Here is a 72,089-nt window from a genome sequence, read left to right as displayed (position 1 = left end):
GATTGGGTCATACACCTGTTAAGAAAGTTCGAAAATACCTTACTGCACCCTCATGAATAACTTCCATAGAATCCAACACTTCTCCATTTGGAAGTTTCAATGAATGAATCATAGTCTTCTTCCTCCTTTGGTTCACAAATGCATGAAAGAACTTTGTATTGTTATCCCCCGCCTCCAACCATTTCTTTTTGGCTAGCTGAGAAATACGAATCTCCTCCCTCTTTTCCTATGCTTCAAGCTCGAGTTTAGTAAGGAAAAAATCTTCCTCCATTTCTAGCGAATACACTTCCTGAAGCTGAGCCTCTAGAGCCTCCATACTTTCCTCCAATTTTTTAATGTTCTATTGTACATGTCGAAAAACCTGTTTGTTCTAGTTTCGAATTGCAACTTTTGTATGTTTCAATTTACCAGCAAGTCTAACTAAACCCGAACCATGAGACTCCTCCCTCCAGGCTTCCTCCACGCAAGACTAAAAGACTGGTGCGTGCTCCACATATTCTGATACCTGAAGGGAGAAGGATACCGATGCAGATTTCTATGAAATCGAATAATCAGTGGGTTATGATCTGAAGTCCTCCTTTTCCATACTCAAAATAAATATTTGGCAAAACTTAGAGAAGATTCGAATTATAGAGCACCCTATCCACTTTTGCCCAACTCCAAGAATTACCACTGTGACCATTACACCAAGACATGTTGTTGCCAGTACCAACCAAATCTATAAGACCACAGTTGTCCAAGCAAATGTTAAATTCCTCCATAGCCGATAACAGCCTCATATGACCACCAATACGTTCTAAATCTGAACGGATAATATTAAAATCTCCGGCCACTAACCAAGGGAAATCATTCCTCTTTACAAACTCTAAATCATTCCAAAGTTCCCGGCGATCTGTTTGACGACATTTAGCATAAACAAAAGAAGCCAAGAAAATCTGGTCCACAAAACTAAAAATACCTGAAATAACTTGATCAGATATATGTTGTAACTCAAAGTGCACTTCCTCTTCCCAAAATATCCAAATTTTACCCCCCACTGAAGCATACGCACAAAAATTCAGAAAATTTAGAAATTCAGCCCATTACGACATCAGACTTTCATTAGAAAATGGCTCTAAAAGAACCAAAATAGAAGGCGAAAAATTCCTCATTAACTTATGTAAACGATTTTTCGACGTGCCTAAACCCCACACGTTCTACATGAGAATTGTATTAATCATAAATCAAGTTTCTTTGGAGGGGTAATAACCCATTAAGACTTCTTCTCACTTTGCCCATTAATATCCTTCAACTTAACAATCGGAACATATAAATCATCATCCGAACAAAAGCCTTTTTCCAAAGGGAGTTTCTCTAAATTATTTGTCTCCACCTCCCTATCCGATTCACAATTATGTGGGACACACCTGGCCATGAAGGTACACTTTTGTTCCAAAATTTCTATAACCATATTACTAGATGTCATCAATTGATCACGCACTACTATGCCATCTTCTACTATCAAAATATCAGCGTCAGGAGCACCCCAAGACTAGTTCAACACTCTCCTCCTTTTGCACAATCTCATGCTGATTTATATTTCGCTGCAAAGTCTCCACTTTAGGCCTCGGATCTTCAAGAACAAACTCCCCCTCTTCCATCTCACGTTGCGGAACTGTCTCAACCATTGGCAAAATTTGTGATGTCGTTGCACCCTCTTGAGCCTGAGCCCCCTCTACAGGTTCTTCGACAATGCATGGATCTATCAATTCTCTCTGAACTTCTTTCCCTTTATCCAATTTCTTCACACGCCAAACTTCTTATCGATTTTCTTGTCTACCATATTCCATATCCTTATTTCTATCCCCAATTTTTTGTTTCCTTTCACCCCCTCGGCATACCACCTTTGAATGCCTCTGTCTATGACATTTTTCACAATAAAATCCTTACTTTTTGTACCTCACTTCCTACCAAATTTTTTGATTTGCAGAAACAACAGTCGAAAAAGCATCCTCGCACTCGTAGCCCTAGTTCAATTAAGCATAGCATTGTCAGTTCCCAGGTATCGACCAAACCTCGTGGCTAGAATTTGTAAGCAATCAGGTCTGTACATGTGCATCAGAAGACTAGGGAGAAATAACTATTGAGGGGTCAAGGATGGTTCCTGCTTTAAGTTGAAATCTTTTGTCCATCAAAAAAGACATTATGACTTGTAACACATTGCTTGAACATAGGCAAGCACAATAACCAAACAAATAAAATAAAAGTAATGGACCCATGCATGTAGAGGAAGGGGAAAGAACGAAAAAGCAAAGGTTTGTTTAGGAGGGAACGAAAGATCAGATGAGAAATCACTTAAGGTTATGGGGCCAACCAACTTTCTCTTGATTGAAGGCTCAATAACTATAATAATAATATTATAACTGATGATAATTAATAAGAAAAAGAGTTCCAAAAGCAAATCAATCAACTTCCCCTAATTTCAAACCACAAGCTGAGCTAGCTAGAACTGCTTCAACACCCCCAATTATTAATTCTTTAATTTTTATGAATATCCCAACAGCAGAGGGTCCATCCTTAGCTTTGGTAAAGCAAAGGTGCCTCCCCATGCCAAAGCCAAACAATGAAATCAATGGTCTGGGTCTGGTCACTGGTACTGTATGTGCCCTTGTATGAATTTCAGCCGTTGATAGCGTTGACCATCCAATGCGCAAAATGGATTCAATGGTTCATTATTATTTTGCTTAACTGATAGAGAGTCATGTTGTGAAACATGCCTTAAGATTATGAAGAAACACGACACATCAAAGAAGAAGAATGAACAAAAAGAACACAATAGTTCACATACATATCTGGACAACATCATGCCAATACAGAAGAACCACGCAATTAATTGCACTCAATTAGTAGTACTGGTCATTACAGTAAGTGCATTGTTAATTAAAGTTTGCTGGCTATGAAAAATGACATCTCAATTATATTTCTCAACTAATTAATTAGTTAATTAACTAATCAGTAGTCTACCATGCATGAACATATAAAATTTTACCTTTGCATATACCCTTTCCTTAACTTAAAAGTAACGGCTGTCCTGGACCCATTATACAGCATGCCCAAAACTACTCCTACTGAAAGTCTAAAAGCCTGTTTTACAGATTCTCCATGTTTCCTCTTTCCTTTCCTTTCTTTTTTGAACTCCTTTTCTTGCATACGCATACAGCTAGGTACTTCAACAACTCTCATCAGTCCATCTCATTTCATATACATATAAAGATAATTTTAAATTGATGTATGTATGTATGTATGTATGTATGTATGTATGTGTGCATGTATATAAATGCGAAGAATTAATATTAATTTTCATTGAACAAATTAAGGCAAAAGGGTTCGTTGATAGATGTATCAGTGCATGCTTAGAGGGAGATCGATAAATAAAAGAAAAAAGAGAAAAAGGCTAGCTAGATTTAGGTAGGAAGCTAAACATGTATACACTGCTGGCTGGCTACATATAGACGTAGCTATTGGTTTCTCTGTATGTATTAGAACTTTTAAAAGCCTCTATCCTCTCCCTCCCCGGTACATCATCACTATAGCATCACCACACCATCACCCTCCAATTGACAATCTCTCTCTCTCTCTCTCTCTCTCTCTCTCTCTCTCTCTCTCTAAAGTGATCCTCCTTGCATGCTAGGTGTCTTACAAACTTGTATGCCACGTCCCCTACTAGTGTGTGTTGTGCTGGTGATCACCAATATCACTAGGACATGCTTAATGGCCATTCCAAACACACTTTCATATTTTTTTTTTCTTCACAAAAAAAATAAAAAAAGAAATTATCTCTGGAGGTTTGGCAAACAATAAAAAATTTTCTTTCAAATTATTTTAAGATTTAGTAAAGACATAAATTTTCTCTTGATGACATTACCATTTTTTATTTTCTATTCTTTTCACAGTAAAAAAAATAAATTATAAAAATGTCTTTGTTTATGCTCTGAGTTTTGTATTTCTATTGCGGGTTTTCTACTTATGCATATGAGCATATACCTTGATTAAACGACTCATGGGCTGGAAATTGGAGATGATTGGTTGAAAATTATAAAGGAAAAAGTATCGAGCACAGGCTATGTAGATTGACCTTTGCCGTGCTAATTTACACCATTTGAAGGGGTAGAAACAATGCCATCTTTAGGAATCTAAAGGTTAGCGTTATATCGCTATAAAGAAAAAAATGGAAAGGGTTATCCAAAAAAGTTTTGCCTCGATGAGAAAGATAGAAGACACCATTGACAATAGATCGTATCACTACAGCGGACTTGGAAGCTACCGATTTAATATTTGGTCCTGAATGTAATGTTTTTGTGTATTATTTTCTTCCTCTTAAGCTCGGTTTGGCTGTGTAAGATGCAAGGTTGAACTCTTCTTTGGCTATGTTTGGTCTTTGCACTCTCTCCTTTCTTGTTCTTTCTTACATATTTTGTTTTCCAGCTTGTGAGGCTTTTTTTGCCTCTCCCCCTGTAATTTTTATTCATAGTAATATATATTTTTAATTATATAAAAAAACTTGCTGCCAAACATTTTAATTTCTAAAAATAGTTTTTTTTGGATTCATTTTATACATTTTTAAATTAAAATTTTAATACAATGATCATATGAATTTAAATATAATTGCAATAAAAATATACGTAAATTTCAAAAAATAAAAATAAAGCCAATTACAATTTTCAATTGTCATGTCCAATAAAATTTTATTATAAAATAAACTTTGAAATTATAACAATTAGGTAAATTAAATAACTATAATAAATTTTATTTTTTATTATAGCATTTTTTTAATGTGCATTATTTTTCAATTTTATTAGTTTAATCATATTTTTTAATATTATTGGATTATAAAGATAAAAAACGTATTATTTAATTAATTTTAACTTTATAAATATTAACCAAATAGGTAATTGCTAGTTTATGATTTTTAGTTTTTGTTTATGATTTCTTTTGCATAATTTTTTACAGTGACAGCAAACGGCTCCTAAGGTTTTTTAATAGGGTTTGGCAAAAATATGGAACTTTTCAAAATTTTAAGGGCTTCTTCTCTATACATTTTGTTTTTTTAAAGACGCTAGTACTCTTTCTTTTCTTTTTTTTCCTAAAAAAAAAAAAAATTTGTCATCAAGTAAAAGAGTATAAATGTCTTGAAAAATCTAATGTCCAAAAGGCTTATAAATTTTTTTTATCTCAAGATGTTTGTGCATTTTTTTGTCAAACCTCTGGTAAGGTTAATGCCTTTTGTTCAAATTATATTTATAACAAATAATCAAATGTTGTATATCTTTTGTAAGGAAGGATAAAGAAGACTATATATATATATAGGGAAACAATATAAATTTAGATTCCAATGTTGAGATTTATTAAAATTATTCCTTAGTTATTCTATTTCTCAGAAGATTTTTTGATAGATAATAAATAAAGTTAGCATTTCAATCCTCCATAAAAAGAAAAATTGTTAACCTAGTCATTTCTCAAATGGACTATAATTTTATTTATTTCCCATTAATTAAAATAATGTCAATTTTATATACTCAGTTGCACGCTTTTAATAACATCGCCTTTTGTTGCTTATTCAAAAAGGATTACTCACTTGAAATATGTAAACAAGGGACCGAGAGAAGATGCACAATAGCTTCAACCACTTCCTGCACGAAACCTCTCTAATAAAAAAGATTGCACAATTTATACTGTAAACTATTATATCCAATTCACTGTCGTATTCCCACCACTATTTATTATATTTTACAAACCAAACCTCACTAAGATATTTATCATATACAGCCACCATCCTCCACACCACCAGGCACCAGTGAGAGAACCACCAGTCAAAAAGAAGAGAGCAAAATTATTGCTACTTTCTAGCTAGTTTAATTTTCTACCAGCCCCTCCTCACCAGTGCTACCTAGCTCCCTTATAAAAAGTTTATAAATGAATTTCTCCCTTCATCCATCCTCCTTCCTCAAGAGCTCAAAAGAAAGTACAGCTCCTTCCCTTGCCTCTCTCTCTCTCTCTCTCTCTCTGCAAATTAAGAACTTAAATGTCTCAACTGGACATAAGATCTCCCAAGCACTGCGCCAAGAAGGAAGCTTATCTGAACATCGACCGCAAGCACTACAAGAAGCTTTTCTACGCCTTCTCCACCTTGCTCATCTCCATCCTCTCCCTCATCCTCCTGGTCTGGCTCATCCTCCACCCCACCAAGCCCCTCTTCTCCCTCAAACAGGCAGACGTCTACCAGCTCAACCTCTCCGATCGCCTCCTCCTCAACTCCTCCATTCAAGTTACCCTCGTCTCCACCAACCCAAACCGGAAAGTTGGCATTTACTACGACGACCTCCAAGCCTACGCCTCCTACAAGGGTCAGCAGATCACCCTGCACGCCTCCCTCCCACCCTTCTACCAGGGCCACCAGGACACCAACCTCCTCACCGCATCCCTCGCAGGCACTGCCGTCCCCGTCGCCCCCTCCTTCGGCTACGAAGTGGGTCGTGACAAGACCGCCGGAAGAATGGTCCTCAGCTTGAAGCTGAACGGGAGGATCCGGTGGAAGGTGGGGACTTGGGTCTCCGGCCGATACCATCTCGACGTGAACTGTATTGCGGTCATGGCTTTTGGACCCTCCATCCCCTCCGGTCCGCTCAGCACAAAGCAAGGGACTCAGTGTTCTACTGATGTCTAACATACATACATACATACATATACATATATATATATATATATATATATATATGTGTGGATGTTGAGATATGTTGATGGAGCTGGGTTTGAATAATTTTGGTTGGTTTGGTTGCTGTTGCTTTGATTTTTGTTCTGTTAATGTGCTTGGGAGGGAGGAGTCTATGGATGTATAGTTAAGTTTAAAAAATGCGTGGTTGATAAGACTGAAAGTTATTGATATAAGTGAAGAAGAAAAGGTATATTTGGGATTGCATGTGATGGATGTGTGTGTGTGTATTTGGGATATAATGGTTGCTTACAAAGTTCATTTTAATCGGTAGCTTTAATTTAGATGCATGTGATGTATGTCACGAGTGGAGATAGAGTAATGGGGAGAAAAAGGTTTTGGAAGTGGAAGGATGATGAGGAATTCTTTCATCTTTATAAATTTGCTTCTTTAATTGATTGGGTGTTTTAATTTCTGGGCAACTAGAAAGAATGTGTCTGCTGCAACAAACAGAGAGAGAGAGAGAGAGAGAGGAACAGTAGGGGGGAGGGGATGATACAGATGAGATTCCCAAGAAGAGAAAAGGAGGAAATAAAGAAGGCGGGAAATCAGTAGCTTTGGTGACTAAGGAACCTCCCTTCTTTACTTCATTTCCATTTTTCATTTCCATGTCAATCCCTTCTCCTTTTTTCTGAATTATCATTTTTTTTTTAATGTGGGAGGGTGTGGCGTAGAGGTCAATCCCTCCGCTTTAATAATACAAAGCAGGCTGGTAAGGGTAATGGAAGTGTTGGCCCGCATGATAATTAAACTACAACTGCTGGAAGGCAGGCATGCTTGGGTCCCTGACCTCTCTGTTTCTTCTGAAATTTGTCTTCTCTTTCCTGTCTTAATTTGAATGCAATCATTCTCCCGAGGAGATGATCAGGATCATACGTACAAAAGGCTATATAGCCTCTTGTCTTAAAAGCTTAAACATTCTCATGAGGAGTCGCGATGAGATGAGATTCATACAATATGCTCATTCTACACTGTCTTAAAAGCCTAACACACTCATCTTTTTGTTAATTTCGTTACACTCCATCATGCTTTTTCTTTTCTTCTTTGAGAACAGTGGCAAATATAAGACAGCTGCTGAATTCCCATTTGTTTAGTTTTTATTTTTTTAATGTATTAATTCTGGCATTTTCTTGACAGAAAAGTGAGATTTTCTTCTCAGTTGACAGTGTCTCTGAATAAATAAAGGCAAACTTTTTTCTTTTCTCCTCGAAGAATACAGATCTTCATTGGAACTTTAAACGTTCACCATTAGGCATTAGATGAGGATTCAAATTATTCATATGAAGCCCCAAACTAAAAGGAGATCCTGAAAAGAAATCTCTGCTAATAGAATGAGTACATTGTGCTAAATAGTGCGCAAGGCCATTAACTTCCTCTAAAGGTTATTAAGATCCTAATTTTATTTCTTAAAAAATCTCTAAAGCTTAAAATTTTGTTATGACTGAATAGCGCATGTATTTCTTAAGATGATGTGTTATTCAGCTAGAGCGTCATCATTCGAATACACTTTGTGGATGCTCTTCATGTTAAATAAATAAGCTCTATTATTCTGAAATTGGTAAAAGAAGATTAGTTTACAGTGCTATTTATACTAGTATTTATACTAGTATATAAAATGAAAAATACAACTAAATCAACAACTAACAAATTAACAATTATTAACAAACTAACAATTCTAATACGCCCCCTCAAGATAGAGATGGAGAACAAAGATTTAACATCTCCATCTTGCCGTAAAAAAAAAAAAACAAACATAACACATCAAAATCTGATTCTAACGCCAAATACAACCACAAAAATCAGCAAATTTACAATTTTTTTTAAAAAAAAAGATTTCACGCTCTTGGGCTTCACACTCATTGAAGAAGTTGCCTTAGCCAGTGCTTTCTTTGCAGCAGGCTTCGGAGCTGCAACTTTCTTTCCCCGGCGAAGTCCTGGTTGAGATTCTTAATCCTTTAATCAGCTTGTCCTTTGGCTTCATCTTTGGCTTTGCTGCAGGTTTTGATTTTCAGCAGCTTTGGCCTTCTTTGTTTTGCCTATAGTCTTCGCCTTTCTCTCATTCGATGCCTATGCAGACTTTGCTTTTGTTGCCTGTCGACTTCTTCTTTGCCGCATCAGTAACTACTGGCTTCACCGTCGGTGACCAAGACCAGATCGGTGGTGGCTTCACTACCACAAGCAGCTCCTTTATGTCATTCTTTCGAACACTTGGAGCACAATCCAAAATTGCCATAGAAAACTCAGGTTCCATCGTGAATCGCTTTGTTGTGGATTTTGATTTTTAGCAGCTTTGGCCTTCTTTGTTTTGGCTGGAGCCTTCGCCTTTCTCTCATTCGATGCCTTTGTAGACTTTGCTTTTGTTGCTACTGTCGACTTCTTCTTTGCCGCATCAGTAACGACTGGCTTCACCGCCAGTGACCAAGACCAGATCGGTGGTGGCTTCACTACCATGAGCAGCTCCTTTGTGTCATTCTTTCGAACACTTGGAGCACAATCTGAAATTGCCATAGAAAACTCAGGTTCCATCGCGAATCGCCAACTTTTTTTTTTTCAAACATTTGGATTGTGCTCCAAGTGTTCGAAAGAATGACACAAAGGAGCTGCTCGTGGCAGTGAAGCCACCACCGATATGGTCTTGGTCACCGGCGGTGAAGCCAGTAGTTACTGATGCGGCAAAGAAGAAGTCGACAGTGGCAACAAAAGCAAAGTAACAACTCTAATCCTTCACCCCCAGACTTTTAATATAGCCATCTTCGGACTAATTATTTTCTCTCTTTGCCAATCTTCTTCCTTTCCCTCTCTGCATCAATGTTCATCCCCTCACAACATAGGTTTGAGTTTGATTTGAGTCAGATCACAATGAGTTGACCATAGGATATCGTGACAAGATTGCAGTTTAGGTTCCACCTGGTTTCATAACATTTGCAATCCAATTACTAGGGATTGTTGGGAAAAATAATTATATGAATATATATATGAACCAATTCCCACAAATAAATCAATGAAATAATACAAAATAATAAATAAAAATGAGACACAAAATTTAATGTGATTCCCTCAAATGTTGAGGTACGTCCATAGGGCACGGCAAACCAAATCCATTATCACCAAAAAATTCATACAAAGTGGATACAAAAGGCATGAGCCTTGCAAATACACAGGACTGTATAAACAAATATAGTAAGATAGAAATGCCTCACCAAATACTTCGAACAAATCTCTAAAGAAAAACCAATCAGCCAATTATTATTATTTTATCATATATTTCTATAAATTATGTCAGTCAAAGTATTATTTTATGTACTTATTTACGTATACAAATAGTATCTACCCTATTTATCCTATGAAATTTCATTTTGATCAGGCCGACCTCTAGGGAGCAATTGAGCCGCAATGGTCTTTGAGCGGTCACTTAGATAAGGTCTTTCTTAGGCATCAAACATGGAATCAAGGATCCTAACAGAGAAACATTTTCGTTTTGATACTAACTAAATGACCATTATTATTATTCTATACATTTTTTTTTTCAGGTTATTACAAAGTTGCTAGTTACTTGGTTCATAGTAACAAATCCATCGAGAACCGAATTACTAACTATCACAACCAAAGTCTCCCAACTTTCCGACAAAAAGCTAAGAAGCATTAAGGTCTACAATTGATCATTAAAAAACTATTTTCATAGTAGCAAGTTGATTAATAATATTTTCATCTCATTCAAATGCTCAGTAACAAGACCACCATTTTATATTTCAAATTCACCAATTTTTGGAAAAGAAAAGTTTTTTTTGTAGCCAACTTTCTATTATAAAGACCCTCCAATTTTTTACACAATTCATGTGCCAAAATTTCGATAGAAGTATGATGAAAAGCACTATCATCAATCCATTGTTGAATGACACCAACGGTTTTTCTATTAAACTTATTCCACTCATCATCACTCGTGTCTTTAGGCTTTCAGCTATCGCCCTCAATAGGCCCAACCAAATCTTTGCAAAATAAAAGGTCTTGCATTTTTGTTTTTCAAGTTACCCAATTGCTTCCATTGAAACTAATCATATAACCAACATAACCATCCATGATTTACACAAATTTAATGCATACAAATAACCTGGCTCTAATACTGGTGTTGGGTGGTCTTGGGTCTTCTCAACCCCAAAAGTTAGTTCATGGGGTGAGACTTTTCCTCACACTTAATAACTGATCACTAAGCCCCTTCCACAACCAATGTGGGACAAACCCCAACAATCTCCCCTTCCCACATCGGGCTCCAAACTCCTCAAAAATTGAGATCGGGCTCCAAACTCCACACGAATTGGGCTCACCAAATTGGCAGCACCACATGCCCAACATCCTAGCGAAAAATAATTATACGAATATATATGAACCAATTCCCACAAGTATGGAGTATTGCAAATAAATAAAAATGAGATACAAATTTAACGTGGTTCCCTCAAATGTTGAGGTACGTCCACGGGTGTCACGGTCCGACTATTTTCACACCCTTGTGAAGGGTCGTGCGGCGCTAGCTAAAACACTCTTGTTTAACTAACCAACCTAACGTTTACCAACATTCATCTATAAAATACTTTCATTTGCATTCAATCAAATGGCAGCAGAAATAATAAGCAATCATGAAAGTCGTGGCAAGCAAGCAGTAAACATTGAAGCAAACGTAATTCATTAACAACACCTCCATTGACATTGTGTGCTTAGCGGGGGAGGCAAGTAGGCTAAACATGTTGACAATAGCTAGTGAGTTTTACAATGACTGATGAACACTCACCCTCTCCTAAAAAGGTTTTTATGTAATTATCATCCTGGCACTAGGAAACATCAAAGTGACCGTGGAGTCATACTGCCTTATTTGGCATACAAAGACTCTACTAGTAGAAAATAACCCTACACTAGTATTTACATGATGGAAACTCATCCCAAGCAGACGTGATAAGCGGTCACAAGCAAGCATAATGCCCTGAACAAGCTTACCTCGTGACATTCTTCCCCACTTATGCGGTCGATGTCCTCGTAGACTTTGGCGGTAGGTACACTTCAAGTTTGTCCACAAACGGTTGAAGATCTTCCGTAAAAATCCAGCTAATTTCTTTATCATCAAGGCATTTCCACTTCACTAGGAACTTCTGCCGCTTCTTCCTTGAGGATATGAATTTTATGTCTGCAAGGATCTCTTCAACTTCACGTATGTCAGGATGCACTATCTTCAACTCTGCTCTATTGAACCGACTCCTGCTCAGGTCATTGGTGTTGGCGTTAAACGACTTGAGGTAGCTGACATGAAATTGCAGTCTTCTCCCCTGATCTGCCCACTTTTTCATCTGCTTAGAAGCTTTTTTTAGATTGGCTCGAGAAAACTCTACATTCTGTCTTCATTCTCTAGTGAAGATGTACGCCCTGGGACTCTTTCGTCTGTACGGCTTGCCCACTGTGTGAGGTAACAACGACAGCTAGCCTGTAACAAGCTCAAAAGTACTCTTATTGGTTGTTGAGCTCCTTTGGGCATTACCACAGAATGGAGCCACATCAAGTAGTTGCATGTCATTCTTCTAGTTTTCGTTGACAAAATGACACAAGTACTCTTTCAGTAGCTCTCTAAATCTCTTCATTTGTCCGTCTTTCTTTCAATGAGAACTCAAAGAGATGTCAATATGTGACCTTAAATCCTGAAAAATTCTGTCAAGAAGTTGTCAATGAACATTAAGTCTCGGTCACAAATAATAACTTGGGTAAAACCCCCAATGTTTCACAACAGTTGCAAGGAATAATTATGTCGTCTCCTTTTCCGAACAGTACTTTGGTGCGGCCATGAAAGTACCATACTTCTTCCGCTACCCCTTGTCTTGTTGGAGAGTGAGACAAGTTTTGGTATAATCAACCACATTATCTCGCGTGTGCGGCCAATAATACCTCCCCAGTAGTCCTGTCATTGGAGTCATTCTCCGCGAATACCCCTCAACGAACTTCCTGCAATATATAGTAAGGCCAATAAAGGAACGTAACTCCTTCACAGTTGTAAGGATCTTCCGTTCTTGAATCATCCTTACCTTCTCAATACCCCTTTGGATACGACCTTGTTCAACCACATGACCAAGGAATTTGTTGCTCCGCTGAGCAAAAGAACACTTCCCCTTTCTTCATATCCAGACTACTTCCCCTCAGTCTGTCGAACACCTCCCGTAGATGCTCTTCATGTTTCCTCTGAAACAACACCGATGCTCCCAACGGTGTTTTGGAAGGGTGAACACATCCTGCTTCTAATTCATCAAGTTGTTTTCCTAACTCTACTATATCTGGAGGTGCAATCCAACATGGCCCTTTAGCAAGTGGTTTCACTCCTAATAACAACTCAATCTCATGCTCCACAGTCTATCGTGAAGGCAAATTGTGAGGCAGCTTATTTGGCAACACCTCCTTATCCTCATCCAACACCGCTTGGATGGTCGTAGGCTCCAGCTCTTGGCCTACTTCTTTGTCTACCACCACCGTGGCTAGACGTGTCTGCTTACCCTGACCCAATCCTTCATTGATTTGTATGGCTGAAAGGGACTTCCCGTCGTCTCCTTTCGTTGCAACGACTTGCACCATGCACAAGTGATCTCCCATCAAACACAGGGAACCAGTCGAAGGCATCAGCACTGCCCTCGTCCCCCTTAGGAACTTCATTCCTAAAATGACTGGAAAGTCATCCAATGGCACCGCTGTGAAATTTGTATAACCTTCCCATTGTCCAAGCTTTACAGCCACTTGCTTGGCTACTTCCAAAGTAGGCTAGGCTACAGAGTTAACTGCTTTCATGTAACGACCCAAAAAATAATGATTTTAAAATATTAAATAGGGAGGAAAATGGAAACATGAACAGAAGGAGGCAGTAGACTTCGTCGACGACATCGCACTTTGGAGATAAAAATAATTTCAAAAAATTTCCAGGCCTCATCGACGAATACAGGGGTTTCATCGATGAGGGTTCTTCAGGATCTCGTCGACGAGAAAATACCGAGAGAAGAATCTGGGCTACTCTGAATTTCGTTGACAAAGGGTAAGGTTCGTTGACGAAATTACTTAAGGACTTGTCGACTAGATGACGTGGCTTGTCAACGAATCCCTCAGTATAAATAGCCCCAAACTGATTTTTAATCGCAGAAATTTGCCGTAAACCCTCTCTCTCTTTACCCCCTACGGCTCCTCCATCTTCTCTCTTCGATTTCGGCCTCGTCAGTCGCCGGATCGACGATCTGAGGCCACCACGACATTCCTGGTGGAGTTCTCTTCAAATCTGCTAGAGCGGATCGTTGGTGGAACAAATTTAAAATTCATCCCAAATTCAGGGTAAGCTCTTTTATTCAGATTTTGAGTTTCCAACAGTTGTAAGAAATGTAATAGACGTAGAAATAGTAATGTTTTGTTCTGGAGAAATTAATTTTCAAGGTGTTAAGTGGAGAACTCTGCGGGTATAGGGCCAGAATTTAGTGAGGGCTTTTCAGAGTTAAGGTAAGGGAAATATGCTATGCTAGGAGTTTTAAGAATGTTAACAGAGATTTCATAAACACACACACACACACACACACACACACACATATATATATATATATATATGTGTGTGTGTGTGTGTGTGTTTATTATTCGGTTTTTACAGAATATGAGTTTAAATGCTTGTGTGGCCTGAGTAGATTTTCATGTGATGAAAAACTTATATAGTTTGTACAGTATATAATACTATACTAATTATACAGATATAGACAGTATATTACAGATATTTTATCCAGAACAGTATATTACAGTTTTACTCAGATCAGTATGTTATAGTTTTATACAGATCAGTATATAGGATATTTATTCAAAATAGTATATACAGTGTATATAGAAAGTTATGTTTTCCTAAATGTCATAACACTTAGATTATACAAAAAGAAAGTATAGACAGATTACACAGTTATAGCATAAAGATGCTATAGATATTACAATATTTACAGTACAGCAATATAGTGTTATGGTTATTTTGGAAATATATTGAAAACAGTATAAAGAATATAGTATGTATATATATAGTATCAGATCCTTGTTGAAAGATTACAGAAAGATACAGTACAGATATAGAATACAGAGCACGGTACCGTTACTAGATATAGATAGAGTGCAACCACATATCTCAGATAGTATGTGGGTACCGTCAGCCGTACTCGGAAGGTATGCAGCTCCTCAGTTCACTGGGTGAGGGGCCCAGTTTGACGAGGTAGTAGCCAGTCCCATGCCTAGGAGAGTATGCAATTTGGTTGGGCTGAGGTAATGTAGAGTATGGTGACTTACCTGGAGGGCTGACCAGGTTAAGTCCCACCTACGAGCCGCACAACCCTGTCATGAGGGGTCAAATCATGACATACAGAGTCCCAGGGAAAGAACACAGTTATGTATATGTATACAACTTTACAGCTTTTATTGTATATAGTATGATGTAGCACTATGAATGATAGAAAGTTCAGATGATAAATGTTTTAAGTTATTATACATGTGTTGTACAGAATTGCCAGATTATACAGTTTTTAAATACTATTATTATAATTTTATGACTCGGTCGCCACACACTAGTAATAGCATATTTCCACTTACTGAGCTTCAACTCACCCAATGACTTTAACATTTTTCAGGTGAGCCAACTGGGCGAGCAGATCAGGCTCGCGAATAGAGAGTATTTTGATTACCTTAGTTATAGGGTACGTTTTTGACAGAGTTTTGTATTTTTGACGTAGTTGATGCTGGAGGGGTTTATTTTGTATGGTTATGGCTTGTATATACTGGGTTCTGGTATTGTATAGTATATATATAAATGGTTATATGATTTGGGTTTCCGCTGCTTAGGTATGGATGTAAATATATATATATATATATATATATATATATATATATATAATGGTCAGAATTTTGAGGATGTTACAATTTGGTATCAGAGCTAGGTTACTAGGTTCTGTAGACTCCAGAGTGCAGCGGAAAACAATACCAGAATAGGAAAAAGATTTGAGGTTTTATTCAGTGATCTGGATACAGGATTTTGTGGTAGTTTCTGTGTTTTTCCTGGGGTGATGATTCCAGGAAAACCATAGTAAACTGTCGACGAGTCATGTGTTTAGGTTGCAGGATTGGATTGTAGGATAGGATCAAGAGGAAAAGTTGATGTGTAGGAAATAGGATTCTGAAAACGGTGTTCTATATGTTTGTAGGATGGACTTAGGAGGCAGTAGCGCTCACGCCAGTAGGGATGATGGTGCTGGTCCTTCTGGTGTAGGAGGTGGGGATGCAGATGCTATGCTACGTAGTGTGGCTCAACAAGTTATGGCTGAGATAGCGCAGAGTTCTAGAGAGCAGGGAGGTCCATCTCCAGTTCAGGGATGCACCATAGAGAAATTCATGAAGATGAATCCGCCTGCTTTTTCTGGAGTGACCGATCCTGCAGTTGCTGAGAATTGGATACAGGAAATAGAGAAGATTCTGACAATACTTCACTGCACCGATGAGCAGAGGGTCTTATATGCTATATATAGGCTGGCATGGGAGGCCGAGAGATGGTGGTCAGCCACCAGACTATTGGAGGAGCAGAGGGTGATACCAGTGCTGATGACCTGGGCTCGATTTAGGGATATATTCTTTGATAAATATTATCCTGCTTCTATTAGAGATGCTCGAGTACAGGAGTTTCTGAGTCTGTCCCAAGGGTCATTGATTGTTCAGTAGTATGCTGCGAGATTTATTGAGCTATCGCGTTTCTGCCGCTATATTGTCCCAGATGAAGCAAAGAAGGCTATAATGTTTGAGAGAAACTTGAGGCGTGATATTTACAGGAAGGTGGCAATACTGAGGATCCAGGACTTCTTAGAGTTGGTTGTTAGGGCTATTATAGCGGAGGAAAGTTTGCCCAGGGAGACTGAGATGCAAAGTCAGAGAAAGAGGATTGTACCCTCGAGTTTTCAGGCGGGTCCTAGCTGAGGTCCTTGGAGAGGGGGTAGATTTGGCAGAGGCCAGAGATAGATGGTAGAGCATGGTGGATTTCAGGGCAAAAATTTTCCTGCCATTTGTCCTAGATGCGGACAGAGACATCCTGGTGAGTGCCGACTGGGGGAAAATGTTTGTTATCGATGCGGGAGGCCCGGTCATATAGCTCGATCGTGTCAGATGCCGTAAAAGTATGCACAGGCTCTCAGACCATTTTGAGGGGGATATTAGGCACCCCGCGGTGGTCAGTAGAGGAACACTGCGCCGGCGAGGGTCTACTCATTGACACCGGGAGATGCTGAGACGACTGGAGACGTGGTCACAGGTACTCTTACTGTTTTACCATATAAAATGATTGTTTTGTTTGATACAAGTGCCACCCACTCTTTTATATCGGCGGGATATGTGAAAATAGCTGGAATAGAGACACGACCATTAGATATAGAATTGTCTGTAGGTACGCCAATGGGATCTGTGATTAGATGCAGGAGGGTATTTCGAAATTTTCCACTAAGTATTTAGGAGAGAGTGATTTTAGCTGATCTTGTGGTCCTGGATATGCAGAGATTTGATGTGATACTGGGTATAGATTGGTTAGCTATTCATCACGCTAGTATAGATTGTCATCAGAAAGAAGTAATTTTCAGACCCCTGAGTGAGCCAGAATTTAGATTTACAGGTTCACACGTGTGTGCCTCGCCACAGCTGGTGTTGGCTATTCAGGTGAGAAGACTGCTACAGGATGGTTGTCAGGGGTATGTCGCCTACATAAAAGAAGTGTCAAAAGAAGCATTGAGACAAGCTGATATACTAGTAGTGAGAGAGTTTCCAGATGTATTTTTAGAAGAATTACCTCGTTTGCCCCCTAATCATGAGATTGAGTTCATTATAGACTTGTTACCGAGATCTGTACTAGTATCTAAAGCACCGCACCGTATGGCTCCAGTCGAGTTGAAAAAACTGAAAGATCAGCTACAGGAATTATTGGATAAGAGTTTTATTAGGCCCAGTGTGTCGCCCTGGGGAGCGCCAGTTCTGTTCGTGAAAAAGAAATATGGAACCATGAGGTTGTGCATTGATTATAGGAAGATAAATAAATTGACAGTCAAGAATAAATATTCTCTCCCTAGGATCGATGATTTATTTGATCAGCTCCAGGGGACTTAGGTTTACTCTAAAATTGACCTACGGTCAGGTTACCATGAGGTGAAAGTTAGAGCAGACGCCATTTCGAAGATCGCTTTCCGTACCAGATATGGGCATTACGAGTTTTTAGTGATGCCATTTGGGTTGACTAATGCACCAGTGGTGTTCATGGATTTGATGAACCGGGTATTCTATCAATACTTAGATCAGTTTGTAGTTGTGTTCATCGATGATATACTGGTCTATTCAAGAAGTTTTGAGGAGCATGAGCATTATTTGAGACTGGTGTTGCAGGTATTAAGGGAAAGGAAATTATATGCAAAATTTAAGAATTTTGAATTCTAGTTAAGGCAGGTTACTTTTCTCGGCCATGTGATCTCAGAAGCAGGAGTATCAGTTGATCCGAATAAATAGAGGCTGTGGTGAGTTGGGAAAGGCCGGGAAGTATTCAAGAAGTCATGAGCTTTTTGGGATTAGCAGGTTATTACCGACGTTTTGTGGATGGTTTCTCCAGGTTATCAAGTCCATTAACACACCTTACGAGAAAAAATGTAAAATTTGAATGGACTGATGATTATGAGTAGAGTTTTTAAAAATTAAAGTGGTGGTTAGTATCAGCTCCGATATTAGCTATTCCATCAGGGGAGGATGGTTTTGTAATATATAATGATGCCTCTTTGAAGGGTCTTGGATGCGTGTTGATGTAGTATGGCAGGGTTATTGCATATGCGTCTAAGCAGCTTAAAGAATATGAGAAGAATTATCCTGTCCATGATTTAGAGCTTGCTGCGGTGGTGTATACACTTAAGATCTGGAAGCACTACCTATATGATGGAAAGTGCGAGATTTTCACGGATCACAAAAGCCTGAAGTATTTCTTCACCCAGAAAGAGTTGAATATGAGACAAAGAAGGTGGCTAGAGCTTATTAAAGACTATGATTGCACGATTAGTTACCACCCAGGAAAAGCGAATGTAGTGGCAGATGCTCTGAGCAGGAAATCAGGGGGACCCGTACTGGCAGGTATAGAGATTCAGCACTCAATTTTGATGGATTTGAAGAGGCTTAGTATAGAATTGGTAGAGAACAGTTCTCAGGCAGTTATTACCAGTCTAGTGGTTCAACCTATGCTTTACGAGAGGATTAAAGAAGCTCAGGTTGATGATGCAAAGTTGGCAGCGATGATGGCTAGAGTGCGGGACGGTCGGGGAGAGGAGTTTAGCATATCAGATGACGGAGTTCTGCGATTCCGTACTAGGCTATGTGTTCCTGCAGATACTGAGATCAGGAAAACTATAGTGGAGAAGGCTCACAGATCCCTATACACGGTCCATCCCGATAGTACTAAAATGTACAGGGACTTGCGAGAGTATTTCTGGTGGAGTGGAATGAAGAGGGAGATAGCCAAGTTTGTTCAGTAATGCTTGACGTGGCAGCAGGTTGAAGTTGAGCACTAGAGACCGGCAAGACAGTTGTAGCCACTATTCATTCCAGAATGGAAATGGGACCATGTTTCGATAGACTTCATTACGGGGTTGTCATCAGTACGACAGGGACTAAATGCGATTTGGGTGGTTGTTTATCGTCTGACGAAAACCGCTCATTTCATCCCTATTAAAATTGGTTATTCCATGGACAGACTAGTAGAGATATATGTTCAAGAGATAGTTCGTTTTCATGGAGTTCCAGTATCCATAGTCTTAGATCGAGATCCTCAGTTTACTTCATGATTCTGAAAAAGTTTTCAGGAGGCTATGGGTACGCAGTTAGCTTTTAGCACTACTTTCCAACCCCACACAAATGGTCAGACTGAGAGAACAATTTAGACACTAGAGGATATGTTCCGTGCTTGTGTGCTTGATTTCGGAGACAGTTGGATTCAGTTTATGCCATTAGTTGAGTTTGCTTACAATAATAACTATCAGGCTAGCATCGGCATGACACCTTACGAGGCATTATATGGCAGGAGATGTCATTCTCCTCTTTTCTGGGATGAAGTAGGTGAAATGCGAGTTTTGGATCTCGAGATAATACAACAGGCATTTGACAAAGTCCGATTAATTAGAGAATGAATCAGTACAGCACATAGTCGGCAGAAAAGCTATGCAAACACTCACCGCCGAGAGTTGAAATTTGATGTGGGAGATCGAGTATTTTTGAAGACAGCTCCTCTAAAAGGAGTTATGAAGTTTGGAAAGAATGGCAAGTTGAGCAATAGGTATATTGGCCCTTTTGAAATACTTAAGTGAATGGGGTCAGTTGCCTATAGGCTAGCTTTGCCGCCAGCTTTGGCTCAAATTTATGACGTGTTTCATGTTGCTAAGTTAAGAAAATACGTCCCAGACCCATCCAACAGAATCAGTTATGCAGAGATAGAGCTGAAGGATTCATTAGTTTATGAAGAAACACCATGTACAAATTTTAGACAGAAAAACACAAGTACTACGCACCAAAGAAATTCAATTAGTAAAAGTTTTGTGGAAGAATCACGCTATAGAGGAAGCTTCTTGGAAACTCAAGGAGCAGATCAGACAAAGATACTCGCAGTTGTTCCAAGAAGTATAGAGGTACTCAGGTAGAGTAAAATAGTTAGATAAGTTTCTTTTTTCAGGTACATGTATTTATTTTAGTTAGTAGATAGTTTTTAGTTCTATATGTGTAATTTCCCAGAACATAGTATGTAACCACAATATTCCTCCACCATAAGTGAGGGTAAGTAATAATATAAGTAGACCCTTTTCCTTTACGGAATGATGGAGTGTATAGATGAAGATACAAAAAATAAATTTTGAGGACAAAATTTTATAAGGAGGGGAGAATGTAACAACCCGAAAAATAATGATTTTTAAATATTAAAGAGGAAGGAAAATGGAAACAGGAACAGAAGGAGGGTATGCAGCTCCCCAGTTCACTGGGTGAGGGGGCTAGTTTGACGAGGTAGTAGCCAGTCTCGCGCCTCGGAGAGTATGCAATTTGGCCGGACTGAGATAGTATAAAGTATAGTGACTTACCTAGAGGGCCAACCAGGTTAAGTCCCGCCTACGGGCCGCACAACCCTGTCATGAGGTGTCATGAGGGGTCAAATCATGACATATGGAGTCCCAGGAAAAGAACACAGTTATGTATATGTATACAATTTACAGCTTTTATTGTATATAGTATGATGTAGCGCTATGAATGATAGAAAGTTCAGATGATACAAATGTTTTAAGTTATTATACATGTGTTGTATAGAATTGCCAGATTATACAGTTTTTAAATACTATTATTACAATTTTATGACTCGGTCGCCACACACTTGTAATAGCATATTTCCACTTACTGAATTTCGACTCACCCCATAACTTCAACATTTTTCAGGTGAGCCAGCTGGGCGAGCAGATCAGGGTCGCGGATAGAGAGTATTTTGATTATCCTGGTTATAGGGTGAGTTTTTGACAGAGTTTTGTAGTTTTGAGGTAGTTGATGTTGGAGGGGTTTATTTTGTATGGTTATGACATGTATATACGGGGTTCTGGTATTGTATAGTATATATATAAATGGTTATATGATTTGTGTTTCCGCTGCTTAGGTATGGATGTAGATATAAATATATATATATATATATATATATATATATATATGGTCGGAATTTTGAGGATGTTACATTTCATGTGTCTTGTATCCTTCTCTACGGATAAGTTGAGTCTCCATGCTTCCAACTGCGAAACAAAGTTATGAGTAGCCCCCGTATCCACCATAGTGCGGGTACTCTTCCCATTTATCCTAAAGTCCACAAACATTTAACCTTTTGCTCGTGTAACTTTCAGTGTTTTTTCCTGCTTTTCCAATGCGCTCACCAGTCGCACTGAACCCACCCTCGGGGCATGATCCTGTTCCTCCTCGCTTTCCAACCCTTTTCCCGAAGTAGAAGCTTGTAAGGCATTGAGTAATCCCTTGTGTTGACACTTACTCACTCTGTGAGATCCACTACACAAGTAACACGAAATTTTACTATTCCCCTTTCCATTAGGTGTGTTGAACCCTTGAGACGACGAAACTTCCTTTGAGGTTGATGATTTAGATTCGGCTTCCCCACTCTTGGGTTTGCCTTTCTTGAAAGACTTTCCACTATTTCCCTCTTCGCCAAACCGTTTCGACGAAGCGATATCATCACCAGCGTAGTCAATGAAGCATTCTGCAGCCGCTTGTGCAGTTGACAAGTCTTGAACCCTTTGCCTATGAAGTTTAGTTCTTGCCCATGGTTTCATCCCCTCTAGAAAATAGAACAACTTGTCCTTCTCCAACATATCCCAAATATCTAACATTAAAGCAGAAAATTATTTCACATATTCCCTAATCGACCCCGTATGCTTGAGATCTCTCAGTTTTCTCCTTGCGTTATACTCAACATTTTCAAGAAAGAATTGGGCCTTGAGCTCTCTCTTCAAGTCTGCCCAACTATCGATTACACAACTTCCATTTTCAATTTCTTTGTACTTGGTACGCCACCACAGTTTGGCATCACCAACCAAGTACATGGTCGCAGTATCCACCTTTGCCTGTTTCGAGGTCATCCTCACAGTGCGAAAGTACTGCTCCACATCAAACAAGAAGTTCTCTAACTCCTTGGCATCCCGAGCACTCCCATACATCCTGGGTTTTGGCACCTTGGTCTTGCTAACTCCCGAAGTGTTGGAGTTCCCCATAGCAAGAACCATCAGATTCACCTTTGCATCTAGATCAACCATCCGCGACTGCAAAGTTTCAACTGTGTGACGAAAGTCCTCTGACATGTCGCCTATGAAATTTGCTTGATGTTTTTGTGATCCCATCACTTCATCAACAAGTTCTTTCATCTGGGCCACCTCCACGACCATAGTGTTGGTTGTTGTCTCAACCTATGCTTCCAGCACGCTGATCCTCTCAGTATTGTTTGGTGCCATGGTCATTTAACAAAGCTTTCCAAATCCAACAACGAAGACAATCGAATTCTCGTAGCAACTGAGCCTTGGCTCTGATACCAAGTGTCACGGACTTAACTCTGATACCAAGTGTCATGGTCCGACTATTTTTACACCTTTGTGAAGGGTCGTGCGGCGCTAGCTAAAGCACTCTTGTTTAACTAGCCAACCTATCATTTACCAACATTCATCCACGAAACACTTTCATTAGCATTCAATCAAATGGCAGCGGAAACAGTAAGCATTCATGAAAGTCGTGGCAAGCAAGCAGTAAACATTGAAGCAAATGTAATTCATTAACAACACCTACGTTGACATTGTGTGCTTAGCGGGAGAGGCAAGTAGGCTAAACACGTTGACAATAGTTAGTGAGTTTTACAATGACTAATGAAAACTCACCCTCCCCTAAAGATATTTTTATGTAATTATCATCCTGGCACTAGGAAACATCAAAGTGACCGAGAAGTCATACTGTCTTATTTGGCATACAAAGACTGTACTAGCAGAAAATAACCCTACACTAGCATTTACATGATGGAAACTCATCCCAAGCACACGAGATAAGCGGTCACAGGCAAGCATAATTCCTTGAACAAGCTTAGCTCGTGACAATGGGGCACGACAAACCAAATCCACTATCACAAAAAAATTCATACAAAGTGGATACAAAAGGCACGAACCTTGGAAATGCACAAGAGTGTATAAACAAATATAGTAAGATGAAAATGTCTCACCAAATACTCTGAACAAAACTCTAAAGAAGAACCAACCAGTCAAAATATAGCACAATGAAATACCAATATGCTGTAAATAATCTACAGCCGGAATCACAAAAAAAAAAAAAAAGGTAGCAGTAGGTTGTTGTACTAGAGAAATGACTGGCGCAGGCATGGGCTTGCTATAGGCGCTGGCTACAGGTGCTAGCTGCAGTCGGGCGGGCCGAACTGCTTGCTACGTGTGTAGAGAAATTCAAAGTGGAGGGGCAACTGCTGCTCATAATCTTTGATTTTTAATTTCAAAATAAAATTTTTAGATTTTGCTCCTATTGGGAAGCTAACAAATATATGATTTGATTTTGAATTTCAAAATAAAATCTCTAAATTTTGCTCCTACTGGGAAGCTAACAAACAATTGAAAACAAAAAGGCATTGAGCCCCACCGGAGGGAAACCCAAGAAGATATCACTACAACTTGTGCAATTTTTGTTTGATTATTGAAGAAATGAAAAGAAAAACAAAAAGTGTTTTTTTCCTATTTTTAATTTGTCAAACAAGATTGGAATGACCACACACACACAAATGTTTAGACAGTTAAATTATCAAGCAAATACAAGATTTCAAATTTTAGGACTTGTTTATTGATTCAAAAAATATTCCAAAACTTTAAAGTCAAAATGGAAGTCGCTGTTGATCAGTAGTGGGGAGGGGAAGGGGGAAGATGGAATTGGCCAGCTGGGAGGGTAGGGTCCAGATGCAAATATGATCATTAGGCTACCCACTAAAGTATATTAAAAGCAAAAGGCGTACTAAAGGAAATTAAAATCCCAATCGGGCCTTTCCACATGCCTTCAGTCACCTGAAATCTCTTCCTCACTGTAACATGTTTAGGAAGGTGGACTCGGCCAAATACTGAGGTATCGACAAGCACGGTTCCCTCGAGTCCTCTACTGAGCCTTACCTCCTACTTTAAATAAATAAAGAAATAAAAGGAAATGATATAGTGCCACAAATTTCTAAAGTCATACTACTTTTTAAAGATTTTTCCTTTTCACAAAGCCTGTGACCTCCAATAGAGAAAGAGAATATGTTTAGGAGATGCTCTCTCTCTCTCTCTCTCTCTCTCAAAAGGAGACGTTGTGAATGAAAGCCAAAGAGGGGGGTCAACATCCAATGGATGTCCAAATATTACATCAACATTATATTTTGAACTTGAGAGCTTGAACATTTGGTTTCAATTTACATGAAATTCCATTAAAAAAGAAAGACAGTACAAATTTGTATTGGAGAATCTTACACAAGGCTGTGTAGTGTATGTGATCCGCACAACCTTCAATAGGCACATGGAATTTCTGATCCACACGAAGGATTTTTGTCACCTTTAATTGCTATTGCGACTGCAACATAAATTTCTGCTTGCAGGAATAAAAATGACAAAAAAGGATACTGTTACACCAAAAAAAGAACCCAAGAAATTGAGGAAAAGGGTCAGTCTAAGGCACTGGGAATGAGAAGAGAAGGGGCATATGAAGGCTCCAGGTTGAAATATGCCTCGATCAGAGGGTTTTCTTAAATGGACAATTGCTCAAGAGTTCACATGATGTAAAGGAGAAAAATAAAATAATAAAACAAACCACGTCTCTATGGTTTTCTTAAATGGGCAATTGCCAAACAGTTCACATGATGCAAGGGTGGACTGCCACAGCTGTCTTCCAGAGAAATGGGAAATCAAAGTCTTGCCTATGAAATTCCAAGTTTGTAAGGCTACCATTTCCTTTGGAAGTTGAGATTTCCCATAGAGTTAGCGGAGATGACCTATAGAATTGTGTGGGGTTTTACAAAAATTGAATCCCTTGAAGGGAACAATAGCACAAATGTAGACATTTGTGATAATCAGTGTCTGCTGCGTAGAACTGGTGATAAAACTATGGATCACTTATTTTTTAAGTGTAGGTTTTCCAATTCTGTTTGGAGCCTTGTTCGAAGATGGTTGGGATTGAATAGACAAATGTTCACCTTGAAAGCTGTTGTTAAATGGCTGCATAAAGAAGTTAAGAGGCACTGGTGTACAGGCTGTGGCCATGAGAGTTAGTTTGGCTGCAACAGTGTACTTCATTTGGCTCTCCAGGAACAAAAAGAAATTCGAAGGGAAGTCTCTATCCCCTGAAGGTGTCTTTAGGGTGATTCAGTTACACACCTTCAAATTGGTGTATGACAGATTTCCTTTATTTGCTCAGGATTGGGGTCTGTAAATGCTTGTTTTGGAAGGTTGTGGTTTGGTTGTAGTTTTTTGCTCAGCCTGCTGTAACTTCTGTTTTTGAGTTGTATATCTGCCTTTGGGGCCCTAGGTATGCCCAGATTGATTGTAATATTTTGTTACTTGTTTGAAAACAATGTCCCCCTTATGCTCAGTGTTACTGTACATATCCTTTTTGATCTATAAAATTTACATTCATTGATAAAAAAAAAATAAAGAACAAGCTCCGGCGAGAAAGGGAAGTCATGTTGTTCAGGACTGCCATGAGGGATCCATCCAGAGCTTCACCTCCGTAATAAAAATGAGCTCTATGTTCTTTTCTAGGTTGACCAACTCAACTATTTTTTGCTATAATTCAATGAGCAAAAATGTGTACTCCTTTCCAATCACTTTTTCTCCTTTAGCTCCTTAACTTGGTAGAAGTGGCTGCTTTTACATTTTTTCGATCCATACCTTATCAGCTTATCTTCCCCAAACCTGTCTCTGTCACATAGGCAACTTGCAAAACTTTCATTCCAAAAGTTGGCAGTTGCCACCTGAACACTTTCACAGCCTATCAATACAAATCGTATGGCAAATCTGCTCCAACCAAGGAACTTCTGATTGTTCACGGATCGTTTTCCTGCTTTTGGAATTTCCAGTGGTTGAGAGGTGTGCAGATATGGATAAACTCTAAACTGCGAAGGAAATTCCCATTACTACACCCTTAAACAGAAATACCAAGAGGATACTATGTCTAGAACTCGAAGAAACATGTCATGGCTAACCGTAATATCAATTCCAGAATGAGAGTACGAGTGGAACCCTAACCAAATACAAATAAATAAAGTAGAAATTGGAGACATTTGGATTGGAAACAATAAGATAGCAAGTCAATTCAATCTCTACCAAGACTTCTATTGCACCATTTAATTGCTGAAACCCTTTTCTATATAGGATAGCAACCATCCTTGCTATTCAAAATACATAGTAATGCCTATTACATGAGCTTCCACCCTAGGAGTCCTTTTGTAACATAAACGCTTTCCTAATCCATCACCAACCCTACACACAGAATCAAGCAGCTCGGTCATTTCCATGTCAAAAATGACTAGGTTTAGTGCAATCAAATATGCAGGTCCTCATGTTGAAACAAATCACAATTTCAATTATTAGCTGCCTAATTGAAACGAAAGAAACCATTGCATCTCTGAATTCAAAATATAAAAAATATGCAATTTCTACTTGGTGCGCAATAATACATTTTAGCTTTACTTGTCAAAAACTGGGGGAAGGGGAGAGGTTGAACTCACCACCTAAATTAAAATCAACCCAAATCCGAATCAACCCATTTCCAGTAATGCCTCCTCACAGAAACTGCTTCCTTTGCAATTCTCGTTTCCTCACAATCCTCATACTCTCCCTCCTCTTCAGTACAAAACTCTTCTCCCTCAGGCAAGCCATCCACCCAAGCATCCACTGAATGCAAAACATAACGCGCCGGCAGACCGGGATATGAAACCGAAACCCTCTCCTCCACCTTCTTCTGGTACGAACCCGGCACTATTCTTACAATGTTGCCATCCTCAAAAGAACCGTTGATTATCGATCCGAGCTCTTCCTTGACCGCCCGAACAACGGCGGATTCAGGGGTCTCCCCGGGCTTCATTTTCTCGGACAAGGGCCGACGCCGGTACCGAACGCTGCCATCGGACAATTCTTGGTGGGATTCGAGGAGAACTCGACCATCGAGGCTGATGATTCGGACGGTGACGACATGGAGAGTTCGGACGGGAGGCGTTGAGTCGGCGAGCGAAGTCTCGCCGGCGGAGAGCTCGAGCCAGAGGTTGTGAACGTTCTTGGTGCCGGGCTTGATCCCCCAGGAAGCGAAAGAGTCAGAGGGCAGGCGGGGCTTGAGCCATTCGGAGAGGGATTGCGGGGTGGAGAAGTGGTTCTTGCTGCGGTTCGGATTAGACTGGGACATGAGCGGGGATTTGAGAAAGAGGCGGCGAGGGTTTTGCGAGAAAGAGAGAGAAAGATGTGGGATTTTGAGGAAGAGATTATTGGGTTTCGGGGATGAGAAGAGGAAGAGGAGGGAGAGAGCGGTGAGGAAGAGGTCGGGAAGGGATGCGGGTTTCTGATGAATCTGAAGATGAAGGTGTTTGTGGTGCTGGGGGGAATGAGGATTCGGAAGTTGGGGAGGCGGAGTCATCTCAATGTCGCCGTTTCTTGTTCTTCTTTTGCGGTAGAAGTTTGGATTTTTCCAATGGTTCCGGGGTAGGCCATAACCGTGGCCATCGGATGCAGATGAGAAGCGAAGAAGAAGAAGAAGAAGAAGGGGAGGTATGACTAGGAAAGCGGCTTGGCTCAGGTGAATAAGAGGTGGGGATGTTAGGCTTGTTGGGATCACAATTCAGATTTTCTTGTCCAGATGAAGGGGGGTCAACTGGTAACCGTGGGGTGGTGGCTTTGGCATTTAGGCTCCAGCCCGCAGCAGACGAACTCAAGAAGTTTGGACCTTAGTGGGGTTATATGCCCCATGGCATGGAGCATGAAACGGCGACTCATACTACGCAATTCATCACCCAGAAAATTTTACCTTCATTCATGAACTAGCATTTTCCAAAACAAAATAAAAGAAGAAAAAAAAAAAAAAAACCAATGTTAATTTGAATCTTCATTTCTTCTCATGAATTAGAGGAATGCTATTCTACAAAGGCCCGTTAGCCATTTCCCATGAATTATGACACTTCAATAAATGTTATTAGAATATTAGAAACATAATGACAAAGCAGCCTCATCTAACAACATGATGATTCTTTGAATCTCTATTTCATTAAATAATGAAACCATTTACTGCAAAGGATTGCTTTTGTTCAACATAATAATAGGGAAGCAGTAGCTACATTAATTACGTTAAGAATGGCAACCATTGCTACTACGGAATCTAGAGTGGCAATTGGTGATACTACAACAAACAAACAACAACCGAGCTTTAACCCTACACCATTCAGGAATTGGAAGGAAATCCTGGTAAATTACTACACAAGCTGCTCTAATTTTTTAGCCTATGCCCAATCCTTGAATCAAACATAAGGTCATCCCTCCCTAGCCTTTGAAGAGGAAGCATTAACACGAGTCAAACCAGAACAAGTTCCCAGACCAAGGCCATCAAGTTGCGCGTCTCCCCCACAATGCTGCTATATACAAATCTGCACAGAAGGAAAATTTTAAAATAAGCGTAACTCCAGTATGTAAAAAATAATCTAGCACTATGTAAAGTCAATACATCAGCACTCCAAGATTGAATTATAATAACAAATCCAAATTCAAACTTCCTTCCATTGGCTATTCCCGAGTCGATCCTTATTAGATATCCATGAACAGCAACCCAAGAAGCACTATTTGTACAAGTCATTGATCACCAAAGTAATTAGCGCTCAACTTGCAACGTAATCAATGTCCAAAAAGAATTAGAGCTCAGTGAGACTTAGAAAAGAGGTCAAACTTACAAGCACTGTGCACATTGAGCAGTTGCTCTTGACAAACTCAACTACAATTGGAAACCTCTATTTGACCAGAAACAAATTCAAATAATTTGATTAGCTAAGAAAAGAAAATATACATAACCCACAACATTCAAAAGCGGTAAAATAATTAGCTAATTCTCACACTTTTTCTCAACATGACAAACAAATTTAAAGAGGGGAAAAAATGTGAGAAAGGAACTCAAACCTATCCATCAATTAAAAAAAAGAGCGAGGGGGGGGGGGAGAGGGGGGAAGTTTCCCTCCAAAGCTATGATTGTTGTGCAAATAACAATGGAAGAGTAAGGTTCGCCAAGTAGTTAAGCCAGAATTTCAAATTATTTAGAATGGTCCATCTACTTTCCTTGTTTGTACCATAGAGAACCATTGCCTGTGTGCATAAGCAGGGAATCTATTTAAAATTCATATTTATGCCTGAAACTGACAAGTTTGGGGCAATCGATGAGGCTATACAGATAAGGCAGGCCTGACAGGGTCCATTTACTCAGTATAGGAAGAGTTTTTAACGTCAATAGATCTTCTGGTGATTTTTCTATTCACGAGAGGGCCAGAGAAATTTCATGTGTGGTTTGCATGATAGCTCTTTGTCAAATGAACAGTTTACTTAGTTTCACTGCTAGTTTTCAGTTCGTAATCTAACACAGATTGTAGGTTCTTAGGAACTATAGAGTGCAAGTATGTTTTCCCTAGAGTCTGAAATAGGAAGTGCTTCTACAGCAAGATTTCATCATTGTTCAAGAGTTAAGTCTTTAATGAGTCTGTTTGGAATTCCTATCTTCAGTCACAACCATCAACTAACCTTTACTGAGCTGGCTACTGATACAACCATACAGGGTACTTTTCTCTAGCAAGTAACAACTAATATGAGGTCCTTTCTCAGGACACTGACAGATAACTTTCTAAAGCTTGGCAGAGCTGTAAGGTTAGCCAAGGCAGGGAAAAGGGCCTGTGTTTACTCATTGTGTTTGTTGGTGACAAAGTTTTTTGGAGGCAGGAACACGGTCCATGGAATGGACTATATTTGCTCTTATACAGTTGTTTCAGGTATGAGGACAGAGCAATCTTTTTTTATTTTTTCATAGCAACAGAACAATCTATTTTATACTCACAAGTCACATACACAAGTACGCACACATAATGAGGGAAACAAGATGCATGCTGTCCTTCACTAGGCTATGTCATTAGTTTTGTATTTTGTGAGTCACACACACTCAAACATGTGATTTGCAGATACAAAATGAATAGTCGGATCATGTCAAATCAACTCCGTACTGCAGGGCTCTGTCCCTGCATCCCCAAACAAGTGGCGGCTTGGTCGTCATGAACCAAGCTTGTTCAGGTATTATGCTTGCCTGCAACAGCTTGTCTCGTGTCATAGGATGGTTTACTATCATGTAAATACTAGTATAGGTTTATTGCTTTGTGGGTATTTCTATCCTAGCATAAAAATGGGAGTATGACTCCTTGGACAATTTGATGTTTCCTGGTACCAAAGCTAAAATGACATATAAAGCTCTTCAGAAGAGGGTGAGTGTTCATCAATCTTGTAAAACTCAGTAGTCATTGCAAACATGTTTAGCCTACTTGCATCCCTCGTCAGACACATGTTGCTTACTGAGGTGTTGCTCAATAAATTACGTTGATTCAATGTTTACCGCTGCTTCCCATTTACTTTCATGAATTGCTGACTGCTTCTCCACTTACATTTCATTCAACTGCCATGAATGTGTTATGTTGGTAAACCGCAGTAATTTTTTACTAACTAGTTAAGCAAGAGTACTTTAACTAGTGTCACACGGCCCTTCACAAGGTGTGAAATACTCGACCCGTGACACTAGGTGTCACGAACTAAGCTTGTTCAGGGCATTATGCTTGCCTGTGACTGCTTATCTCATGTGCTTGGGATGGGTTTCCATCATGTAAATACTAGTGTAGCATTATTTTCTACTAGTAGTGTCTTCGTATGCCAAATAAGGCAGTATGACTTCTCGGTCACTTTGATGTTTTCTAGTGCCAGGATGATAATTACATAAAAACCTCTTTAGGGGAGGGTGAGTGTTCATCACTCATTGTAAAACTCACTAACTTTTGTCAACGTGTTTAGCCTACTTGCCTCCCTCGCTAAGCACACAATGTCAACGGAGGTGTTTTTAATGAATTACGTTTGCTTCAATGTTTACTACTTGCTTGCCATAGCTTTCATGAATTGATTACTGTTTCCGCTGCTATTTGAATGAATGCTAATGAAAGTATTTCGTTGATGAATGTTGGTAAACAATAGGTTGGTTTTGGTTAGTTAAGCAAGAGTGTTTTAGCTAGCGCCGCACGGCCCCTCACAAGGGTGTGAAAATAGTCGGACCGTGACACTTGGTATCAGAGCCCAAGGTTGAGTTGCTACAAGAATTCAGTTACCTTCGGCGTTGGATTTGGAAAGCTTTGGTAAGTGACCATGGCACCAAACAATGCTGAGAGGATCAGTGTACTAGAAGCACAGGTTGAGGCAACAAACCAATACTGTGGCCGCAGAGGTGGCCCAGATGAGAGAACTTGTTGGTGAAGTGATGAGATCACAAAAACATCAAGCAGGTTTAATAGGTGACATGTTAGAGGACTTTGGCCACACAGTTGAAACTTTGCAGTCGCAGATGGCTGATTTGGATGCAAAAGTGAATCTGATGGTTCTTGCTATGGGAAACTCCAACACTCCGGGAGTTAGCAAGACCGAGGTACCAGAACCCAGGATGTATGGGGGTACCCGAGATGCCAAGGAGTTAGAGAACTTCTTGTTTGATGTGGAGTAGTACTTTCACGCTATGAGGATGGCCTCAGAACAGACATAGGTGGATACTGCGACCATGTACTTGGTTGGTGACGCCAAACTGTGGTGGCATACTAAGTACAGAGAAATTGAAAACGGAAGTTGTGTAATCGATAGTTGGGCAGACTTGAAGAGAGAGCTCAAGGCCCAATTCTTTCTTAAGAATGTTAAGTATAATGCAAGGAGAAAGCTGAGAAATCTCAAGTATACGGGATCAATCAGGGAATATGTGAAACAATTTCCTACTTTGATGTTGGATATTTGGGATATGTCAGAGAATGACAAGTTGTTCTAATTTCTTGAGGGGATGAAACCGTAGGCAAGGACAGAACTTCATAGGCAAAGAGTTCAAGATTTTTCAACTACACAAGCCACTGCAGAACGCTTGGCTAACTACGCTAGTGATGATACCGCTTCGTCCAAACGGTTTGGCAGAGAGGGTAATAGTAAAAAGTCTTTCAAGAAAGGTAAACCCAAGAGTGGGGGAGCCGACTCTAAATCATCAATCTCAAAGGAAGTTTTGTCGTCTCAAGGGTTCAACACACCCAATGGAAAGGGGAAGAGTAAAATTTCGTGCTACTGGTGTGGTGGACCTCATAGAGTGAGTGAGTGTCAACACAAGGGATTACTCAATGCCTTACAAGCTTCCACTTCGAGAAAAGAGTTGGAAAGCGAGGAAGAAGAGGATAATGCCCCGAGGGTGGGTTCAGTGCGGCTAGTGAGTGCATTGGAAAAGCAAACAAAAGCACCGAAAGTTACACAAGCAAAAGGGTTAATGTTTGTCAACTTGAGGATAAATGGGAAGAATACCCGCGCTATAGTGGATACGGGGGCTACTCATAATTTTGTTTCGCAGTTGGAAGCATGGAAACTCAACTTATCCTTAGAGAAGGGTACTAGACGCATGAAAGCAGTTAACTCTGTAGCCCAGCCTACTCAGGGAGTAGCCAAGCAAGTGACTATAAAGCTTGGACAGTGGGAAGGTCATGCGAATTTCACAACGGTACCATTGGATGACTTCCAGTCATTCTAGGAATGGAGTTCCTAAGGGGGATGAGGGCAGTGCTGATGCCTTCAGCTGGTTCCATGTGTCTGATGGGAGATCACTCGTGCATAGTGCAAGTCGTTGTAACGAAAGGAGACGATGAGAAGTCCCTTTCAGCCATACAACTCAATGAGGGATTGGGTCAGGGTGAGCAAACACGTCTAGCCACGGTGGTTGTAGACAAAGTAGGCCAAGAGTTGGAGCCTAGAACCATCCAATCGGTGATGGATGAGTACAAGGAGGTGTTGCCGGATAAGTTGCCTTGCAATTTGCCTTCACGACAGACTGTGGAGCATGAGATCGAATTGTTATCAAGAGTGAAAACACCTACTAAAGGGCCATGTCAAATTGTACCTCCGGAGATAGTAGGGTTGGGGAAACAGCTTGATGAATTGGAAGTGGGATGTGTTCGCCCTTCCAAAACACCGTTGGGAGCATCGGTGTTGTTTTAGAGGAAACACGAAAAGCATCTACGGAAGGTGTTCAACAAGCTGAGGGAAAACAGTCTGGATGTGAAGAAAGAGAAGTGCTCTTTCGCTCAATGGAGCAACAAATTCCTTGGTCATGTGTTGAACAAGGTCGTATCCGGAGGGGTATGGAGAAGGTAAGGATGATTCAAGAATGGAAGACCCCCACGACTGTGAAGGAGTTGCGTTCCTTTCTTGGCCTTACTAGATATTGCAGGAAGTTCGTTAAGGGGTATTCGCGGAGAATGACTCCAATGACAGAACTACTGGGGAGGTATTGTTGGCCGCACACACAAGATGATGTGGTTGATTATACCAAACTTGTCTCACTTGCCAACAAGACAAGGGGGAGCGAAAGAAGTATGGTATTTTCATGGCCGCACCAAAGTACTATTCAGCAGAGGAGACGACACAATTGTTCCTTGCGACTGTTGTGAAACACTGGGGTGATCCCCAAGCTATTATTTGTGACCAAAACTTAATGTTCACTGACAACTTCTTAACAGAATTTTTCAGGCTATTCAGGTCACATATTGACATCTCTTCGAGTTCTCACCGACAGAAAGACAGAAAGATGAAGAGATTCAGAGAGCTGCTAGACGAGTACTTTCGCCATTTTATCAACGACAACCAGAAGAATGGCATGCAACTACTTAATGTGGCTCCGTTCTATGGCAATGCTCAAAGGAGCTCAACAACCAACAAGAGCCCTTTTGAGCTTGTTACAGGCCAACTGCCGCTGTTACCTCACACAGTGGGCGAGCCGTACAGACGAAAGAGTCTCAAGGCGTACATCTTCACCAGAAAATGGAGACGGAATGCAGAGTTTGCCCGAGCCTATATGAAGAAAGCTTCTAAGCAGATGAAGAAGTGGACAGATCAAGGGAGAAGACCGCAGTTTCATGTCAACTGCCTCAAGCCGTTCAACACCAACACCAATGACCTAAGTAGAAGTCAGTTCAACAAAGCAGAGTTGAAGACAATGCAACCTGACAGACGTGAAGTTGAAGAGATCCTTGCAGACAGAAAGTTCATATCCTCAAGGAAGAAGCGGCTAAAGTTTCTAGTGTAGTGGAAATGCCTTGATGACAAAGAAATCAGCTGGATTTCTGTGGAAGATATTCAACTGTTCGTGGACAAACTTGAAGTGTACCTATCGCCAAAGTCTACGAGGACATCGACCGCATAAGTGAGGGAGAATGTCACGAGCTAAGCTTGTTCAGAGCATTATGCTTGCCTGTGACCACTTATCTCGTGTGCTTGGGATGAGTTTCCGTCATGTAAATACTAGTGTAGGGTTATTTTCTGCTAGTAGTGTCTTCGTATGCCAAATAAAGCAATATAACTTCTCGGTCACTTTGATGTTTCCTAGTGCCAGGATGATAATTACATAAAAACCTCTTTAGGGGAGGGTGAGTGTTCATCAGTCATTGTAAAACTCACTAACTTTTGTCAACGTGTTTAACTTACTTGCCTCCCTCGCTAAGCACACAATGTCAACAGAGGTGTTTTTAATGAATTACGTTTGCTTCAATGTTTACTGTTTGCTTGCCACAGCTTTCATGAATTGATTACTGTTTCCACTGCTATTTGAATGAATGCTAATGAAAGTGTTTCATGGATGAATGTTGGTAAACGATAGGCTTGCTAATTAAGTAAGAGTGCTTTAATTAGCGCCGCACGGCCCTTCACAGGGGTGTGAAAATAGTCAGACCGTGACATTAGGCTATGTCATTAGTTTTGTATTCATGAGTCACACACACTCCGAATACAAAATGAATAGTTAGCTCAAGTCAAATCAAATCCGTACTGCAGGGCTTCGTCCCCACACCCCCAAACATGTGTCTATCTATGGCCCAAGTAGCAACCCAAGATGGAGGTGAATTGACACTCAATTTTATTTTTCAAATTTTATTTTCATGTAGTTAACCCCAACTAGTCTAGTGGAACTTAAGACTTCTTGTTGTTATTGTTGTTGTATTTTCAAGTAATATAGAGTATAGACCAATTCAAATACTCAATCATTCACAATGTATAAAATGCCAAAGATAAAAGGGTATGGGTAAGAGAGACACAATTGTTTACAATGATTTGGCTCAAGTGTTTTCCACTAGTACTAAGCTTCTTCACAAGGAAGATCAAAACAATTTTAAAACAATTTTCCATGAACCACCAAGTAACCCCTCCTTATTCACAAGGAATCTATCCTTGCACAATTTAACGATCCTAACCCATACATTCACCCAAGAACAAACATCCACACACCTAGAAACCAAAAAAGAAAAAGAAAAATGATCAACTCTGAGATTTATGTCTAATTACAAAAAAAAAAAAAGGGGGGGGGGGACCTTCTCACAAATAAATGTGCAATTTTAAAGAGCACCAAAATGGAGTAAGTAAGCTCAAAACCTGAGCACATGGTTCAGTATTATTTCATCAAATACATCCAGCCTTAAATTATCTCAAATTCTTAGCCATTGCAGTGACAATTTACTTCAATCAGAAAGACAAGGATATAACTCTAGCAATTTCCGATCTTCTAATGAGGTTGTTGAAGATTCAAAGAAAAAAAGAATGAGGCCTAGTTTTGAAATTGAATTTTGAAAATGCTTATAATTGAGTTTGGGCATCTCTAGGGTAGAGCAATGAACAAAAAGGTTTTTGAAGCAAGATTGAGAAAATAAGTTAGGGGGTACCTTTCATCTGCAATTCTTTGTGAACAGTGAAACTAATCCTTGGTTCAGATCTTCTAGGTGTCCGAGGTAGGGAGATCATCTGTCCCCTTCCTTTTCACAATTGTAACTGATGTTTAATAGAGGGGTTGATAGGAGTTTGGTGGAAGGGTTTTGGTGGGGCATCAGAACCTTCCTATGTGGCATATGTTTGCAAATGACACCTTTCTTTTTTCTTTCGAAAGATATGGGTGGTTTCTCCAATGTGTTAAAGATTTCACAAGTGTTTGAAAATGTGTATGGGCTCAGGATTAACTTCTCTAAGAGTGGCATTGAGGGCATTGGGATTAACTTGAGCCCTTTTGCAAAGGTAGGTTGTGGTCTTCTAAGCTGGCTTGTTGCTAATTCTGGTGTCCCCTTAGGGGGTAACCCTGCTGATTCTTTGTTTTTTGCCTAAATCCCTTTCAGTCTCATATTCGTTAGTAAGATTATGAGGTCACTAAAATATTCTATAACCTTCTTTCCAGATTTTGTTGTTATTCAGGATCTAGAGATGAGGAAGATAATTGGCAACATATGTGAGGCTGGTGGATTTTAATACTTTTGAGTAGCTCTCCCCTCCTATTGCCTACAATGTTGTTGCTACAACAATTTAAATCCATTGTCTCAGTGGTCATCCATCATTGGGAAAGTTAAAACAGTTCCTATTTTGAGTTGTGTGTCTAATCTTGAGTGTGTATCTTGTCAATTGGTAAAGCATTGCCATGCTCTCTTTGCTTCCCATGTCAATAAATGGGTAGTTAGCCCTATCATATTAGTCCATTCCGATGTTTGGGGCCTTGGTTGTGTCGCACCAAACTTGAGATTCGAACGCTATTTTTGTTGGTGACTACTCTAGGACATGGTTTTAAATAATGATAACAGTCCGCATTGTCACGACGTCCCGGAGCAGGGCCCAGGACCGCAAGGGAATAAAAAATATATGGTTTTGAAAAATTTGGAAATTGGAGTCGCCACTAACATATTTTCCTTGGTGCGATTAAAACACCTAATTAATACTCATTTAATTGGTATCTAGAATAAACCTAAGCCAAAGAACCAGTAGTCTTGGTCTACGTATACAAGGATTAAGATCGGGAGAATGGTTCTGTGAGGGAAAGACATTCGCACCCCCTACACACCCGTTCTACGAACTATACCTAATTAATTAAAATATATCCTCAACTTGAATTTAATAACCTTTTAATCAACTCCTTCTAAAATAAACAACAGATAAATGTACAAAATTAACAGGAGATTAAAAATTTATGTGTGACTTAAGAATGTCAAATAAGACCTCCAAAATGGATCTTGTTAGAAAAGACCCCCTCAGAACAGATACAGGTGAGGTCTAAAAATACCCCATTGCCCTTTTTAAAATCATAAGAACACACCCAACATGAAAATCAAGAAAATCATCAAAATATATATTTTAAAAATATTCCTAAATTTTGTAGCAATTTTCCGGAGCATTTTATCATTTTTTTTTTCAAAAAATTCAGGGATTTTTCAAAGCTTTTTCCTCATTTTATGAATCAAAATGACTCCAAATATTTTTCTTGGCTTCCATAATATTTTTCCAATTTTTTTCCTATTTTTCTGATTTTTTTTTATTTTTATACTACTTTTTCCTAATTTTTAAAATAAAAAAAACTAATTTAAAATAATAAATAAATAAACAGTGAACCAGGTCAACTGGTTCATTCAAAACGAACCGAGTCACCAACAGATGCCACGTGTCCACCCATAGTGGTGACACGTGGCCTCCCTTTTTTTTTTTTTTAAATTTTTGAAATACTCACATCACGTAGACATGGGGTTGACGTCACCCTGACACATGTCAACGTTTGGTTGACTGAGATCATTAAACACGAATCGCTGACGTGGTGAAGATTTGATCATCGAAAGAAACACAAATCTGACAACTGAGATTGAACCACGTCACCCCTAGATACTAGGCTCATATTTCGCCACGTGCCACCGTGCGGTGGTGACACAGGGCGCACTACCCTCTAATATAAAAATCCTACTTTTTTATTTCTCTCATTTTTTAATTCCTCTCTCTCCCTCCTCTCCAATTTCCCTCTCTCCCTCTCTCTCTTCTTCTTCCTCACACTCTGCACGTTCTTTCTTTCTCTCTTTTGGTTTCTCTCCCTCTTGGCCCTTTTCTTCTTCTTCTTCTTCTTCTTCTTTCTCCCTCTTTCTCACTCTCCTCTGTGTTTTCGTTGTTTACGATCCCCGTCTCTCATGGATCTCCCATTTTGGGGTTCTGGGTTTCTCCCCATCTTTCTTATTTCTCTTTTCCTTGCTTCTGCTCTTTTCTTTTCTCATTTTTTCTGTTTTCTAATTTTTTTTGCTCTATTTTCTGTTTTGCGGGTTAAAGTTCAAAAGGATCGAAGATCCTTAAATCATTCCAAACCACAATAAGTTCCCTTCCCCCTTATTTCCTTTGTTTCCATTTGAATTAGACAGATTACTTTGATCTGTTTTGGTCTGAGTTTGTGTGAAATCTAGTACTGGGTGGATTAACTCACTAAACTCAATGAGTTCGAGTTGACTCGGAATGAGTCAACTCATTGAATGGGGTGAGTTGATTGACCCAAGGTGAGTCCATTCACTGGGCTCAGTTTGTTTGGCTTCAAAAATTGGGCCCTGAGACCTTTGTTTTTTCAAAAAAATGGGGCCTGAGCAATTTTAAAAGGTTAGGCTTGGGTAATTTTAGAAAATGGACCCAAGGTTTTCAAAAAAAATGTGGGTTGGCTTAATGGACTTTTTAAAAAGAATGAGCCCAAGGGATTTTCAGATTGGGCCCGGTGGTGTTGGGGTTTAAAACTAGGCTTGGGTTTTAAAAAATTGAGCCTGAGCCCACTATCCTTTTTTAAAACGACCGGGGATTTGGGGTGTTAAAAATTGGGCCCATGGTTTTCAAAAACAGCTGGTTGGCTTAATGGACTCTAAAAAAAAAAAAAAAATGGGCCCAAGGGATTTTAAGAACGGGCCCAATGGTGTTGAGTTTTAAAAAACTAGGCTTGGGTTTTTTAAAAATTGAACCTGAGCCCACTGTCCTCTTTTTTTTTTTTTTTAAAACAGCCGGGGATTTGGGTGTGAAAAATTAGGCCCAGGGCCCTTTATTTTCAAAAAAAATGGGACCTGTATTATTTTGAAAATGGGTCAATGGACCCAGGTCCAAGGACCTGGGTCCTAAGGAGCCTACGGTTCAAGTCAACCCGCACGACAAGTCAACGAGTTGGGTCAATGGGTTGGTCAACAGGTCATGGGTCAAATCCGTGAATCGGATCCGATTTGGATTGGATCACTAAATCAGGTCACTAGATCAGATCCTATATGAAACACGTCCTATACAAAATTAAATACAAAACACCGAAATAAATTTACAACTAACCTATATTCTTCAAACTCCTTCACCTTTGAGTCCTTTTTTCTTTCGGCTGCTGCTCTTCTATCCTTCTGTGGGAATGTTGTGGTGTGATTGAATGCTTTTGCCTATTTGTCTTTATGTTTTCCTCCTTCCGAATGCCTATCACAATATGTGAATGTATGTAATTCACACAATTTGTAAGTGGATCTCTTGGTAGTTCTCACTGTAACTCTCACACTTTCGTGAATCTAATCTCTGTCACTCTCACACTATGAATTTTTCACACCTTGTATCTGTCTCCTCCGTTGTATGAATGTTTTTCCTTTACGAAGGCTACCCTATTTAAAGGCTTGGGACCTCAGACTGTATAGGAAACATATAAATCTCACGAATCCTCCAATTAATTCAAAGAATTATTCAGATCAAATCTTGCAAAAAAAAATTCCAAATTAATTCATAAAACCAATCTCGCAAATTTTTCCACTTAATTCGTAGAATCATTCGGAAATCAATCTTGCATATTCTTTTTCAATTATTTCACAGAATCATTCCAAAAAAAAAAAAATCTTTAATGTTTAACTTTTTTTCTGAATTGGTGTGCAGGTGCTAGCTGTGGGTTCACGAAGATCCCTCAAATATTCCATGCGGCTGCTGAATTTTTTATATTTGACTCCTACATTTTTGTGTATTTGTTACCCCCGCAATTCCCCCCAATGTGTTTTTGTAATCTTGGTGTATTTGTACTTTCCTATATATTCTGAGGTATTTCCATGTATTCCAATGTATTTGTGCAACAAGATTAATAAGAATGGATATTTAATAACAAAGGCCCGACCATATGTAAGAATGTTATCAAACAAGACACCCAACAAAAAAGAATATTTATCAAGAGGGATAAGTGAAATAATATGTTATGAAAAGGAGCCTGACCAAATTTCTGAATAAAAATGTTATAAAAACTGACCCCATTTACAAAGGGACCCATAGGTTTACTTAATTTTTCATGAAATGAGGAAACAAATAAAGAGACCCTACTAAAAAGAGGACCGACTAAAATTGGGATGTCAAGAACTACCCCTCTTTATAGGCTCATTGCTTAAGGTGATTGGAAGAGTAGTCTTCTTGTAATGTTTCAGCAACAAGCCTATAAAATAAAAGACACAAATTTTATATCGGGCTTTATATAACAAAAGAAAGGATGTATGGGATTCTAGGTCGACTTGGCATTGCTTGCTTCAGCTATATTCAATTAAAGGCAAGACAATTTGGAAAGAGAAGGGATAACTAGGGCAACATGGAATGTTAGTGATTAGTACAACTTTGGAGTGTTAGTGATTAGCGCAACTTGAATGGGACTACTTGGATTCGGGAACTCTCAATGCCACTTGCCTCCAAGGTAGTTAAAACAAATTGGATGTGGACCATTCAGATTTGGGAACTATCAATGCCATGTGCCTCTGAGATGGTCAAAATAACTTGAAAGGGGACTATTTCGATTTGAGAACTCTCAATGCCACATGCCTTCAAAATAGCCAAGATAACCCAGATGGGACCACTCAGATTTGGGAACTATAAATGTCACATGCCTCTGAAATGGTCAAAACAACTTGAAGATGACTACTTGAATTTGGGAACTCTATTCGCCGCAAACCTCCAAGATAGCCAGGGCATTTTGGATGGAGAGACCATTCAGATTTTGGGAACTGTAATCGCCGCAAACATCTGAAATGGTCAAAACAACTTGAAGATGATTACTCGGAATTGGGAACTCTAATCGCCACAAACCTCTGAGATAGCCAGAGCATTTTGGAAGGGACCATTCAGACTTCGGTAACTGTAATCGCCGCAAACAATTGAAATAGTCAAAACAACTTGAAGATGGCTACTCGGATTTGGAAACTCTAATTGCCGCAAACCTCTGAGATAGCCAAAACATTTTGGATGGGACCATTCAGACTTTGGGAAATGTAATCGCCGCAAACATTTGAAATGGTCAAAACAACTTAAAGATGACTACTCGGATTTGGGAACTCTAATCGCCGCAAACCTCCAAGATATAGCATTTTGGATGCGACCATTCAAACTTTGGGAACTGTAATAGCCACAAACATTTGAAATGGTCAAAACAACTTGAAGACAATTACTCGGATTTGGGAACTCTAATCGTCGTAAACCTCCGAGATAGCCAGAGCACTTTGGATGGGACCATTCAGACTTTGGGAATTGTAATCGCCGCAAACATCTGAAATGGTCAAAACAACTTCAAGATGACTATTCGGATTTGGGAACTCTAATCGCCATAAACCTCCGAGATAGCCAGAGCATTTTGGATGGGATCATTCATACTTTGGGAGCTGTAATCACCGCAAACATCTGAAATGGTCAAAACAACTTGAAGACAACTACTCAGATTTGGGAACTCTAAATGTCGCAAACCTCCGAAATAGCCAGAGCATTTTGGATGGGACCATTCAGACTTTGGGAATTGTAATCGCCGCAAACATCTGAAATGGTCAAAACTACTTCAAGATGACTATTCAGATTTGGGAACTCTAATCGCCGTAAACCTCCGAGATAGCCAGAGCATTTTGGATGGGATCATTCGTACTTTGGGAGCTGTAATTACCACAAACATCTTAAATGATCAAAACAACTTGAAGATGACTACTCGGATTTGGGAACACTAATCGCCTCAAACCTTCGAGATAGCCAGAGCATTTTGGATGGGACCATTCAGACCTTGGGAACTATAATCGCCGCAAACACCTGAAATGGTCAAAACAACTTGAAGATGACTACTCGAATTTGGGAACTCTAATCGCCGCAAACCTCTGAAATAGCCAGAGCATTTTGGATGGGACCATTCAGACTTTGGGAATTGTAATTGCCGCAAACATTTGAAATGGTCAAAACAACTTGAAGATGACTACTCGGATTTGGGAACTCTAATCGCCGCTAACCTCCAAGATAGCCAGAGCATTTTGGATGGGACCATTCAAACTTTGGGAACTATAAATGCCACAAACATTTGAAATGGTCAAAACAACTTGAAAATGAGTACTCAGATTTGGGAACTCAAATCGTCGCAAATCTCTGAGATAGCCAGAGCATTTTGGATGGGACCATTCAGACTTTGGGAACTCTAATTGCCGCAAGCATCTGAAATGGTTAAGACGACTTGAAGATGACTACTCGAATGAATGAGATAGTCAGGATAATTTGGATGCGAGCACACGTATGAATGAGATAATCAAGACAATTTGAATGCGACCACTCATATGAATGAAATAGTCATGACAGTTCGGATGTGACCTTTTGTATGAACGTGGTAGTCAATGACAATTCGGATGTTACCACTAGTATGAACGCGGTAGTCATGACAATTTGGATGTGACCACTTGTATGAACGAGGTAGTCAAGACAACTTTGAAAGTAACTTTTTGAAATTTAGGGGCGTAACGCCCCAGTATTCAAAAAATATGTTTGTAAGAACTGCTTGGATCCGAGGACCAATGCCCCAGTACTTGAAGAACGCTTTTGCAATAACAGCTTGGATCTGAGGATCAATGTCTAGGTAAAAGGAGGAAATTCAATTTGGTGAAAACCAAACTGTCAACGCTTTGGAGAGGGCGCAGAAAACCTTCAACGGTTTTGTATTTACCACGGGCCAGTTACAGGTAAAACGGTAAAAAAGGGTGGGTTAAAACCCAAACCGTTGACGGTTTTGTGGTGAAAACCAAACTGTCAACGGTTTGGAGAGGGGCGCAAAAAACCTTCGACGGTTTTGTATTTACCACGGGCCAGTTATAGGTAAAACGGTAAAAAGGGGTGGGTTAAAACCCAAACCGTCGACGGTTTTGTGAGGGCTGCAGAAAACCATCGACGGTTTTCTCGGCAGTGCTAAAATTAAAGAAGAACCGCGAGCCATTTTTGTTAAATCAAAACAAATCACTCACTCTCTCTCTCTCTCTCTCTCTCTCTCTCTAAACCCTACGGCCCTAATCCCCTTCTCTCTTCTTTTTCGCTCTGTTTTAGCTCGTTTCAACGATCAGGAACCGCCACGATGATCTAGGGGTGATTCTCTACAAGTTAACTGAAGCAGATCGTTGAGTTGGGGTTCCGGGGCACCACTCCAAAACCAGGGTAAGTAAGATATTTTAGGGTTTAATTGTTAATTTGGAGTATATGGGGCCTAGGAAATGCTAAATGAGAAATATTCTGAGGGTTGAGTTGATTAATTTGGAAAAAAATGTAATTTCAAGGTTTTGAACTTTGAACGCCAAGGGGCGTGGAAGGGTTGTCAGCAAGCTTCTCAGTAAGCCAAGTAAGGGGATAGATTAAGTCAGGTATTTTCAGTAAATTAATCATTGAATATACAGTATTTGATTCAAAAGGTGTATATGAATTAGTATAGTTTTTGGGAATATTAATGTTGAACTGAGGAAACTTTGAAATAACACTATGTACCAATCTGGTCACGACACGACTTTTGTTTGGACTGTAACGTAGGCTAAGGGGTATCGGTTCAAGAAGAGAATGATTTAATAAAACCCAAAATTATCAATTTTGTCAAAAGTATTATTTGACCAAAGACCACCTACGAAACATGCCCCTTATTCTTTTCCTTTTTCTTTTGTGCTTCCCTTTTTTTACTACATCTTATGCTTTTCCTACAAGGGGGGCTTGATTTATTCATCTTTTTGGATTTCATCGGGACTTCATGTTAATCTTTCTGTCATTGCGCTAGCGTGGAGGATGATCCTTGGATAGTGTTTTGAGAAAATAAATAAATAAATTCAGGTTCAACAGGGTTATCAAGAGATTTCTTCTTTGATTCTTTTTTTAGGTAGCAAGAAAAATGTCTGCCATCCTTTTGGCCTATAATTGTTGCCTCAAATGAGTTATCAAACCCTAAAGGGCCCACACCCTGGTTAATGTTTTTAGGAAAACTGATTTTAAGAAAGAACTGGTTTAACTTTAGGCACAAAGGGTTTAACAAGTGGTAACTCATTACTGGGTTCTTTCTTTGATACATTGGTTGGCCAAAGATGGTCACCTATCATTTGATCAGAATATGATTGGAATTTCCATAAGACACTACAATTAGGAGTAAAAATTCGCGGAACATATATCATCAAAGGGTACTCCATACATTAGGATTCTTCTTTTGTTTTTATTTTTTTGGTTTTTTTTTTTTTTTTCTTAAATGGATTCTCAAAGCCAATTATCGGCTCTGGGTCTTTCATACTGACAAAACCATTTCCTGTATCACTGCACAAAATGCAAGCAAAAAAAGACAAAATTTGGCACAAGATGATGTAATGAGACGAAAATGCATTTTATTCAATTTAAAACTCGGAATAATTTGAACAAAGAGAATTTATAGGGATTTTGCTGATTCTATCCCCACATGTTCAGTTTTCCATCATCACTTCTTATCCCGAAGTCAACACCCAATTAATCCTTCATTATCTCCTTCATAAGAATGCCCTTGTACTGTTTGCGCCTCCTTATCTTTTTTTTTCCAATTCTTCCTTCGCAGTTTCCTGCTCGATACCTGAGTTGCTCATCATTCCCATTTTAAATGCCCCTTTGATTCGTTCTCCAGTGATTACCAAAATTGCAAAATTTTGGGGACTATTTCTGATAAGATAGCCAAAATATAGATCTTTGAGAGTGTTGACAAATAAAGAAATTGCTTCCCTATCCTCAACCGGAGGATGAACCTGTGCTGCCATTTCTCTCCATCGGTAAGCATATTCTTTAAATGATTCGTTTGACTTCTTATCCATATTCTGTAAAGTCAACCTATCAAAGCTAGCTCAATCACATGCCTATATTGGGCAATGAAAGCATGAGTTAGATCCTTTCAAGTGCGGATCTTCGCTCGATCAAGCTGAATGTACCATCTCATAGCTACCCCAGTCACACTATCTTGGAAACAATGCACGAGCAATTTATCCTTATTAGAATGTGTAGTCATTTTTTGACAATACATCCTTAAATGAGTTACTAGACACTTGGATCAATTGAACTTCACGAATCCGAGACTTTGAATTTTGGGGATAAAATCACGTTGGGCACCAAACATAGATCAACAGAATCCATCAAACCAAACGTTCTTGTTCCCTCCATAGCTCGCAAACGTTCCTCCAAGGCTTCATATTTATGATCCCCTTCTGAACTAGGGGTTCGCTCTTTAATCATTTCCCCACCTATTCCTCTTCCTTGGATATCAGGATTGATGATTGGTAGTGCTTGTGCATTTCTCCTTGGTTGAAATCCTAGGACGGGTGCCCTTGGGATAGACGGGCACGAGCTTAGTCCCGAGCCAGTTGACAGATTCACCAGATGTTCACTAACAAGTGTAAATCCCGGTGGAAATGGAAGATCTTCTTCAATTGTGGGTTTTGGAGATTGCACATTTTTCCTTTTGCTCGAAATGACAAGTATCCCCATTACTTTATTTAATTGATCTTTAATTTTTCAAATATCTTGACGGATCTCCTCCTGACGTTGCTCAAGACCTCCCATGCGGTTTTCCAAATGCTCACCCATGATTCTGGCTTTTCTTCGGGTATGGTAGGGATGTGCGGCGGACTCAATGTTGAATTTTGTTAGCTAGGATCCTTCTTTATTTCTCTTTGGAAACAACCCCTTTTTATGAGTATGTATGCATGAATATGTGCACAATGCATGGATGCTTATGTAAGGCAAATTAAATGACCACATTACCAAAATTAGTAAGACAATCCTCATTACATCGAAGGAGACAAACATGGATACACAATATCATCGTCATTAACTGATTTTAATACATTTCGCCTTGGTTATACTTAGTCAAATAAATTTTGAGTTTCGATGTTCCTATTGCATCTTGATCGTCATTGCACTTGGGACTTTATTTGGCAGCCATAGCTTTTAACAATGTTCTGTTGATCTAAGCCTCAACTTGAAGTTTTTTTCTTAAAGCTATTATTTCCTCTTCTGCTTATATGCATTTGTCCCTTTTCTATTTCACATTTATCTGGCATTGAAGGATTATTTGACATTCTCTTTTCTTGATCATTCTAGCATTGAGTTCTGCTTCCACGATTCTTTCTTCAATCTGAGCTTGATTTGCAGGTGCCATTAGTAGGTTCAGAATTTTCAGAGTTCCATTCACCAAGGAGTTTGCAATTTGAGGATTAATTCGGCTTGTGATCCAATTGTAATAATCTCCATGGACCTTGATTAAACGCATGTCTGCATCTATAATATGGACGGTCTTCCATGCAGTCACAAATCTTCCTATTTGTTTGCAAACCCCTTCTTGTTCATAGGTGAACTCTGAATTACTCAATCCATGAGTCATGGGTATGAACTAACAAGAGCCGACTTGCCTTCTGAACATGAGACGAGTGTAAACAATTCCTCCAAGGCTTCACATCAATATATTATATCGGAGTTTCCCATCCACAAAGCTAGCCATGAAAATCCTTTGGTTTCCTAATCGCGCATCCTTTCGGCCCATTCATTCTTGTTTGGGTATTCTTCCCATGAAGCTTTTTTAAAATCCGCCAGAGGGATGCAAAGACTTGAGAATACTATAGGAAAACGCCTTTCTTTGCATGGAACGTGACTCATGAACTAGACATAAAACAATGGAACACAACACTTCAATCGACCTTTTCCATTGACTCTACAGTGATTCAAGGATCGGAATGTCTCTGCCAAAATACCGAGTACCAGGTTAGCCCCATGCTGAATTTGAGCCAGAAAAGAAGTGGTTCCATGATCAATGACCTCTATCTCCTTCGTTAAAAACACCAACCCATAGATGGCAAGCGCTAGCATATTCATGTGAACTTCCTCCACTTCTTCCCCTTTTACCATAGTTTTCAAATCTTCCCAGGTGATGACTTTAGCTTCTTTTCCAACTCGCTCGTTTATACTCTAAGCTTTGACCCCGATCGCTTTGCATAGTTCTGTCCTGAAAGATGTGGCCAGATTGGGTCCATAAGTCCCATAGGTCTTTGGTATGTGTAACAAGGACATTTAAAACAGCCCTTAAAGGTACCTTGTAAGCCTTGAATCTCTACCCGAACCCTTGATTGAAAAACCTTGTTCATTCTCTTTAAATCTCCCTAGATTTTCAACATGAAGAAGCTTGCTAAACCATGTATAAGGATATTTGATTTGTACGCTAGGACTTGTGATCTAAGACTTCTAACATAACATCTTTTAAAGTGAACTTGATTACTTGAATGAAATGATCAACTAAGGGCTTTTAAACCAAATCATATATGTTTTCAAAATCTCAACAACTTGTGATCATTAGAATATGTTTGTGATGTTCATGCTTGGTTAATTCAATTCTTCCCATAGATTGTGATATTGTCTGAGTGCTACAAAGAGGGTCAACCATAGGATTAGGGCTACTTAGAACCATCCTACATCACGCGTTTTTATAATATGTTTCTTCATTGTGGAGAAATAAAAACAGAAAATAGAAAACGGCAACAATATCAGACAAACCCTAAAGTTCCTTCAAAGATTAAGGCATTTATTTGGACAACAATCTAGGAAAAAATTAACACTAATGACTTGCTTCAAAATCAAAGACCTAATAAGTCTCTATCGCTGGATATGTTTCACCTCTTTTTTAAGATGAGGAGAATTGAGTACTAGTTCTTGCATTGTCACTTTCTCTTGGACACTTTGGATTAAGTTGTTTGGTATTCTTGAAGAGAATGGGGTTTGTCCTCCTTGTTGGAAGCATTTGTGTATTGATGTTAAGGGGGTTTGGGAAGCCAAAGGAAAGAAAGGCCTTGCAGCAATGCTCATTTAAGGCTATATTTTGTATAAATGCCTGAAATTTTAAAATCTGGGCTACTTAATTTTCTTTGGAATAGAGCAGTATTTCTTGTGTCGTGGTGGGTTTCAGTGACAGTTTCTTTCAGCATTTACCTATGACCAATTTACAATGGGATTGGATTGCTTTGCTCTAGTACAGCTGCTTTTCTATTTATTTGTTTTAACCATTTGAATTTATTTCATTCTGTTCTTTTTCTTGTGTTTGAGGCGGACATCTCATGCTCCCTATTTTCTTCACCTTTTTTTTTTTTTGTTGCACTATTTCATTCTCTAATAAATTTCTTTGATTATCAATACACACACACACACACACACATATATATATGTATGTATATATGTATATATCTATAATTGAGCTCACAAAACCAAGACAACTTCAAAGATATGAAATTCAAATTCAAATTGCATGTGCTGTGACAAATAATGCAAAGATTATCTCATTACAGACAATCTCAAATATAATAAGACTGCATGATAATCTTGACTCACTAAATCAATTTTCATAACTTTCCAACATATACTAAACATGTGATTGGCTAAAAATATTTTGAAACAAGGATCATCAAAAGAATCATGCATATAAGTATGATAAAGAATAATTCAAAAACCAAACTTTATGAATATTGGGTTAGTCAAATTAAAATCAATTTGGCAATATCCAATTAAAAAACAAAAAAAAAAAAAAACAAAAGCAAATGCATAATTGGACGTTGAAGCAAATCTTGAGCTATTATTCTAACAATGCAATGTACAAGGACTATTAAAAAAAAACTTAAGCAAAAGCAGGTTAACTACTTACAACTTATTCACCTGCTAAAAATGTATCATGCAGTAAAATTATGAGTCGGTCTTCCAAAAAAGATCTAATGAACCATTTGACATTAAATTTACATGAACAAATTATTATAAAGTTTAAATTGACATGAACTAACATCCAAGTCATCTTAATCAGTGATATTTTTCAAAATAAATCAAATTCTCTAATGAAGCATAGTTTGCTAATCAAATAAAACCTAATCTCAGAAAAGGCAAAATTTTCAATTAATCTGTATATAGTCCTAGAAAAATTCAATGAAAGAAATTGCTTAATCAAGCCATAATCTAAAGTACACCACAAATTTTCTAACTCATCTAAGATAAATCAAGATATCAATCGCAATGCAGATATTTTAATTTTCAAAAATAAAACATCTCAAAAATACAAAATGAATGATATGAACTAACACAATCTTTTGTCATCATCAAAACTGGTATGAAATCTTGGAGCTAACAATCTATTATGATCGTATGGCTTGGATTACTTCGTCTTCATGGGGTTATGTGAGGGTGAACCTTAGATCAACGATAAGGTTGCTCCTTTGTGATAGGCCGGTCACAGGTTCAAGTCCAAGGAAACAGTTTCTTTACATAAAAGCAGTGGTAAGGCTGCGTACACTGCAACAACCCTCCCCTTACCATCACAATGTGGGGAGCATTGTGACCTAAGGACACACTTTTGTCTTCATGGGGTTAGGTGTATCTAGGGTTCGGATTTTGAGCATTGAAGTGATCTTGATCTTCCACTCACTTCTGCTTTGATTCATAGAGAACACTCTCTCCTCCCTTGCTTATGGACACAGGCTTTAAAGCCAAACCACCTGTCCATGTGTGTGAGTGTTTTTTTTAACCTTTTTTTCCCATTTTGTTTTTTTCATATGCTTTATTGTTGCATTCGATTTTGCGTTTGCTCATAACAGTTTTTTTTTTTTTTTTTTTATCAGTAAAGAAAATCTTATTAAAGGGCATCAAGGGGATGCCACCCAAGTACACACAGACAAAAAAAGATCACCCACACTGCAGGATGTCACAAAAGCCAAAAATTACAAGAGAATCATTCAAAAACAGTCCACCATGCCAGCTCATTACAATATCGATCCAACAGCCTTTACTATTGTGTGAGGGTGCAATGAACCAATGATACATCAAAGGCTCAATAAGAATAAAGAGAAATGGAGACAAAGATGCCCTTGCCTCAACTCCTAGAGACCTAAACCAATTTTTAGGTTCTCCATTGATGATGAGCTAAAGATCCAGAAGAAAGGCAACCTCTAATCCAATCCTCCACCTCAAACCAAAACCTTTCCTATCTAAAACTCTATCCAAAAAATTCAAGTCACAAGTTTTCTCAAAACCTAACTCAAACACTAACCCCTTCCCTCTTCCATTTTCATCAAGACTCATTTCCATTCACGTATATAACATGATCCTAGAGACCTAAACCAATTTTTAGGTTCTCCACTGATCATGAGCTAAAGATCTAGAAGAAAGGCAACCTCTAACCCAATGCCTCCACCTCAAACCAAAACCTTTCCTATCTAAAACTTTATCCAAATATTCCAATTCACCCTGTCGGCTATCACAAGTTTTCTCAAAATCTAACATAAACACTAACCCCTTCACTCTCTCATTTCCATCGAGACTCATTTACAAACATGTATATAACATAGTGGTTATTTCATGATGGAAAAACTCAAAAAAAATAGCTTAGTTGAAGTGTATGGTAACTAACAATCATAAGCAAAGAGGAAGATTCTATTGAAGAATTGGATGAGCAATAATCAGGATAAATCTCCAAAAACTCTTTCATTCTCTATGAGGGACAGATTAATCATACTTGGAAATTCAAACCATAAGCTTGATATTTCATTAACCAAAACAGCCCAGAGAACGCTTGATTCACAATAATAAGACTGGTTCTAGACTCCCAGCATATAAACAAACAAAGCTAGCAACCTAGCACTAACAACCTGTATTGAAAGTACCAGTCCTTCCTAATACAAATCAACCAGAACAATTTAGCTTGAAAAAAAAAAAATGGATAGCAATGGTGCACTTGGACATACCTTTAGAATTGAATGGACCCATCAAATTTTACATAGAATTCCAAGGTAATGAATAATAGCACTGGAAACATAAATGATGATATAAATTTATAAAATGGTTGTTTTTTTAGGAAACCACAAAACTATCCAATAGCTACTAATAAGCTGATGTCTTCGATTTCAATAGATCATTTTTTTCCTACTGGAAGCGCAAATGGAATACTTGAATTCGAAGGCATGTCCAAAGACACCTTAATTGTTCTAATTTTTCCTCTAACCTGTCCGCAGCAAATCCAGAATTCTATGCATTCGAGTCTACATAAGCATATCCTACGAAAATTTGACAAGAGAAATGCCCTCTCACCTCAAACTTTCAGGAGCTGCATCTTCGTGGAAAAAGCAATTGCAATCCAATCAGGCTGCCTCGCAGACCACTGCAGCTGATTAATTTCAGACCCAGCCGAATACGAAGACATTGGGTCAATCCCGTTTGGTCCAGCGACCGTCGGCAATTCCCAAATAAGAGCCTGCGCATCATCCCCCACAGAGCAAATATGCCTACCGCTCTGCGGCGCCCAGGCAATCGCATTCACACTGGCCCGGTGCCTCTCGAGCTCAGCCACAGGCATCGTAGGGGACCGAATATCCAATATTACAATCTTGTTACTGTCCATCAAGATGGTCGCCATGTACCTCAAATCCTGCTTGTTCCAAGCCAGCCTCAGCAATGGCGTATCGGGCTGGGGGCTCTCGTATATAATAGTGGAATGCTCCTTATCCCTCAAATCGAAAATCCTCACAGACCCATCAGCCGAAACCGACGCAAAAACCCCTGCCTCGCCCCAAGCAATGTCGTAAACCTCTTTGTCGTGGGCAATAAGCTGAGTCTCAACCACACCCCTCTCGACATCCCAAATTGTGCAAGTGGTGTCAATGCTAGATGTCCCAATTCTCCGAGGCTCCACTTCGTTCCAATCGAACGAAGTCAGGGGAGCGCAGAACTCGCTGCTTTTGCTATTGTTGAGGACTGAGACGGGTTCGATCGAGTTTTCGCGAAGTTCCCATAAGCGGAGGTAGTCGCCGGAGGAGGCGAGGAGGTCGGAGGAGTTGGGACGAAACATGAGCTTAGTGGGTGGGAAGGGGTGGTCGAAGGAGAGGGAGGTGTTGGGTTTGAGGGTGAGGGTTTCATCGTCAAACGAGAGGACATCGACCCTGTTGTTGTACTCTTCGATGAAGCTGCCGACGGCGATGCGGTGGTGGTGGGGGCAGTGGCTTATGGAGGCGGAAGAAGAAAAGGCCATAGCGTAAAGAGGGTAGGGAAATTCGTAGGTGACGGAGTTGTCGGATCTGAGGTGGGATTCTTGGGTTGAGTTCTCCATTTTAGTTTCTGGAAATTGAACGCGGCGGGATGGAGAAGAAGAGGGAAGATTTCAACAACGGAAATAATGGAGTGAGGAGAGAACCAGCCACCGGGTAAGCACAGCAAGTGTGTGTTTGATTTACAATCAACGCCAAAAAATTTGGAAGACGGACTGGTACAGATCGCGAGGAAGGCTTCGAACGCCATGATTGACTTCAAGTACGAAATTTCCTTCAACCGTCGTGATGAAGTATAAGCACTTTTAAATCTTGTTCTTTTTTAAAAAAAAAAAATTTTACCCACTCCTTCCAAAAAATTATTTTCCTGCATATTCATATAATTAAAAAATAGTCATAGGCATGCACTATACATACTCTAGCTCTCTATTTTCAAAAAAAAATTTAAAAAAAATTATAAAAAATTAAATAATATAAGCATATTTTGAAATAATTATAATTAATTATAAGGCTATTTTAAAATAATTATAAGTAATTATGAGGATAAATTTGATATAATCATAAGATATTTTAGAATAGTTATGACTAGTTAAATAAGTATTTTAAAATAATGATTGATAGTTATAAGAATAAATTTGACATTTTTAAAATTACACCAAAGAGAATTTTAAATAAATAAATAATTAAATTAATAGTTGTTTTTTTTTACATCTCTTTTGTATTTGGCACGAAAGAAGTCAGGAGAAGAAAAAAAATTCTAAAAAAATTTTTTAAGATGCAGAATGGGACATTACATCACAACATGAATATTTATGATTTGTTTGGATTAGAGATTTTACATTAGAAAAGAAAATGATAATAAAAAATTTTATTTTCTCTTATATTTTCCTTCTCTATTAAATACTATCAAAATTTAAAGTTTTTTAAAATATGAATGAAAATTATGAAAAACTAAATGTTATTGGTATGTGAAATCAAAATTTTGTTTATAAATTTAGCATATTTGTAACGCCTTGGCCCGTTATACGGCCCCAGAGTGCTACTACTCTTGTATATTACACTTGTCCCTAATAACATACATATACGACCTGCCCTAAATAGGGACATACGAGTATTTTATACTAATCTGCAATTTCATGCACAGCGAAAAAACATAAACATGCATATGGGAATCTAAAAGACATACCAGAGTTTTTTAATTGTATCCTCAAATACATACATCCATACTTAAAACATAATCAGTTCTTACAACCCGAAAAACGTTCCGAACTAATCTGTAGCATATACAAAATAACTTACGTAAGTTAAAGACAAAACAACCCTTTCAGGTTCCTTTAACAACTAGGACCGATGCCCTATAGGACCTGAAACAAATGTTGTATGTTGGGGTGAGACACTTCTCAATCAGGTAGAAGATATTACATCACTGTGTGACCACATGCATTTATTTCAATTGAAAACAAATACTTATAAGGAATATTCTCAATATTGTAATATAAGAGATATATAGACATGAATCCTATGATAGATGATTTAGCATCATAACAAGTGAGAGTCCCCGAGGTTAGAATAGGGTACAGGCTCATACACTGTACGATCTCTTCGCCTAGTACTCAAACCTGTGACTATACCCATTTTAGTTTTCAAATCATAAATATGCATATTTAGAACACTGACCAGTTTAGATACAATAATAACAATTGCCAACATATTACCTCTTAGCCTATGGGTTATGCAATTTATTATAGTCCGACTGGTACCACCTGGTCCATTAATCCACTAGTGGCCACTCTAATATCCAGCCAACTATCTCGATACCCACGCTGAAAATCATATGTGTGGTTGCACTGTATCCAATATATATAATGTCACGCCCCGAACCCAGCAATAGGACCTAGGGTGTGATGTAGTAACCTAACCAGTCCCTGTATCATACAAAACATAAATGATACAATAATGAATTAGGGTTCGACCTCGTGGGATTCCCATACACTCTATACACATTCACATACATAACATATACACAGCAGAAAATATTCTTTCTATACATACATTGTACCATACCAGAGTCTATACAAATAGAGTCTAAGCTCCGTAATACAAAACATAAACCCGGGTGCCAGCCAAAACCCCAAAATGACAACCTGATATAGTCCTAGTACTTACACAAGTACTTTACGCAGTACACCGACCACGACGCTCCCAACACAAGGGCGCTAATTTTGGTTACTCGAAAGACCTGAAAACATGTACGTACGATAGGGATGAGACACCTCTCAATAAGGAAGAATCAGGTTATATCGATGTGTGGCATATGAGTGTTATCATGACATAAAACATACATAGTTCAATACAGTTCTAGTATTTTCACAAAACACCCACACACACATGATCAAGTAACTCGATGTCGTCACACCATTCGGCTCGCATTACACGGCGTCCCTGGCATATGGCGTAGCCCCAAGCTCCCATGGCATCGTACCGATACAACTGGTGGATCCACACCTTTCGGTGATCAGCCGGTAAAAGGTGGTATTTCACGCCCTCAAATATAGAGCCAAACACTCTTGCCACTGGCAGGTGGTATTTCACACCCTCGTATATAGAGTCGGACACTTTTTCACAACTTGGAACAATTTGGAATCCCATTCCTATCTCATTTCAACAAAACACAACTCGTGCATGTTCATATAACAATTCATTCCACGCCCATTTGGCAATCTAAAAATCATGATTTTCCAAAAATACAGTTTAAACAAGTCAAGGCACAGTCATCTCCATAACACATATATATAACACAATATATCCATGGTTTTCCAATGAAACCAGAGATGCAACCCAATGCCTATTTTTTCCCAAAACTGTAATATGAAAATCCCGTAATTTGTACCCGTTAGATTCCCCCAAATAAGTAGTCAAAACACACACAGGAGTGTGAACCACAATTTTACCGACTCCGATTTCGAAAATAACCAATATAAACAGAATCCCCTTACCTTTCCCTAAAATTCCAAATCCGAACTCTACAGCTCCTAAACAGTGAACCGAGTTCCCAAAACCTATAAATCACAGTACAAAACATACCTACAATTCCATTCTCTATAGAACGACTAAAACAGAAATGAAAACCGAGCCTTACCTCGATTTTAGGTCAAAACCCGAAAATCCTTGTAACGAAGATTTGTTCCACAAATCACGAAGAGAATCTTTCTTTGATCCTTGTAGTAACGTCGGATTGTCGATTCTAGCAACGAATGGCGAAGAAATCTAGAAAGAGAGAGTGTTCCCGCTGGTTCTAGAGAGAGAGAGAGAGAGAGAGAGAGAGTGTGTGTGTTTTGGCTTTCTTAGCCAAGAAGCAATGAAATAGGATATTTATAACACCTTTGACTCAGCCAACCTCGTCGACGAGGTAGCGCCTTCGTCGACGAGTTTGCGAAGGAAATTTGTCGACATAGCGGTGGCCTCGATGACGAGCCTGAGATTTTCGGATTTTCCAAAATCTCTCGGTTTCTCCTCATCGACGAACCACTAAATTTCATCCCCAAACAACAGAAGGGGATTTCGTCGATGAACTTTGGCTTCATCGACGAAGCCTGCTCAATTTACTATTTTACCCTTTCTTAATTATTTATTCCATATCTCACGGATCGGGTTCTTACATATAAAGCAACGGTAGCGCACTTAACGTTGAGCTTTTTAAGGCTCTCTTATAACAGTGAGCTTTTTAGGGCTCTCATATAACAGTGAGCTTTTTATAGCTCTGATATAATGGTGAGCTTTTTAGGGCTCTAATAGTAACAAGTTGCGGTTTCCAAATATCATATATACAATTTACTGTAAAACGAATTAACTTGCTTCACATTCACAAATCCCCTGTATAGTTTTAGGATTTTCACAAACTCATGCAATCGTTCTGTGGCATAAACCGGCACACAACCTCTCGGTTTAACCCTTTTTACGTTTATAGCTCGGTATATAATCGACACCTGTTTTCCACATTTTTCACATAGCAAAATGGAACTCTAGTTCACATAGTTCATATACGTATTTAAACAGATTCACATATTCTATTTCATATCATATGTCATACTTGTTTGATAAAAAATCCACTATATAGTATATAACTTAATAAATATCATTTAAATGGAAAATAAAGCGTTCAAGCATCTCCTACGTTAAGATTAAGGCAAATAAAGAAGTTTTGAAAATTTTGGAGATCATACGCCAAAACCCTTATTTTTACCAAAGCAGTAAAATCATAAAACCGGCATTTTTACCTAATGAAACTTTGCAAATAAGCAGTCAATACATGCATATAAATATAAGCTAACTTTTTAGCGGTTTAGTTTTCTAAAAATGACTGATATAAAAAAATCCCCTTACAAAATTTCGAATTTCAAAACACGAGCGAATTGGTCCAAAATAATGACCCGGGATCCCCGAAACCTAAAAACCGAAGAACGATACTTTACTATAATCTCAACTATTACGTAAATACCGAATCAGAAACAAAATTAGATCCTTACCTTGATTTTAGGGACAATCCCAAAAATCTTCAAAACGACGATCTAATCCGCTATAATTGTAGAGTTTCCTCCCCTGATCCATGCAGAAGCTTCCGATCGTAGAAACAAACGATGAATAGCGAAGGATTGTAGAGAGAGAGAGAGAGAACTTGTTGGTTCTAGAGAGAGAGAGAGCTTTTGGGTTTTCTTAACCCTTAAGCAACCAAAAGTGATATTTTTAGAGCCTTTGACCAAGTCAAATTCGTCAACGAGGCAGCGCCTTCGTTGACGAACCAGCCACTTAATTCGTGGACGAAGCTCTACCTTCGTCATTGAACCCCATCTAGTTATTTCCTTTGGCTCGTTCGGTATTTCTTCGTTGACAACACTCTAAATTTTAATGACGAAGAACTGAATGGACTTCGTCGACGAACATACTGCCTTCGTCAATGAACCCTGTTTTAGTTCCCTTTTTACCTTTTTTTTTCCTTTATTTACGGGTCCGAGTCTCTACAATATCCCCTCCTTATAAAAATTTAGTCCTCAATATTTGCTTATAAATACTACGCATATTCTACACTTATAGCTCAGTGCTACCAAAGAGTCAGCAGCCACCCACATAGCAGCTCCGGTCAAGTTTATTACATACCCTCACATATGGTGAAGGAATACCGTGATTACGATATGATGTTTCGGAAGATTACATACACATACCAAACTCTCTCTAACACCATACTATTTAATCTGAACCATCTATACTACTATACATACTTAGGTACCATAAAATAACTGCGGGTATATCTAGCATATTTCTAACTCTAGTTCTCATGAAGCTTCCTTCACTAAATGGTTACACCATAATACCTTCACTAGTAGTATTTCCTTAGTCCGTAACTGCTAAACTTTCTGATCTAATACCTGCACCGGAACCTCTTCGTATGCTAATGCATCACTGATCTCTAGAGACTTGTGACTTAGCACGTGTGATGGATTTGACATGTACTTCCTCAACACTGACAAGTGGAATACGTCATGGACTCTGGATAAAGCTTGGGGTAAAGCTACTCAATAAGCAACTGAACCGATCATTTCTAAGTTCTTGAAAGGCCCGATATACTAAGGACTTAGCTTCCCCTTCTTTTCGAACCTCATCACCCCTTTCATCGGAGCAATCCTTAGAAACACCATATCTCTTACCTCAAACTTCAGCTCTAGTCAACGAGTATCAGAATAACTCTTCTACCGACTCTGAGCTGCCTTGATTCTTTCCTTGATCAACTCGATCTTTACAAAGGCCTGCTGAATCAGTTCCGAGCCCAATATCTGCCACTCGCCTACTTGATCCTAGTACAATGGAGATTGATACCGACGACCATATAATGCATCGTAAGGTGCCATCTCTATGCTGGCCTGGTAACTGTTGTTATATGCGAACTCGACAAGCGATAGATACCGTATCCAGCTATCACCAAAATCCAGTACACAAGCCCGCAACATATCCTCTAGTGTCTGTATAGTCCTCTCAAACTGCCCATCCGTCTACGGGTGGAAAGACGTACTGAATGTGAGCTGCGATCCTAAGGCATCCTGTAGACTCTTCCAGAAATGAGACATAAAATGTGGATCTCGATTCGAAACAACGGAAACAAGAACACCATGGAGTCGTACAATATCCTGCACATATAGCTCTGCCTACCTATTCAGAGAATAGCTGACTCTGATTGGAATGAAATGTGCATTCTTCGTCACCGATCAACTACAACCCATAGAGCATTCTGCCCATGCACTGCCCATGCACTACCACAGGTAATCCCGCCAAAAAATCCATCGAAATATGCTCCCACTTCCACTTGGGGATGTCAAGTGGGTGAAGTGGTCCTATTGGCCTCCAGTGCTCTGCCTTGACCTGCTGACATGTCAGGCACTACTTTATAAAACGGGTGATCTCTCTTTTCATGTTCGACCACCAAAAAGATTCCTTAAGGTTGGGATACATCTTCATTGTAACGACCCAGAAAATATTGATATTCAAATATTAAAGAGAGAGGAAAATAAATACAGAAACAGAAGGAGGCCGTAAACTTCGTCGACGAACACTCCGCGTTTGTCGACGACATTGCATTTTGGAGAATAAAAGAAATTCAAGAAATTACAAGGAATCGTCGACGAATATAGGGATTCGTTGACGAGTGGTTAAGAAATTCATCGACGAGAAAATACCGAGAGGGTTTCTGAGGTAGCCTGAATTTCGTCGACGAATACAGGGTCTCGTCGACGAAATCCGTGAAGGACTCGTCGACGAACACAGGGTCTTGTTGAAGAAATCCCCTGATTTATAAATAGTAGAAATTTGGGATATTTTTCATTTTTCAGCGAGCTCTCTCTCTTTCTCTTTCTCTCTCTACGACTCTCTCTCCCTTCTCTCTTTGTTTTCAACCCCAAGAGTCGCCAAATCGACGAACCAAGGCTACCACGATACTCCTGGTGAAATTCCTTACAAGTTTTCTGGTGTGGATCGTTGAGTAAACGAAGTTAGATTTCATCCCAAATTTTGGGTAAGGTCTTTTATTGAGTTTTTGGCTTTATGGTAGTTATAAGAAATGACGTAGGCGGAAATATAATAATACTTTGTTCTGTGATATTGTGTTTTCAGGAGGTTGATCTAGGAATCCTGTGGGTATAGAGCCAGATTTTTATAGGGGCATTTCAAAGTTGAGGTAAGGGAAATATGCTATGCTAGGAGTTTTAATAGAGTTAATAGAGATTTCATAAGCATATTTTTATGTCAGTTTATTATACTGTTTTTATAGAAAATGAGCATAAATACTTGTGTGGCCTAAGTATACTTTCATGTGAAGAATGAATTTATACATTTGTTATGAAACATTATACTATACTAAATACAAAAATATAGATAGTATATACATTTGATATGGTTTTCCAACATATGAGATTATACAGAGATAGATTTATATTTGCAGAGAAATGTACATGCATATATAGTTTTATATGAATAGTTCATGAAACGGTTATATACATATATCCAAATACATGTATACAGATACTTAGATCAGTATTTTATATTGCAGTTTATTACAGAACGGTATATACATATATACAGTGTTATAACATGCCATGTTTTTCCTATTACCATAACATACAGAACACAGACAGAGTATATATATAGAATACACAGATAGATATATAGAGGTAGCATCAAGATGCTATAGATATAGTGTTTACAGTACAGAAAGACAGAGTTATGGTAATTTTGGAAACACGATGAAAATAGTAAAAGAGTATATATATGTATATATGTATATAGTATCCGATCCCTGAGGAAAGTTACACAGACAGATATAGATTACAGAGCACGGTACCGTTGCTAGATACAGATAGAGTGCAACCACATAACTCCGATAGTATGTGGGTACCGTCAGCTGTGCTCGGAGAGTATGCAGCTCCCCAGTACACTGGGTTGAGGGGGGCCGATTTGACGAGGTAGTAGCCAGTCCCAAGCTTAGGAGAGGATGCAGTTTGGCCGGGTTGAGGTAGTGTAGAGTATGATGACCTATCTGGAGGACTAACCAGATAGAGTTCCGCCTACGGGCCGCACAACCCTGTCATAAGGGGTCAAATCATGACGTACAGAGTCCCAGGGATAAAGTACAGATATTTATATATTTATAGTTTTACAATATAGTATGATATTATCAGTATGAAAAGTAGAAAAATACAGATGATACAGTGTATTTTAAATTAAGAAGGAAAGATATGTTTGAAAGATATGATTTACAGATTGTTTATTGCATTACAAAACAGTTATTATTTTAAAAACATACTTAACTTAGTTGCCACACATTAGTGATAGCATATTTCCACTTACTGAGCGTCGACTTACCCCTTTATTCTAACATTTTTTAGGTGAGCCAGATAGGCGAGCAGATCAGGCTCGCTGATAGAGAGAGTGTTTGGTCACCCTGGTTATAGGGTGAGTTTTTGGCAAAATTGTGTATGTTTTTGGGATAAATGATACTGGAGTGGCATTTTTGTATGGTTTATATATTCTAGAATCTGGTATTGTACAGTTTATGTATAAATGGTTTCATGATATATGTTTCCGCTGCGTAGGAATGGTTACTGTATATATATAAAAAGAAAAAATTTGATAGAATTTTGAGGTCGTTACATTCATACTGCCAGGATGTACGGTGTAGAGCGAATGGTGTGCCTCCTCCATAATGACCAATTTAATTTCAGCGTCATTCGGTACACATATCCTGTTATGAAATCTCAAAATCCCATCACTAGAGATACTAAAATTCGGCTTTAACCCACTCTAGACTCCTTCCATAACCTCAACAAGCTCTGGATTCTCCTTTTGTGCTACTCGGATCCTCTCGTATAAGGTCGGCTGTACCACCAAGCTAGCAAGAACAGTCTAATGATTTCCTTCCACTACCTCCAAACCCAACCTTTTCAGGTCTATACAGATTTGATGTTGAACTCCCACTACTGAGATTGATGTATCAATTGACTTCCAACTCGGAGCATCAACTACTACATTTGCCTTTCCTGGGTGATAGCTAATCGTACAGTTGTAGTCTTTTATCAACTTAAGCCACCTACGCTGTCTCATGTTCAGCTCTTTCTGGGTGAAAATGTACTTAAGACTTTTATGATTAATAAAAATCTTGTACTTTTCACCATATATGTAGTGCCTCCAGATTTTCAATGCGAACACTACAACTGCTAATTCCATAGCTTGCATCGAGTAATTCTTCTCGTACTTTTTGAGTTGACGAGAAGCGTAAGCAACTACTCTGCCCTGCTACATTAGAACACAGCCAAGACCCTTCTTAGAGGCGTCACTATAGATAACAAATCTACCTTCCCCCAGATGGAATGGTCAAAACTAGAGCAGTAACCAGTCGCCATTTTAGCTCCTGAAAACTCAACTCACATTCATCAGTCCAATTATACCTCACGTTCTTCCTCATAAGTTGTGTCAATGGACCTGCTAAACTGGAGAAGAGCTCAACAAACCGTTGGTAGTATCCTGCAAGACCTAGAAGACTTTTGACCTCCTGAACATTCTTCGGTCTCGCCTAGTCCACTACTGCCTCTATCTTACTCAGATCCACTGATACACCTTCTTTTGACACTATGTGCCCTAAAAATGCAATCTATTCTAGCCAAAACTCGCACTTCTTCAATTTAGCAAATAACTTCTTATCCCTAAGCATTTGCATTACCAGTATCAGATGAACTTCATGTTCTGCAGCACTCCTAAAATACACCACAATGTCATCAATAAATACCATAGCGAATAGGTCTAAGTATTCGTGAAAGACCTTATTCATCAGATCCATAAAATGCTGCAGTTGCATTAATCAAACCAAAAGGTATAACCATAAATTCGTAATGGCCATATCGGGTTTGAAATGTTGTCTTCGAAATGTCCTCCGCTTTCACCTTCAGCTAGTGATACCCAAATCGTAGGTCGATCTTAAAGAAAATCTACTTGCCCTGTAGCTGGTCAAACAAATCATCAATCCTGGGTAGCGGGTACTTGTTCTTTACCATCACCTTGTTAAGTTCTCTGTAGTCGATGCACATTCTCATCGACTCATCCTTCTTCTTCACAAATAACACCAGTGCTCCCCAGGGTGAAGCACTCGGTTGAATGTACCCCTTGTCCAATAGCTCCTAAAGCTATTCTTTCAACTCTTTCAGTTCATCTGGGGCCATACGATACAGAGATTTTAATATCGATGCCTTACTTGAAGCTAACTCTATCTCGAATTCCACTTCATAGTCCAGAGGTAACCCTAATAAGTCCTCTAGAAACATGTCAGGGAACTCACGCACTACAGGTATCATCTCTAGTTTACGCTCCTCTTCCGGCGTGTCTTTCACAAAAGTCAGATACCCTTGGAATCCTTTCAGAAGTAACCTCCTAGCCTACATAGCTGAAAGGATCCGTGGTGCAAGATGCACACACGACCCTAAGAACTTGAACTCCTACTCCCCTGGCGGTCTAAACATCACCTCCCTCATGTGGCAATTGATACTGGTATAACTAGCAGATAACTAGGCCATTCTTAGGATGATATCGAAGTCATACATGTCAAACACAATAAGGCTAACTGGTAGTACCCTCTCCTGAATTTCTATTGGGAAATCACGGACTATTTAGCTACATACGACTATAGACCCAGATGGCGTAGCCACTACCAGTTCATAATCTAACTGTTGCACCTCTAATCCACACAATTTAATGAATCCTCAGGAAATAAAGGAATGCATTGCCCCATAATCAAATAGTATAACAGCTTTATAAGAAAGCATGTAAATGATACCTGTGACTACATCACCAGCATTCTCTACATCGCCTAGAGTTAGGGAATACACCCAAACCTGGGTTGTACCCCCTATTGACCACCACGTTGCGCCTATGTATCTCGTCTGTATGGCTGTTGTGGAGCTCTGCTATTTCCTTGCATATGACAATCTCTTGCCTGATGTCCCTACCTACCACACCGCATACAAGCCACTGTAGTCTTCCAACACTGCCTAGAGTGCCTCTTACCATTCGTAGGGAAACCATGATAGGATGTGGTGCTATGAGATGTACCACTACTGTTTTTCTTCCAGTTACCCTATCTTGCCCCAAAAGAAGGACTATGAGGTGTTGGCCTCTTCTGCAAGACCTGGACCTTTGCATCCTCCAGCAGACTCTCCTCTGCTATAGTGTTTTATCTACCAGTGTAGCAAAGTCCCATAACTGCAAGATCGCTGTCTGTATCCATATCTCCTTCCTCAGACCCCTCCAAAACTTCGAGGCCTTCATCGCCTTATCCGATATCATGAATGGAGTAAATCGGGATAGCTCCTGGAATCTAGCAATGTACTGCTGCACTATCAACAACTCCTGCTTCAGGCTCATGAATTCCTCCATCTTCGCGTTTCTGACCGTGGCAAGAAAGTACAGTTCAAAGAATAATTTTCTAAAACGGGCCCACATCATCGCTACTGGTATCGGTTGGTGCTCTTCCATCTTCTTTACTGACACCCACCATCTTTCTACCTCCCTTGACAACTTAAACGTGGCAAAGGTTACCTTCTGCTTTTCTGTGCAGTTCAGAACATCTAGGTTCTTCTCGATCTTTTGGATCAAATTCTCAACTCGAATTGGATCTGCACTTCCTATGAAAACTAAAGGCTTCAGTCTAGTGAATTGATCAATGGAGCATCCCATCTCAGTTGTGGAACGGTCCTGCCCCCTATTCATTTCACACCACCCCTGCCATAAGCTGTTGTGTGAAATCCCGTAATACACTCGTAGAGTCGCTGCTAGCCTCATGGTCGGCACCCTCACTACTACTGCCTACCACGTTGGCAGTATTTGTCACAACCTGCTCATTTTCCACATATTTTTTTTAATAATAATATCATCATAAAATCAATACCACATATCTCACATTCCAACTTAGCAGGTCACAATCCACCTAGACCCGTGGGTACCAGGGATACATTAGAACATACAGTAGAAGCCTACACAGCAGAAAATGTATAATCCTATACATACCATCATATCATACATCACAATGTGTATTACAACACCAGAGTTACTATAATCATTGTATCCCAGTATATACATCCCAAAAATCATATCTAGAGACATTTTCCACAAAATCTAATTGTCCCTACAAAAAGAATCTTACCCTTCAAAAAGGGCAAATATCTAGCACTAGGTCAGCGGGGCTTTTCCCACTCGCCTATCAAGGGCTCCTGAAAAGTTTGTAAAATTTAGGGGTGAAACACCTCTCAGTAAGGGAAATAAACTAATACTAGTGTGTGGTAACATGAATATATCGTATTCTACATATACCATACATATCATATTCAGTACTATTTATCAAATCTGAGAAAACATATGTATATCAAAACATGGCAGAACATACTGCATTTCATAAGCATGTCTCATCTCATATCATAATAATAACATAAAACAATCCTGGTAGGTTAGCTGACTGTTGTCATGTATTATCTCCACATAACTGGGTTGTGTGGCCCGAAGGCAGGACCTGACAATGGTTAGCCAACGACTGCAAAGTCAAACAGTAGTCTGTAGGTCTGATGGGTCTACCCAGACTGGTCCGTACACTAGGGGTGATAACAGCACACTTCTTGAAAAAAACCACATCGACCATCCAATCTCACACCACTCCGTACAGCGGCATTAACACAAATATCATGATCACGAAGACCATGGACACAAAGCAACGGTACCGTGCAGGTGCTAGCCTAGACCAAGCCAACCAGGTTCTGATATCATATACATATACTAAAATCGTGATACATGGATAACTCATATCATTAATTATCAAATCATTCATATCATTTTTCACATGTACATATATCATGAAAATCATCGGCCCATATGTCGGCAAATCACATAGCATAGCCCGTACGCTGGCAAATCACATAGCTCGGCCCGTACGCCGGCAAATCACATGGCATAGCCCGTACACCGGCAGACATATCCACGTAGCATGGCCCGTACGCCGGCAAATCACATATATATATATATATAAATATCTCGGCCTGTACGCCGATTTTCCATCATAAAAATTCATATCATCCCCATTCTTAGAAAACAGTATTTCACAACATTTTTATACTCATGCCACACTGAACAAATTTTCTACGTATTCAACATATCATCATTTAAACAGTATTTTTCAAATATAAATCATATATATAAATATATTTATTTTTCCTAAAACCAAATGCTACATATATATACATGCATTTTCTCAAAACAAAACTAGCTTAGTTTATCCCTTTACCTGATTCCTGAAATGCTCCTAAGAAAATTTCCCCTACACCTGTAGGGTTCTCAACTCAACACCTTGAAAATGAAAACTCGCAAAATTAAAGTTCAGTATTTTCGTATGTACAACATTTTCTATAACTACCACTAAGTCAAATTCGGTTTAAAAAGTCTTACCTCAACTTAGGGATAATTCCCAACTTCCCAATCAACACCCCTGGAAACGAAAACTCTCAGTATTAAACTTTAATATTTCAACGCGTATAACACTTTTTTCAACTGTCACAACTTCAAATTTGGCTTAAAAAGTCTTACTTCAACTTAGGGATGATTTCCAAAATTCCTTTCTCCAACAATCTGTTCCGGCAGATTTGCTGAGAACTTCGCAAAGAGCATCGTGGTGGCTTCGGTTTGTTGATCCAGTGTAAAACTGGCCCGGAATCGAAGAGAGAGAGAGAGAGAGAGAGAGAGAGAGAGAGAGAGAGAGAGAGAACACACCAAAAATCAAATCAAGCTTCTTGGAGAATCTTGCACAATTTTATATATATATATATATATATATATATATTAATAACCTATTAACTTGCTAATTAAAACAAAACTTCTTGGAGAAGCTTATACACTTTATATATATATACCTTTAACTTATATATATATTACATATATATCATAATAACTTATTTTTATATATATATATATATATTCCTTATCATACTATTCATTTTACTGGTTAATTTAATTAATTTATTTTATTTTATTATTTTATTATTTTTAAAAATTTTATTTTTCCCGGTTACTACAGTATTGTCCCTGGATTCCATCCTGAAAAGCAATTGTGAACATCCATTAGAAGGGTAATAGCCTAAGTATCAGCTGATACCACCATATTGTCGACTCAGTTTGTAACGACCTGCTTAATTTACTACATAATCAACCATATTAAATACTTTGATACCATTAACTTATAACATAACAAAGTCAACCCGAACCCGTTGGTAACGGGGACACACCTGTCATGCACAGCGAACACCTAAGCAGCAGTAAATATAAATTTCATTCACGCAACCATAGAATACAATAGCAAAGTTACTTACATTCCATCGTATTTCTATATATATAATCCTCAAAACATCAAAAGATAAAACTAGGATCTTACATAAAAAACCTACTAACCTTAGTTCAAAAACTCACCCTCCTAGCGGGGTAGTAAAAACTATCTCAACGACGCGGAGTTCGGTCCGCATGTCTTTCTGGGTTCCCTGAAATGGTTTAAGTTGGGGTAAGACACCTCTTTGTAAGGGAAATAAACTAAATACAGTTGTGTGGCAACATGAATATTTACATTCTATAGTAAATATACCGAACATATTACATGCCTGAAAAAACTGATAAGATCATGACTGAATAAACATACAATTTCATAATTATGCTAAATCATACTATATCTCTCTGTTCATAAAATCATCTGATATAACTAATAGTTCTGAAATTTAGCAAGGATGAATAGCTAGTTGATGTCATGTATTACCCCCTATGACAGGTTGTGCAGCCCGAAGGCAGGACCCGACAATGGCTGGCCAACCACTGTCGAGTCAAAAAAAATCTATAAGTACGATGGGTCCACCACACCCTGGTCCGGATTGTCAGGTAGACGTCTACAACTCTACACTAAAAGCCACATCGACTATCCATCTCCCACCCACTCTACTAGTAGGGGTAGTTAGCACAAGTCTGAACTGAACTGAACTGTATAGCTATGGTACCGTGCTCCTGATAATTGATCTGAACTATCATCCGGATTCTGATAACATATAGTACATGATAATATATTGTTTTAACATAAATAGATTGATAGCATTTTCTAAATTTTGTCATAACATAAATAATCATGGCCTTGTGCCGAATACATACATAATTACCGCCTTGTGCCAAATAACATATATAACTGCGGCCTTGCGCCGGCTATCAATCATGGCCTTGCGCCGAACATTTCATAAATACTGAAACCATAATTTCCTATTTTATCATGTTATTCTTGAAAATAACTATAAACATGTTTTTTCTATAAATCTGACTTAACATAGTATAATATACGTGAAATAATATTCATGCCACACAAACTGAATAAAACATGAAATTTGTTTTAGAATTACATTTTCTGACACTTTATACTAAAAATATATATTCCCGTGTAATAACAGTATTTTCCCAAACATACTCATATACAATACATGTTTTCTAAAAATTAATCTGCTATTAATTAATAAGAATTTTCATAGAAAATTAATGTTTTAATTTACTCCTTTACTTGACTACTAGAAAGCCCCTAACATGACTAGTCCTACATCCGCAGGGTTCCCTATTCAACACCCTGAAAACAACATCACCTCGAACAAAACTTCAATATTTCTTCAAGTGTTACCTATTATACAACTGTAGGAAAGCCAAATACTCAACATAAAGCCTTACCCTAAACTTGGGATGGAGTCCAAGTTAGCCCCACCAACTATCCACTCTAGCAGACTTGAAGAGAACTTCCCCAAAAGTAGCGTGGCGGCTTCAGATCGTCGATCTGGCAAAGAACAAACACAAAATATTAGAGAGAATGGAGGAAAATCGAAGAGGAGAGAGAGAGAGAGAGAGAGAGAGAGAGAGAAGTTGTTCGCGTGATTTCTGTAGTAAAAATCGAGTTTAGGCTATTTATATACCTACGCTCGTTGATGAGACACGTCACCTCGTTGACGAGGCCACGAAGGGAGTTCGTCGATGAATGTTTATTGCTTGTCGACAAAATTTAGAGCTGAAAATAGCCCCTTGGTAACTTCTTGTCGACGAGATGCGTGTCCCCATCGACGATCTCATCAAGTTTGTTCATTGACGAACATGCTGCGTTCGTCGATGAGACCTTTGTTGAATTCCATTTACAAATACCTTTTTCTCTCCTCCTCCTATTATTTAGTTAATATAATTCACCGAGTCTCTACACAGTTCCCTAAATCCATATTCTTAATATTGACGTACTCTATTAATTTAACCTTCTCATTCTAACTCAAGTTCTGCCCTTCCACTTGGAAACAAAACCGTCAATGGATTGTCGTGATTTTCTTAACTTTTTGATTGATCCAGAAAAACACAGAAGTATATCAATGGAATTCTGTCTCTAGGTTTACAAAGCAAAACTCAAATGTTTTATCCATATCCTAAACTCTGGTAAAGTCTAATCTACAGAACCTAACAACCTAAGTTCTAAGCATTTTCATAACCAAGCAATACAATTCACATCACACTTCCGACTAGTTAAAGGTTCTGATACCAATTGTAATGCCCCGGGCCATTATACGGCCCTAGAGTGCTACTACACTTATATATTACACCAATCCCTGATAACATACATATACGACCCGCCCTAAATAGGGACATACAAGTATTTCATACTGATATGCAATTTCATGAATAGCGGAAAAACATAAACATCCATAGGGGAATCTAAAAGACATACCAGAGTTTTCTAATTGTATCCTTAAAATACATACATCCATACTTAAAACATAATTAGTTTTTACAACCCCAAAAACGTTCCAAACTAATCTATAGCATATTCAAAATAACTTACGTAAGCTCTCTCCTCACGTTCTCTCTCCCTCTCTCCTCGATTTCATGACGGATTTTCGCCCGATCGAAAATCCGAAAATACCACTGGACTCTATTCGCCGCTGCCATCATTTCTACTGGAGTGGATCGGTGGTAGGAGCGGCGTAAGCGTATGCCCTGGGGTAAGCCATTTCCCCATTTTTCTTTAATTTCTTGCAAAATATAAGCCCAATTGACGAACGGACACCACCACGAGAATCTAGGGATAATTCTCTACAAGTCTAGTGGGACAGAATTCTCGTGGGGGTGTTGGGCCAAAACTTCAAATTTGGGGTGCGGTGATTATTAAGGGGCTTATTTTTAATTAATTGACATTAATTTAGAAATGCTAAAATATTAAGCATTTTGGGTTGAAGTAGGATTTCTGGAATTTTGGGCCCGGGTGAGCGCCGCGGGTGTAATTTTGGGACCCGCAGGCAAAATTTAGAAAATTAAGTGGGGGTGTTAAATAATAGTTTAAATATTAATTTGAGATATATGGAGTCTAGGGAAGGCTAGATGGGTATTATTTTGGAGAAATAGATTAATTAATTTGGGGAAAATGTAAATTGCAGGAGTTGAATTTCATACGCCAAGGGCGTAGAATTTGGGATTCTAGGGAGACTCTCGGTAAGTCAGGTAAGGGAAATAAATTATAGCAGTGTTTTTAGAATTATTATTTGAATGAATATGTGAAATTGAGCATATGATATTTTTTTTGAAAATTATTATGATATAAATATCAGATAAATTGTGTGGCATTTGAGTAATTGTAAATTGTGATATTTTGGAGTGTAAAATATAATAATGTATAATTTCCGAGAAAATATTGAAATGAGAATTACTGATCTGATTAGTGAAAAATAATGTAATATGGTATTATTATATGAGTAGAATTATTTTGCTTGGAAAATGGGATTTTGTGAATTATTGATATTGGAAAATAATGAAATGTGGTATTTATTTGTGAGTGAAAATTATTTGCATGAGAAATGAGAATTTTGGGAAAATGTGAAAAAAATACATGAAATATGATATATGATATTACGAGATGATGAAATGTGCACAGAAAATGATGAGAATATTTATATTGAACTGAATTGTGATATACTGGAATATAATTGATAAAATGCTAATACCGCATAATGATTGCGGGTATGTGGTGGTAAACCCTGTTGGATGGTTATGATATTTAGCACGGTACCATTGCGAGTGGTGTTAGTGCAACCACACGGACTCTTGGAGCGTGTGGCATGACAGTCGACTGTGCCATTGTGTAGGGTTGTTGGGCCCCCTGAGTCCAGATCAGGGTATTAGGCCGGCCAGTCGTACTACAGACGCGATATGTGATATGATATTTGATCTAACCGGGTCGGCCAACCGCGGTTAGATCCAGCCTTCGGGCCGCACAACCTTGACCATGGGGGGAAGCATGGCGTGTATAGAAAGATCCTCAGGGTGGCCATGAGTTACAGACGCGATGTTGGTATTTGATACCGAGGATACTCATGAGCCGGAAAGTAAAGTGGAAATGAAAAGTGAAAGAATGATAAAATTGGCTAAAATGAGAAATGAAAGAAAGAATGGAAATTGAGAAATAAAGAATGATAAAATTGAGAAATCGAACAGTGTGAGTTAATAATATAAATAATTAAAGCGAAGTGAAACTCTCCGCCTGAGGGCTTACTGAGTAAGGTGAGTGCCCTGATGGGTATCAGATGTGGCTATACCCGGCTGCATAACGTGTTAGGGTAAAGGGAAGCTACCTGTGTGGGCAGGTAATCTTCCCTATTCTCAGGAACTTCGCGTGTAAACATGTGTTGGAAATCATTAAATTTGATAAATGATTTTTAAGCTTATAAAAGCTTGTGTTGTATATTTATATGATTATGTGTTTGTAAATATCAGTGTATTTTCTCAAATGAAATGGTGATTTGAAAAGTAAAGTGTATTATAATTTTACTCATTTGGCCACACACTGTAAATAATCTATTACTTCTTACTGAGATGTGTCTCACCCAAATTATCTAAATTTTTCAGGGAACAGAGATAGGCCAGGTGGTAGAGCTCCGTGATTATAGGGAGCTGGGACCTTGAGATACAGGGTGAGTTTTGACTAGGGAGGTGTGGTTTCCTAGGATTGTATTATTTTTGGGTATGAGATAGTGTTGTGTATTTATGTATGTTGATACTCTGGGTATTGTATTCTGACTTATGTGTATATACTGGCTTCCGCTGTTAGGTTGTTTAATAAAATACTTTTTACCCGGTATCCAATGCGGGTCGGGTCGTATGAATGGTACTAGGATTGTTGACGTGGCCAATTTG

The 72,089-nt window shown here is 38.9% G+C and overlaps 4 protein-coding genes across 4 annotated transcripts; 1 reads left to right on the top strand and 3 right to left on the bottom strand.

Moving 5' to 3' along the window:
• The first annotated feature begins 5,971 nt into the window (after positions 1-5,971).
• On the top strand, positions 5,972-6,955 carry LOC131146038 (NDR1/HIN1-like protein 26). The gene has a single exon (XM_058095301.1). The coding sequence runs from the start codon at positions 6,062-6,064 to the stop codon at positions 6,701-6,703; it is 642 nt and encodes a 213-aa protein (XP_057951284.1). The 5' UTR covers positions 5,972-6,061; the 3' UTR covers positions 6,704-6,955.
• Positions 6,956-26,654: 19,699 nt separating this feature from the next.
• Positions 26,655-28,260, bottom strand: LOC131146037 (uncharacterized). The gene is made up of 2 exons (XM_058095300.1): positions 27,099-28,260; positions 26,655-26,850 (listed from the first exon to the last, which is right to left on the bottom strand). The coding sequence occupies exon 1, from the start codon at positions 27,995-27,997 to the stop codon at positions 27,113-27,115; it is 885 nt and encodes a 294-aa protein (XP_057951283.1). The 5' UTR covers positions 27,998-28,260; the 3' UTR covers positions 26,655-26,850; positions 27,099-27,112.
• A 338-nt stretch (positions 28,261-28,598) lies between these two features.
• Positions 28,599-53,101, bottom strand: LOC131146036 (protein TRANSPARENT TESTA GLABRA 1). The gene is made up of 2 exons (XM_058095299.1): positions 51,835-53,101; positions 28,599-28,997 (listed from the first exon to the last, which is right to left on the bottom strand). Exon 1 carries the CDS (start codon positions 52,847-52,849, stop codon positions 51,836-51,838), a length of 1,014 nt encoding a protein of 337 aa, XP_057951282.1. The 5' UTR covers positions 52,850-53,101; the 3' UTR covers positions 28,599-28,997; position 51,835.
• Positions 53,102-64,040: 10,939 nt separating this feature from the next.
• On the bottom strand, positions 64,041-64,658 carry LOC131146674 (uncharacterized). Its single transcript, XM_058096414.1, has one exon. It carries the CDS (start codon positions 64,656-64,658, stop codon positions 64,041-64,043), a length of 618 nt encoding a protein of 205 aa, XP_057952397.1.
• Positions 64,659-72,089: the final 7,431 nt, after the last annotated feature.

The sequence above is a fragment of the Malania oleifera genome, chromosome 13 (assembly GCF_029873635.1).
Source record: "Malania oleifera isolate guangnan ecotype guangnan chromosome 13, ASM2987363v1, whole genome shotgun sequence".
Taxonomy (NCBI): Eukaryota; Viridiplantae; Streptophyta; class Magnoliopsida; order Santalales; family Ximeniaceae; genus Malania; species Malania oleifera.
The sequence above is the reverse complement of the archived record's forward strand: the minus strand, read 5'-3'. Positions and strand labels throughout refer to the sequence as shown.

What these genes read in the sequence shown, in the direction of transcription:
- LOC131146038 (XM_058095301.1), top strand. Translation starts at nt 6,062, where the DNA reads ATGTCTCAACTGGACATAAGATCTCCCAAGCACTGCGCCAAGAAGGAA.
- LOC131146037 (XM_058095300.1), bottom strand. Translation starts at nt 27,997, where the DNA reads ATGACTCCGCCTCCCCAACTTCCGAATCCTCATTCCCCCCAGCACCAC.
- LOC131146036 (XM_058095299.1), bottom strand. Translation starts at nt 52,849, where the DNA reads ATGGAGAACTCAACCCAAGAATCCCACCTCAGATCCGACAACTCCGTC.
- LOC131146674 (XM_058096414.1), bottom strand. Translation starts at nt 64,658, where the DNA reads ATGAGGCTAGCAGCGACTCTACGAGTGTATTACGGGATTTCACACAAC.